The sequence below is a fragment of the Lipotes vexillifer genome, unplaced genomic scaffold (assembly GCF_000442215.2).
Source record: "Lipotes vexillifer unplaced genomic scaffold, Lipotes_vexillifer_v1.1 scaffold623, whole genome shotgun sequence".
In the NCBI taxonomy this organism is placed as follows: domain Eukaryota; kingdom Metazoa; phylum Chordata; class Mammalia; order Artiodactyla; family Lipotidae; genus Lipotes; species Lipotes vexillifer.
Window position 1 is genome coordinate 86,909 of NW_006796847.1, and position 72,089 is coordinate 158,997.

The window sequence follows — 72,089 nt, forward strand, 5'->3', positions numbered from 1 at the left end:
GTTTGAAAACACTGCCCAGGTGATTCTAACACTAAGCACGTCCATCTCCACCCCTCAAGGGACTGTGTCCATTTTACCACCTGGTGGAGAAACACTACTAGCGGGAATGGATGATTGGTACAAAGCTGAATTCATACAAAATTAAATTTTTAGAAATAAATTGTTAAGAGAATAGTCAGGCTTTCTGACTGCTGTGCGTTCTCCTGTTTTCTGAACCAAACTTGTATATCCTTTATGTTGACAGGTACTAGAGAAGCCATATGGGAGGACAGTCAGTAGAATGGGAACTCCTGGTTGTTAGACATCAGCCCGTATCACACACCATTCTACACCTTTATTCTCCACAAATGTAGGACGGGCTTTATTATGCACCACTTTATGGATAAGGAAACAGCCTTGTACAGGCAGTTACCTAACCAAGCACGTCAAGCTAACTCATGGCAAAATTGTATTCGAATGTGGATTTTGCCAGTCAGCAATCCTGATTTCAAGGCCTGAGTTCAAATGCCAGTTCTGTTCTTTTCCTAGCTGTGCAACTATGAGCAAGTTAACAAACCCCTCTCTTCTCAGTTTCTCCATTTGTAAAAAATGATAATAGAGATAATACTTGGCCTCATGGTTGTTATGAGGATTAAATGATTGAATACACATAAAGTACTTAGAAGAGTGTCCAGCACACGGTAGGAACAAAATGACTCTTTTTTTTTCTTTTTATCAGATGGCAAACTTAATGTCAATTCTAACTGTGTTAATGAAGAGCAGCCGGAGGCTGAAACAGGAATCTCCCAGGAGGACTGCAATCCTAAAGATTCTGTGGAAGGGGAGAGAGAATCTCTTCAGAGTGATGCTGGGCTGGAATGCTTACAGGATGCTCCTGTAGGTCCACAGCAGTCCGAGGAGTAAGAGCCGGAGCAAGTGCCAGCGTGGACAGTCCTCACCCTGGCAGGCAGCTGGAAAATTCACGAGACTGTCCTCCTTGCCTCCACACCTGCATGGTACTGTGGCAGGATTCCACATTTCATAGAATACGTGCTCTCCAGCAAAGCTCTGTCTACCAAGCCCTAATTTCCTACTGATTCTGTTCAATAATTGGTCACATATTCCTAGGGAGAAAAATTTTTTTTCAAAATATAGGAGAAACATTTCTATTCCCTTTCTGAGGCAGGCTTCCCAGCAGTTGTTCTCAAAGGAAAATAAATCACCTTTTAAAGAAGAAATATACGTTTTAGGGAACAAAGAGGCAAGCAGAACAGTTGTAGGAGAGAGGAGATTTTCAGGAAAGAAAAATTTTATAGCCATAGAGATGGGTAGTTAAAAGAATCATAACTTATATGTAAATAAAATGCATATAAATAGCATTTACAATAGTGAAGTTCTACTTATTAAGGTGCAATGAAGATATGGGGATATATGTATATGTAGAGCTAATTCACTTTGTTATAAAGCAGAAACTAACACATCATTGTAAAGCAATTATACTCCAATACAGATGTTTAAAAAAAAAAAGATGCAATGAAATGAAGAAAAGCTACATGTTAAAGTATCTTTGCCATAGTTCAGCTAATTGTAGTTTTTCTATAGAATTTATCCTGAGCAGCCTGAACTTTATATAGTTCCTGCAGTGGTGTTTTATCTACAGTCTTTGTACCTTCAGAAATGTCAAATTCCCCAGGAGGAACTAAGGCATAGCCACAGTTATCTCAGCATGTGCATTTAAAAAGATGTCTGACGAAACTGTCAATTAAACAAAGGCTAAACATACTGTGTCCACAATTATAAGACTAACTCATGTGCCATTTTCCACTTGAAAGGCTTTTACCTTCCTGTAAGCTTTTCATGTGGCTCTTCCTGTCCACAAACTGATTTGTAACTGTCACTTATAGACTGTCCTGGCATCAGTTTTTAGTGTCTGAGTATTTAAATAAAGCTAGAGTATGAGATCTGAAGATAGTGCTGTGTTTCAGAGTTTCTTGTGTTGATTTGTAAAATAAATTGTGCCTACTGATATAGCCACCTCACACCTTGTTTAATAGTTTTTAGCTCTCGAGGGTAGCAAATATTAAAGGAATACTAGAGAACTTAAAACATTTTAGGAAACTTAGCAAATACTGGAGAACACAGTATAATTATTTTAATATTCACAATTGCAAATCAAAATGACTAGAATTCTCGCCTCACTTCACTGATTAGATTTTTCTGTCTTGCTGCTTTTCCTCTTCCTTACACTCAGTTACTTTTCTCCCAGTGCCAACACATACATCTTCTGCACACCCTGTACCATGCTGCTCTAGGAAGACTTCATGTGAGTAAATCACAGTTAAGTGTTAAATGGGTAGGAATTCTACAGGCAGATTTTACCTGAACTTGTCAATCATGACGAGCCTCCCTTCACTCATCAAGGTACCTCAATCTACACACTGATAAACATTTATCTTTGACCAGAAAAATAGTCCTCCCAGGGCTTCCTCTTCCACAAGTATGTTTTTTAACCTGAGTTCCCTGATTCTCATTATTTTCTGGGTGTGTGGTATCATCATGGTCCCTGTCTTTGCATAGCATGGAAGGTTATGAAACAGCAGAAGGGAATAGGAAAGTCAAGAGATGAGGCAACGTAGAGGTAATTTTCCCTTCATTGAAATGAATGCTAATATGAATCAGAACTCTTAACACAGCTACAACTGGCATTAATAGTAACTTTCCAATTTGACAAAGAGAACTTTAGATATAAAGCCATGTCAATATCAAAATTTCCATGGATGTATTTCAAGAAAGGGGTGGTCAGAAGATGGGGTTTAAGAGAAATGAGGTTGGTTCTCATTATACTCCCTTCCTTTGTCATAAATAACCAAAAATAGATGTTTCCATTATAACACCATCAAAACAGGTGTTACCCATTTTTTGTTTTGTTTTGTTTTTCAATGTGCCATCAAGAAACTTTTCTCAAACAAAAATAGACCTAAAGGATAAGAATAGTCTTACTATTCCAATATGTCTTATACTTAGAGCAGATGTAATAGAATATTAAATTAGCCAGTGGGTTTATTAGGAAATTGGATTCTGCTTTTTGATCCAATAGGTGGTAATAATAGTTACTGTATCCCTGAAGTTATCTTGTTTAATATTCACAACAACCCCATGAAGTAGACTTTATTTTTATCCCTATAACGCAGATAAGGAGGTTAAAGTCTAAAAGAGGTCCACTAATGTATCCAAAAGTACAGAACTGGAACTCAACAAGGTCTGTAGTTTTGACTACAACATTGTACACTCTTAATATGTTACCATCACTGTAGTTTCTCTGCAGATGTAAGATAATAACAGAGCTCTGAAGACAAGCCATTATTTTACAGGATGTGGCAGATAATCCCTAGGCTCTTAAAAAGATGAATGATTTTAGTCATCATGATGTATATGAGTTTACTAGAGTTTTAATATTATTGGATATTAAACTTAATAGAAATTCTTAAAGTAGATGTTCTTGCAGTGTTTTTATCTTCTCAGGATCATCTCCCCTGCTTCTGAAGCAAATCAGTCCCCTTCTTGAGTGGGAGGTAGATGTCTTCCAGTTCTCATGGTTTACAACTAGGCCAATAAGAATACTTTTCAGAAATTTTACATTCCTGAAGCCAAAGAGGGAGGATGTTTATTTTTGTTTCTCCCTTGGGACAATTATAAATTACAGGGATTCAGTTCCAGAGCTGCTAGAGCTGACATGTAGAGGTACCTGAGAGAATGTAGCCACTGAGCAGACACAGACAAGAGAGGGATAAAAGGAGGGAAAAATGTTGAATCCACTGGGCTCTGCACTGGGTTTATGGGGTTTGGTTACATGAGCAAATTTCTCATCTGGCTTTCTATAAATCAGAAACAAAGAATTAGTAATATATCTTGTGACAACTAGAAAACAAATGGGATCAAATTTCAAGAGTTAAATATATGTAAATATAACAAAGGAAAATGAAGGCACATAAATTAAAATTTTTGAGATTTATATGCTCTTAGAAAAAGTACAAAGGCACATCAAGTTTTGGATTAGATTATAGTTATTTTGGTTGGAAAAGAAGCTCAGTACAAGGTGTTTTGCATCTCTTTACTGATGTTTATTTTGGAAAAACTCGTATTTGCTTGAAATTGTATAGAGATTAATGCATGCTTATGTAAACTAAGACGATATTAAAGCATCATTTGCATAGATGAAAAGCAAGATCTTAATTTTGGAAAAAGCAAATTTCTTCTCATAATAATTACTTTAGCAGATAAACAGGAGATTCTGCCCCCACCCCCGCCAAAAGATGGCTCTTAGCCTAGTTTCTATGGCCTTTAAGGACTAAGTTCTAGTTTTATAAATCAATAAAAGCATCTTTTTAAATGGTGATCTTAATTTGTCTAGAATAAATCAGGTAGCTGTGTAATTGATCAATTCAGGGCAATGTAGCTAGCTAGTTCATAAACTCACATAAAACTACTTAATCGCAAGATGATTCCAAATGGATAAGATTTAAATGTGAAAAAAATTATCAATTCCAGAAGAAACCATGAAAAAATTCTTAATGACTTTGGCATGAAGGTCTTCCTAAATGTGACACTAAACTCGGAAGCCACAAAAGGAAATAAACTCAACTACATTTAAAAAAAAAGTCTGAACACTTCTGCTTCTGGGAAGATGGAGTAGACATACTTTTCCTTATTCCTTGTACTAAGTAAAACTAAAAACCCTAAACATTATATATAAAACAATCAGAAGAAGGCAGATTGGCTAGGCCCCTCAGGATCCAGGCAATGACCCTTTGTTTTTTTCCCTGGGCTTTTTTTTTGCCTCATATATAGCAGATTTGAGGCGGAAGAAGCCAGCAACATGGAAACACCAACAACTACAGACAAAAATAAGCTCCAGCAAACAAATGCCTGCTCTGTGGATTTGGGACTCAAAACTGAAACATCATATCATACCTAAATTTCAAGTCTACACCAGCCTGCCCTACAAAGTTTGGACTTGCCAGCCTCCACAATGCCATGAGGCAATTCCTTAATATAACTTGCTCTCTCTCTATATGCATGCACCCAATTGATTCTGTTCCTCTGGAACCCTAATAGACCAGGTGTCCTAGTTTGAGCTGCTAAAACAAATTACCATAGATTAGGGTGGTTGAAACAGGAAACATTTATTTCTCACAGTTCTGGAGGCTGGAAGTTTGAGATCTGGGTACCAGCATGGTCAAGCTCTTGGTGAGTGTCCTATTCCTGGTTTACAGAGGGCCACCTTGCTGTGTCCTCATATGTCAGAAAAGGCAGGCTAGCTCTCTGGCCTCTTAGAAGCATGCTAATCCCATTCATGAGACTCTGCCCTCATGACCTGATTACCTCCCCAAGACCTTACCTCCAAGTACTATTACATTGGAAATTAGATTTCAATGTTAAGGGGACACATTCAGTCTATGATGGTCGGTATAGTTCCTAAGGGGCACAACTGCTCTTTAACAACGCAGAGGTTAGGGGTGCCCACTCTCCTCGATATCCAAGTATAACTTCCCAATCAGTCCTCCATGTTGTCAGTTTCACATCTGTGGATTCAACCAGCTGTGGTGCGTGTAGTACTGTGCTACATATTTATTTTTAAAAATCTGCATATGAGTGGACCCGAGTAGTTCAAACCCAAGTTGTTCAAGGGTCAACTCTAACAGCCGACATGTATTGAGCACTTTCTTTGAGAAAGCCACTCTACCTGTTACATGATCTAACTTAATCCTTGAGAATCTATGAAATAACTATTATTATTTTAAATAAGAGGAAATCAAAGCCTAGAGATTAACTAACTTGTCCAAGTAACATAACTGGTAGGTGGAAGAGCTAAGCTAGATGTGTCTGATTCCAGAGCCTCAGCTTGAAACCACAACCCTCCACAAATCTATGTATCAGTGTTTTCTGTTTCTTAGCTATAAGATCATCTGATGGATCCTGAATATAAATGTGCTTTCACTTGAGCTCATTTGAATGGGTCTTTGTTGTTTAAAACTAAGAACTTAATTAAAAACACCCTCTCAATTGTGTGTTCCATTTTGGTAGAGTTTTACATTACTTAAGTAAGGATCGTGTCTTCTGTTTTGTGCTCTTCTGCAAATGGTATTTAATATAATGTTTTCCAATCATGGCCACTAGTAGCCCTTCTTTCTTGAACAAAAAGTGCCTAGTACTGAGGAGTGCATTTTAAAGCAAATCTTTTTCTTCATACAAATGAGATATATTTCCATTAGTTCTCTAAAAAGGAGATTAAGTAAAATTTGTTAGACATATTATTGTAATTGGAATAAATTGTTCATCCTTTTCAGTAATTGTGGGATTAAAAACAAAACATCAGGGCTTCTCTGGTGGCACAGTGGTTGAGAATCCGCCTGCCAATGCAGGAGACACGGGTTTGATCCCTGGTTCAGGAAGATCCCACATGCCGCAGAGCAACTAAGCCTGTGCGCCACAACTACTGAGCCTGTGCTCTAGAGCCCGCGAGTCACAACTACTGAGCCTGCATGCCACAACTACTGAAGCCCGTGTGCCACAACTACTGAAGCCCGCATGCCTAGAGCCCATCCTCCGCAACAAGAGAAGCTGCTGCAATAAGAAGCCCGTGCACCGCAACAAACAGTAGCCCCCGCTCGCCACAACTAGAGGAAGCCCACACGCAGCAACGAAGACCCAACTCAGCCAAAAATAAATAAATAAATTTATAAAATAAAATAAAATATCAGACTACACATTCTTTTTCTATTCTTTTAGTGGTTAAGCTGGAGATTACAATATCACATCCTCAATTTACTGCAATCTAATTAAAAATTAATACTGCTTATGCAGTTTATGAGCCATCTTAAATCTGAGCCAACATATACCATTTCCATCATGAAATGGATTGTTGCTTTACCTGCCCAACATTATTGCTTGGTGGGTCTAATGGTACTCAGTTCATGATGAGTTCAGTTCAGGCTCCTAGTTCTAGAATGAATGCAAGTAGCATGCCTAGAAACTACTATTTGACCAGTAACTAGCCCTCTGCTGCCGTATGACCCTTGAAGACTTCACTGTGATATCTCTCAGCTTGACAGGGGCTTCACAAGGCATCCTTGCTTACAACAAATACTTCTAGCACCATGGATTAGGCTGGGTTATTGTATTACTAATCTATTACTATGTAGTAAATTACCCCCAAATTTATCAGCTTGAAGCATCAATAAGCATTATCTCATACAGTTTCTGCAGCCAGAAATAGAAGCAGCTTAATGGGGTGGTTCTGGCTTGGGGTTTCTCAGGAGGGTGCTGTGAAGCTTTCAGCCAGGGCTGCAGTCATCTGTGGCTTAAACCGGATCTAGAAGATCTGCTTGCAAGGTAGTTAACTGGGTCTGGGGGATGGCTAGCAACTCACTTGGTTGTTGGCAGAGGACTTAGTTCCTTATTTGCTTCTGGAATTAGGCCTCAGTTCCTCACCACATGGATCTCTCCAGAGGACTGTGTAAGTGTCCTCATGACGTGGCAGCTGGCTTCCTGCAGAATACGTGATAAGGAGAGAGAGGAAGAGAAGACTTTGATTCTTTCTATGACCTAATCTTGGAAGCAACACACCATCATTTTTCCTTAATATCAGCCACTCACCTACATCAATACCAAACTTTTTCTTCTCCTCAGCTGCAACCTTCTGCCAGGGACCATACCGGACTTTGCAGATTCTGGCTGTGCACAGAATCACAAGTGCCCACAGGGGGAAGGAGATCACACATTCTCAGTGACAGTTCACTACTCCCTCTATGGTTTTCATCTCTTGCTTGTTTTGATTTCAGCCCCACTTCTCCAGTGTGTCTGTGGTACAGTGTGATAGTGTCCATGCACCATCAGATAAGGGGAAATGTCCCTCTGCTTATTTTTGTGTGTGTGTGGTACGCGGGCCCCTCACTGTTGCGGCCTCTCCCGTTGCGAAGCACAGGCTCCGGATGCGCAGGCTCAGCGGCCATGGCTCACGGGCCCAGCCGCTCCACGGCATGTGGGATCTTCCCGGACTGGGGCACGAACCCATGTCCCCTGCATTGGCAGGCGGACTCTCAACCACTGCACCACCAGGGAAGCCCCCTTCTGCTTTTTATAAGCTTTAGATCAAGCGCTTTAGCTTAGCTGGTGAAGATCAGCAATGCATTTTGTGTTACCTTACACGTCCGGTTTCGTGTCTCAGCACAAGGCAACTGCTGAAAGCTTTTCTGTTTTCCGTTCCCTCTAGCAGAGTGCTTTGGTGTAGGCCAACCACAGATCATAAACCCACACCCAGAACTGGCATGTGCCTCCAAAGGTGAGAGTGAAAGTCATACAATATGGTGTAGTCATACAGTGGAATACTACATAGCAATGAGAACAACGGAATTATTGCTGTTGGCAACAACGTCGTCAATTTTACAATTTTATAATGTTGAGTACAAGAAGCCAGAAAAAAATAATTCAACTTCTATGATTCCATTTATATGCCTTTCAAAAACAGACACAATAAATATATGGTTTAGAAATCAGGAGGATGGGTGGATAGTAATAGGTCATTGGACTGGTAACAGGAATGAGGAGGTTTTTAGAGTGCTGGTAAGGTTCCATTTCTCGATCTAGGATGCCTGTTACATGAACATGTTCATTTTTTGAAATTCTTTTGAGCAAAACACTTATGACTTGTATACATTTCTATATACATGTTTTACTTCAAAAGAAACTTAAGATAAAATGTAGGAATTGTTTTTCCTTGGTGTTTCTGTTTACATTCAAATGTTTCAAATAATACCACAATAAATATATAATATGCTAATCACAGAAAAGTTTACTGTATAACTGAAAACTACTAGGATTTCTAGAAACCCCAAGGATTATCTCAGTGTAACTGTGAGCATTTGGACAGGTTCTGTGTCTTTCTCTTCAAGGTACTTTTCCTCTCGTGTTGGAACTGTGTCCCAGTTCAGAGAGGTAATAGCCATTGCTGATCGCTTCAAGGACCTTACAAAAACAGCATCTTCTGGGTCATCAAACATAGTTCTGAAAAAATGTCAATTATGTCAGAAAAAAAATCAGTTAGACCAATGTTTAATTTAAGTGAATCAGTGCCATATTTTTCGTTTATCTGTAGTGTAGTACCACTGACAAATAACTTTTGGGCCCTACTGACAAATGACATTCAGGACAAGTAACATCATTTTTATTGTATATATTATTTAAAAAATAGAGTGAACATATTTGGGATCAGCTATAATAGGTCTCACATATTCAAGCATTCATATTTCAAATCAGTGGTTAAATGAAATGATTAAAAAATATATATCGATATCATATGCATATTAGTATCTTATGTACATTTTATTGAAAAGTTATTATAACTTTAATTATAATTATTATTAATAATAGTTAATTATTATATAACTCTACATTATACTATATTTTGTAAAAGTGCTTGGAGATACTGTTTTTCAAGACTGAATCCAAAGAAAAAATTCCTAAGTGCAATATTAAAACAGAATGATGATTTTAAAATTCATCAATATTCATAAATTTACTGTTTTTCATAGTTTTATGAACTATTTCTTTTGAAAATGTAAATTCCAGTGAATATAAAATGTTAATAATTGCTCTCACTGAACATATTTAGGGGAACAGTAAACAAAGAAGTAAAGACCTTCATTTACAATATCAGGTAATTCTTAAGGTTTTTTTTTATGCTTACTTTCAAGATTTTGTCTTTTTCTTTTTTAACTTTTTTGTCTAACTTCTCCCTCCACCTCACCCCACATCTTCATTTATTTTAGGTTATAATAATAATATTAAAAAATCTAAATATGTCAAATATGAATACATATTTTGAACTCATATATCACAGGAAGACAGCAATTTTTCTGATCTATTGAAGAGTTAGTCATTTTTTTAACCCATTAAAATCCATTTTGGGAAATGGGAATAATCTAGTGAATCAACACGATTATGAAAAATCTGATAAGAAAAGTAAAGTTTAAAAATCACTTACTTGTCTACATTATTCGCAAATGCAAAGTCTAAAAGAAAAATTCTAAATTAGTATTTTTCAAATGTTTATTCAACATTTTAAAACAATGAAATAATGCTATAAAGGAAAAAGTCTAGAGCACAGCTCTCTGGTTTTTGAGCAATCATTTAGATAAATAGTTCAATCGGTCAAAAGTGCCGTGATACCTAACCTCAAACTCAAATTTTCTTTCAGATATAGTGCCTTAGGTGTGTCTAAGGTTTTGAGGCAAATTCTTTAATACAATACACGTCTCAAAACTCTGAGAACAAAATGCTCAATCAATTTAGTTACCAACGGAATCCAAACGGAAATTTTTATAATTAAGATACTCAGTCTCATGTGCGGAAACGGATCCTTTTTCTTTTTTCAGATAGGCACATGCATCTGTAAATGGACTAATAGACCAAATGAGGAAAAAATAATTTAGGGCAGTTTAAACCTCTTGGATTCTTGGCATTAACTTCAAAGACACAAAATAAACAAATCCTAGATCACAAGAACCTACATCTTACCTAGCTTTGGAGCTCAAAGGCTAGTCCTCAAAGCTTGGATTTCTTATGGTATCTTCTAGAGACTGTCATTACCTTGTTTATTCCTCTCCAGAAGGCCCAGTGCCAGGCTAGTGATGGAATGTACCAGCACCTGTTGGGCCAGCAAAGCCCACAGTCTGAGTTCTTGCCAACTCACAGACAGCAGGGAGCACACAGCCTCTGCCTTAGGAGAGGGGTTCATGGCATTGTTCCCTTCACAAGCGGCTAACCCAAGTCTCCCATGTCTTTTTTCATCTCCCCAGATTCTTTCTACATTTTTAATTACAAAAAGCTCACATTTTACTTTTGATGAATATAAACAAGAAAATAGTAAAAAGTGAAATCGCCCTTTGACCTGTCCAATTCCTTATACCAGAAGTATCACCGTTAAGAGTTTTGTATGTATGCTTCCAGCCCCCTATGTGCGTATGCACGTGCACTCACGCACATACATATACACAAAGGTTTGTTTGCTGACAAAATTCTAATTTTGTCATTATTCTGCATTATATTACTGTACTCAAAATATACCATGGAATGATTCTAAATCCAATCGTTCATATCGTATGGATGTGCCATAAGCTAACATTCTGAGGGACCATTTAGATTTTGTTTTTCTATTACAAAAAGTTTCAATTAGCACTTTATACATATATTTTTGTTCATGTGTGCAAATACTTCTGTAGGAGAGAGATTTCAAATTTAATTGCTGTGTTGAATGTGTTGCACATTTTATATATGGGTGGATACTGTCATACTGCCATATGACCTTCCAAGAAAGTTGAACCAGTTTTACCCTGGTTCAACTTTCTTGGAAGAGTATGAGCTGTGCTCTTTTCTCCCCTCAACTTCACCAACCTTTTCAGTGTTTGCCTACCTGCAGGAGAAAATGGTATTTCATTGTTTTAATTTGCACTTCCTTGCTCACTAGTGAGGCTGATCGTTAGACATCACATTTTTTTCCTTCTATAAATGTCCATATCTTTTTTTTTTTTTTTTTTTTTGCGGTACGCGGGCCTCTCACTGCTGTGGCCTCTCCCGTTGCGGAGCACAGGCTCCGGACGCGCAGGCCCAGAGGCCATGGCTCACGGGCCCAGCCGCTCCACGGCATGTGGGATCTTCCCGGACCGGGGCACGAACCCGTGTCCCCTGCATCGGCAGGCAGACTCTCAACCACTGTGCCACCAGGGAAGCCCTGTCCATATCTTTTGTGACTAGTTTTCAAATTGATTTATAGGAGTCCTTCGAGATAATGGGCATTAACTTTTGCCTATTGTATGTATTGCAAATATTTCTTCCAATTGTGTCTTTTAATTTTGTTCCTGGAATTTGAAGAAACTTCAAGTTATCCTTGCTTCTCAATCTATTTGGAATACAATTGATTTCTTTCTCATTTTAGGGTTAAGAATAATAAAATCAAAATGTGGTGTTACAATTGCTTTATAAACATTTTCAAGAATAGTTTATTTCCAATAAAAGAATTTAGAGGCCTAAATGTGCATGTCACAGTAAGAACAAATATAGAAACTATAAAAACTATAAGGCACAAGTTTTAAAAACTTACATAGTGAGTTTTATTAATTTTATTATAAATGTTTGGTTTGTAGAAAACGAGGAGATTGATTAGGGTCATGCTGCCAATTTGGGGGAGGCTTATAGTCAGGCTTTCTATGAATTAAGAATGTGAATTAAGAAGAAAAAATTTCAAATGCAATGAAATACTCTCCCTATCCTTTCTTCCCTAATTTTGTTTTTGGAGGTTTGATATAAAAGAAATGTAAAGCACTAAAGATGCTTTACAATCAGCTATCCTCCTCACACCTGAAAAACTCTCTAGCTCTGAAAAACAGACGGGAGTTACCATATATTGCTTGTTACTGGGTGTATTAGCTATTTTTAAGAGTGGAGATTTTCTATCCCGAGATTCCTTTCCTACCACAGCATGGCTTACCCCCACTAATCCAGTAAACATTCAGTTTGAGCATTAGCTTTTACATTAACTAAAAGAAAAAACAAGTGGCTGACCAAGAGAACAGTCCAACTTATCATGCAGTTGATATGTGTCAGATCAGGTGTTGCAATGGTTTGTATATTAAGCAACCTAACAGCTAAAGGAAGATATTACCCCCATTTTAAAAAACAGAAAGGTGAAGCAAATTCATGTCCAAAATAAAAATTGTAATTACTAGCAGAGCTGGTGTTCAAATCCAAGAGAATCTGATCTAAACCTTGTGTTCTTGCCTCTACACTGGTTGTTCTCTGGTGGGAGTACACATCAGAATCACCTGAAAGGCTTGTTAAAACATAGCTTCCTGGGTCCACCCTGAGTTTCTAATTCAGTAGATGTTGTTTGGGGCAAGAATGTGCATCTGTAGTAAATTACTAAGTGATGCTGCTGCTGCTGGTTTGAGGACCACACTTCGACAACCACTGCTCTACACTATAGCCTTCCGCATCCAGAACGTGTCCTCCAGACATTACTTCTATTCTATGGGACATATAGGGGATAAAGGGACACGTTGAATTATACTTTGTGGAAACAATCATACAAATTGAGGCATTCCATAATGTAACTGGCCTGGTCTCTACAAAAAGTCATGGAAAAAATTTAAGACTATTTTTTTTTTTTTTTTTGCGGTACGCGGGCCTCTCACTGTTGTGGCCTCTCCCGTTGCGGAGCACAGGCTCCAGATGCGCAGGCTCAGCGGCCGTGGCTCATGGGCCCAGCCGCTCCGCGGCATGTGGGATCTTCCCGGACCGGGGCACGAACCCACGTCCCCTGCATCAGCAGACGGCCTCTCAACCACTCTGCCACCAGGGAAGCCCAAGACTATTTTAAATTAAAAGAGAAATCTGCCACAACAACCAAATGTAATCGTGAACCTTGACTGGACTCGTTTGAAAAAGCAGCTGAGAGGCCTTCAAGACGGCGGAAGCGTAAGATGTGGAGATGACCTTCCTCTCCACAAATACAGCAGAAATACATCTACACATGGAACAGCTCCTACAGAACACCTACTGAATGCTGGCAGAAGACCTCAGACTTCCAAAAAGGCAAGAAACTCCCCACGTACCTGGGTAGGGCAAAAGAAAAAAGAAAAAAAGACAAAAGAACAGGGACGGGACCTGCACCAGTGGGAGGAAGCTGTGAAGGAGGAAAGGTCTCCACACACTAGGAAGCCCCTTCGCGGGCAGAGACTGCGGGTGGCGGAGCGGGGAGCTTCGGAGCCGCGGACGAGAGCGCAGCAACGGGGGTGCGGAGGGCAGAGCGGAGAGATTCCCGCACAGAGGATCGGTGCCGACCGGCGCTCACCAGCCCGAGAGGCTTGTGTGCTCGCCCGCCAGGGCGGGCGGGGATTAGGGGCTGAGGCTCGGGCTTTGGAGGTCGGACCCCAGGGAGAGGACTGGGGTTGGCGGCGTGAACACAGCCTGAAGGGGCTAGTGCGCCACAGCTAGCCGGGAGGGAGTCCGGGAAATAGTCTGGAGCTGCCGAAGAGGCGAGAGACTTTTTCTTGCCTCCTTGTTTCCTGGTGCGCAAGGGGAGGGGATTCAGAGCGCCCCTTAAAGGAGCCTGGACACCAGAGACAGGCATGAGACGCTAAGGCTGCTGCTGCAGCCACTAAGAAGCCTGTGAGCAAGCACAGGTCACTATCCACACCTCCCCTCCCAGGAGCCTGTGCAGCCCACCACTGCCAGGGTCCTGTGATCCAGGGGCAACTTCCCCGGGAGAACGCACGGCGCACCTCAGGCTGGTTCAACGTCCCGCTGGCCTCTGCCGCCGCAGGCTCGCCCCACATCGTGTCCCTCCCTCCCCCCAGCCTGAGTGAGCCAGAGCCTCCACATCAACGGCTTCTTTAACCCAGGCCTGTCTGAGCGAAGAACAGACGCCTTCCGGCGACCTACACGCAGAGGCGGGGCCAAATCCAAAGCTGAGCCCCTGGGAGCTGTGCGAACAAAGAAGAGAAAGGGAAATTTCTCCCAGCAGCCTCAGGAGCAGCGGATTAAATCTCCACAATCAACTTCATGTAACCTGCATCTGTGGAATACCTGAGTAGACAACGAATCATCCCAAAATTGAGGTTGTGGACTTAGGGAGCAACTATATATATATATTATTTTCTTTCTCTCTTTTTGTGAGTGTATATGTGTGTGCTTCTGTGTGTGATTTTGTCTGTATAGCTTTGCATTTACCATTTGTCCTAGGGTTCTGTCTGTCTGTTTTGGGATTTCTTTTTTTTTTTTTAGTATAATTTTTAGCACTTGTTATCATTGGGGGATTTGTTTTTTGGTATGGTTGCTCTCTTCTTTATTTCTTCTTTTTTCTTTTTTTTATTACTTAAAATTTTTTTATTTTTAATAATTTTTTTTTATTTTAATAACTTTATTTTATTATTATTTTTTTTCTTCCTTTTTTTTCTCTCCCTTTCCTTCTGAGCCGTATGGCTGACAGGGTCTCGGTGCTCCAGTTGGGTGTCAGGCCTGTGCCTCTGAGGTGGGAGAGCCGAATTCAGGACATTGGTCCACCAGAGACCTCCCAGCTCCACGAATATCAAATGGCGAAAACTCTCCTGGAGATCTTCATCTCAATGCTAAGACCCAGCTCCACTCAACAACCAGCAAGCTACACTGCTGGACATCCTAGGCCAAACAACCAGCAAGAAAGGAACACAACCCCACCCATTAGCAAAGAGGCTGCCTAAAATCATAATAAGGTCACAGACACACCAAAACACACCACTGGACGTGGTCCTGCCCACCAGAAAGACAAGATCCAGCTTCATCCAACAGAACACAGGCACTAGTCCCCTCCACCAGGAAGCCTACACAACCCACTGAACCAACCTTAGACACTGGGTGCAGACACCAAAAACAACGGGAACTACAAACCAGCAGGCTGCGAAAAGGAGACCCCAAACACAGTAAGTTAAGCAAAATGAGAAGACAGAAACACAGCAGATGAAGGAGCAAGATAAAAACCCACCAGACCTAACAAATGAACAGGAAATAGGCAGTCTACCTGAAAAACAATTCAGAGTAATGATAGTAAAGATGATCCAAAATCTTGGAAATAGAATGGAGAAAATACAAGAAACTTTTAACAAGGACCTAGAAGAAGTAAAGAGCAAATAAACAATGATGAACAACAATAAATGAAATTTTAAATTCTCTAGAAGGAATCAATAGCAGAATAACTGCGGAAGAAGAACAGATATGTGACCTGGAAGATAAAATAGTGGAAATAACTACTGCAGAACAGAATAAAGAAAAAAGAATGAAAAGAATTGAGGACAGTCTCAGAGACCTCTGGGACAACATTAAGTGCACCAACATTCGAACTATAGGGGTCCGAGAAGAAGAAGAGAAAAAGAAAGGGACTGAGAAAATATTTGAAGAGATTATAGTTGAAAACTTCCCTAATATGGGAAAGGAAATAGTCAATCAAGTCCAGGAAGCACAGAGAGTCCCATACAGGATAAATCCAAGGAGAAACACACCAAGACACATATTAATCAAACTATCAAAAATTAAACACAAAGAAAAAATTATTAAAAGCAGCAAGGGAAAAACAAATAACATACATGGGAATCCCCATAACATTAACAGCTGATCTTTCATCAAAACCTCTGCAAGCCAGAAGCGAGTGGCAGGACATATTTAAAGTGATGAAAGGGAAAAACCTACAACCAAAATTACCCTACCAAGCAAGCATCTCATTCAGATTTGACACAGAAATTAAAACGTTTACAGACAAGAGAAGGCTAAGAGAACTCAGTACCAGCAAACCAGCTTTACAACAAATTCTAAAGGAACATCTCTAGGCAGGAAACACAAGAGAAGGAAAAGACCTATAATAACAAACCAAAACAATTAAGAAAATGGTAATACGAACATACATATCAATAAGAACATTGAATGTAAATGGATTAAATGCTCAAACCAAAAGACATAGACTGGCTAAATGGATAAAAACCAAGACCTGTATATATGCTGTCTACAAGAGACCCACTTCTGAGTTAGGGAAACATACAGACTGAAAGTGAGGGGATGGAAAAAGATAATCCATGCAAATTGAAATCAAAAGAAAGCTGGAGTAGTAATTCTCATATCAGACAAAATAGACTGTAAAATAAAGACTATTACAAGAAACAAAGAAGGACACTACATAATGATCAAGGGATCAATCCAAGAAGAAGATACAACAATTGTAAATATTTATGCACCCAACATAGGAGCACCTCAGTACATAAGGCAAATGGTAACAGCCATAAAAGGGGAAATTGACAGGAACAGAACAATCATAGCAGGGGACTTTAACACCCCTATGTCACCAATGGACAGATCATCCAAAATGAAAATAAATAAGGAAACACAGCTTTAAATGATACACTAAACAACAGAGACTTAACTGATATTTATAGGACATTCCATCCATAAACAACAGAATACACTTTCTTCTCAAGTGCTCATGGAACATTCTCTAGGATAGATCATGTCTTGGGTCACAAATCAAGCCTTGGTATATTTAAGAAAATTGAAATCCTATCAAGTATCTTTTCCAACCACAACGTTATGAGACTAGATATCAATTACAGGAAAAAAAATCTGTAAAAAATACAAACACATGGAGGCTAACAATACACTACTTAATAACCAAGAGATCACTGTAGAAATCAAAGAGGAAATCAAAAAATATCTAGGAACAAATGACAATGAAAACACGACAAACCAAAACCTATGGGTTGCAACAAAAGCAGTTCTAAGAGAGAAGATTATAGCAATACAATCCTACCTCAAGAAACAAACATCTCATATAAACAATGTAACCTTACACCTAAAGCAATTAGAGAAAGAAGAACAAAAACCCCCCAAAGTTAGCAGAAAGAAAGAAATCATAAAGATCAGATCAGAAATAAATGAAAAAGAAATGAAGGAAACAATAGCAAAGATCAATAAAACCAAAAGCTGTTTCCTTGAGAAGATAAAAAAAATTGATAAACCATTAGCCAGTCTCATCAAGAAAAAAAAGGGAGAAGACTCAAATCAACAGAATTAGAAATGAAAAAGGAGAAGAAACAACTGACACTGCAGAACAACAAAGGATCATGAGAGATTACTACAAGCAACTATATGCCAATAAAATGGACGACCTGGAAGGAATGGATAAATTCTTAAAAAAGCACAACCTTCTGAGAGTTAACGAGGAAGAAATGGAAAATATAAACAGACCAATCACAAGCACTGAAATTGAGACTGTGATTAAAAATCTTCCAGCAAACAAAAGCCCAGGACCAGATGGCTTCACAGGCGAATTCTATCAAACATTTAGAGAAGAGCTAACACCTGTCCTTCTCAAACTCTTCCAAAATATAGCAGAGGGAGGAACACTCCCAAACTCATTCTACCAGGCCACCATCACCACGATATCAAAACCAGACAAAGATGTCACAAAGAAAGAAAACTACAGACCAATATCACTGATGAACATACATGCAAAAATCCTCAACAAAATACTAGCAAACAGAATCCAACGACACATTAAAAGGATCATACACCATGATCAAGTGGGAGTTATCCCAGGGATGCAAGGATGCTTCAATATACGGAAATCAAACAATGTGATACACCATATTAACAAATTGAAGAATAAAAGCCATGTGACAATCTCAGTAGATGCAGAGAAAGCTTTTGACAAAATTCAACACCCATTTATGATAAAAACACTCCAGAAAGTAGGCACAGAGGGAACTTACCTCAACATAGTAAAGGCCATATATGACAAACCCACAGCCAACATCGTTCTCGATGCTGAAAAGCTGAAACCATTTCTACTAATATCAGGAACAAGACAAGGTTGCCCATTCTCACCACTATTATTCAACAAAGTTTTGGAAGTTTTAGCCATAGCAGTCAGAAAACAAAAAGAAATAAAAGGAATACAAATTGGAAAAGAAGTAAAACTGTCACTGTTTTCAGATAACATGATACTATACATAGAGAATCCTAAAGATACTACCAGAAAACTACGAGAGCTAATCAATGAATTTGGTAAAGTAGCAGGATACAAAATTAATGCACAGAAATCTCTGGCATTCCTATACAATAATGATGAAAAATCTGAACGAGAAATTAAGGAAACACTCCCATTTACCACTGCAACAAAAGGAATAAAATACCTAGGAATAAACCTACCTAAGGAGACAAAAGATCTGTATGCAGAAAACTATAAGACACTGATGAAAGAAATTAAAGATGATACAAACAGATGGAGAGATATACCATGTTCTTAGATTGGAAGAATGAACATTATGAAAATGACTATACTACCCAAAGCAATCTACGGATTCAATGCAATTCCTATCAAACTACCAGTGGCATTTTTCACAGAACTAGAACAAAAAATTTCACAATTTGTATGGAAACACAAAAGACCCCGAATAGCCAAAGGAATCTTGAGAAAGAAAAAAAGAGCTGGAGGAATCGGGCTCCCTGACCTCAGACTATACTACAAAATTATAGTCATCGAGACAGTATGGTACTGGCAGAAAAACAGAAATATAGATCAATGGAACAAGATACAAAGCCCAGAGATAAACCCACAAACATATGGTCACCTTGTGTTTAATAAAGGAGGCAAGAATATACAATGGAGAAAAGACAGCCTCTTCAATAAGTGGTGCTGGGAAAATTGGACAGCTACATGGAAAAGAATGAAATTAGAACACTCCCTAACACTATACACAAAAATAAACTCAAAATGGATTAAAGACCTAAATGTAAGGCCAACACTCTAAAACTCTTAGAAGAAAACATAGGCAGAACACTCTATGACATAAATCACAGCAAGATCCTTTTTGACCCACCTCCTAGAGAAATGGAAATAAAAACAAAAATAAACACATGGGACCTAATGAAGCCTAAAAGCTTTTTCACAGCAAAGGAAACCATAAACAAGGCAAAAAGACAACCCTCACAATGGGAGAAAATATTTGCAAATGAAACAACTGACAAAGCATTAATCTCCAAAATTTATAAGCAGCTCATGCAGCTCAATAACAAAACTACAAACAACCCAATCCAAAAGTGGGCAGAAGACCTACATAGACGTTTCTCCAAAGAAGACATACAGATTGCCAACAAACACATGAAAGGATGTTCAACATCATTAATCGTTAGAGAAATGCAAATCAAAACTACAATGAGATATCATCTCACACCAGTCAGAATGGCCATCATCAAAAAATCTAGAAACAATAAATGCTGGAGAGGGTGTGGAGAAAAGGGAACCCTCTTGCACTGTTGGTGGGAATGTAAATTGATACAGCCACTATGGAGAATTGCATGGAGGTTCCTTAAAAAACTACAAATAGAACTACCATATGACCCAGCAATCCCACTACTGGACATACACCCTGAGAAAACCATAATTCAAAAAGAGTCATGTACCAAAATGTTCATTGCAGCTCTATTTACAATAGCCAGGACATGGAAGCAACTGAAGTGTCCATCAACAGATAAAGAAGATGTGGCACATATATACAATGGAATATTACTCAGCCATAAAAAGCAACGAAATTGAGTTATTTGTAGTGAGGTGGATGGACCTAGAGTCTGTCATACAGAGTGAAGTAAGTCAGAAAGAGAAAAACAAATACCGTATGCTAACACATATATATGGAATCTAAGAAAGGAAAAAAAAAAAAAGTCATGAAGAACCTAGGGGCAAGACGGGAATAAAAACAGACCTACTGGAGAATGGACTTCAGAATATGGGGAGGGGGAAGGGTAAGCTGTGAGAAGGTGAGAAAGTGGCATGGACATATATACACTACCAAACGTAAAATCGATAGCTAGTGCGAAGCAGCCGCATAGCACAGGGAGATCAGCTCGGTGCTTTGTGACCACCTAGAGGGGTGGGATAGGGAGGGTGGGAGGGAGGGAGACGCAAGAGGGAAGAGCTGTGGGAATATATGTATATGTATAACTGATTCACTTTGTTATAAGGCAGAAACTAACACACCATTGTAAAGCACTTATACTCCAATAAAGATGTTAAAAAAAAAAATAAATAAAATAAAATTTATAGAATACAGGATCCTAAATGGGTCAAAAATCTAAATTCACTAGGGTATGTTACTAAACCTAATAGCAGGTTTAGCTGTTGTGACCAAATAAACATATTTCTTTAAAAAAGAAAAAGAATTGCAGAACAAAAGATAGATGTATTCTCGAACATTGAAAATATCATTGAAACGTACACTAACCTTGGACACTGTATACTTTGTTGTGTGAGAAAAGTAAACCTCTTTTTACTTAAGTCACTGTAGTTGGATTTCTGTTACATACAAGAAATTAAATTCCAGCTAATGAAACATTACTGAAGATATTCAAGTTATACTTGCATATGATCACCATCTATGAGAGTACAACAAAATAATAGTGCTTATTTCTGAATGGAGGAATTGCAGATGAGCTTTATTTCTTCTTTATATTTTTCTATATTATCAAAAACTTATAGCCTTAATTGGTGAAATTATCCAGTTTCAATGGTAATAATAACAATTGTAGCTTATTCACTGAGCCCTTTATGCTGTGCTAGATATTGGGGTAAGGACTTCAATGTATTATCTCGTTATCACATTACCTTATTTAATACACACAAATGAAGATGAAAGTTATATATTTAGATAGGCTAACAAAATTGGAAAATATTTATTTCACTACATAACTGTTTAGCTTATTGTAAATTGAAGTTATTATTATAACTAAATTAACCAAAAGTTTGAGGCGTTTTCATTTCATTTTTTCTAAATACCTGAAGGTACTCTCTGGGCTGGTTTTTGCTTAAGTGGTGATCTTGGATTCCATGAGGCATCTACTTTTCCTCTGAATGCTATTGATTGAACAATATGAGACTTTTTATGGTTAAAAATCGTAATCATTGATCTTCTTTCTTTTTCTGTAACTTCTGATAAATGCAAAAAGTAATGTTATTATATAACATTATAAATAGATATGCAGAGTGATTCAAAATAGAATTACTTTTAAAAATGGATTTATCCCATGTTGTATGTGAACATCCTATCAAAATTAATTTGTAAAAAGTTATTTCCATAGTCTTACAAGTGCTCAATATATGTCCCTCATGTCACAAGGCACAAATCAATCCTATCGCATCACATTCTAACACATCACCATGGATGATTGAAATTGCAGCTGTGCTACATCCCTTCTTTTCCTCATGGCTATGAGAAAGAAGAGGAATAAACATAAGGTTTTAATATGTTCTCATTTAGAAGTTACTCAATTTTAAGTTATTAAGAATGTTCAAATCTGTAGAAAGGTACGTAGATAGGTAATAAAGAACTTCTGGGTAAAATAGACCTCAAAACATGTAAAATGTAATGCACTGAGGTTGATTTTTCCTTTTTGTAGCTTATATAAATCAGACATACTAGTTTATCTACAATGTCTAAAAATATATCACATAGAAGTTATTATTATATATGTTTTAGTGTATATATATACATACATATTTACAGAATTTCAAAGAATATGACTTTTAGAACTTAAATAGGCCTATGAGACTTAGTCCAATTGTCTCACTTTTTTTTTTTTTTTTTTTTTTTTTTTCTTGCGTTATGCGGGCCTCTCACTGTCGTGGCCTCTCCCATTTGCGGAGCACAGGCTCCGGACGCGCCGGCCCAGCGGCCATGGCTCACGGGCCCAGCCGCTCCGCGGCATGTGGGATCCTCCCGAAACGGGGCACGAACCCGCGTCTCCTGCATCGGCAGGCGGACTCTCAAGCACTGCGCCACCAGGGAAGCCCCAATTGTCTCACTTTTGAAATAAAAAATTAAGGGTGCCGGGGTGGTCAGTGAATTGGCATTCAACACATTACTGTCAAAACTAGAACCAAAAGGAGACATTTCCTCATGCTCAGTTAGATGGCCTTTTCTATAAAGTGGTCAACAGACATGAATTCCTAAACTATAGCAAATTTCATACAGCAAAAATTTCAAAAATAAATAATTGAAAAACTTTCATTTACAAAGACAATTATTTCCAAAAAACATCAGCAGTTTAAACCACTGAGCTATAAGACTGACTCTCAAATATTTCTCTGCAAGAAGAGGTGTTCTTACGATTTCTGTCAAGCAACTCTACTCCTGGAAGGTGGTAGATTGTGTATAAACGGTACAAGTTATATTGGCATAAAGGGTTTTGGTAGAGAGCTGCAAAGAAAGAATCCAAATTAAGATGTCAGGTTTCGAAATCAGTTACATTTATCACTTGATAAAATATAAGAAATTGCAAGATTAATACAAAACATAACAGTATGTAAAGCTCTGCTTCACAGACCAGTGGTTTCACCAAACCCTTACTTATTCATCGCAGGACTTACTTTTCCTATCTGTTAAATTCATTCATTCAACAAATATTTTTGGAGTGCTTACTATCTACTAGGAACTGTGCTAGGTGCTGAGGACATATCTTTGACCCAAATCTGTCACAAATGAGGAAACGTTTAACATGTCCATAAATTAATCAGTAAAGGAAGAACTCAGTATCAGCTCTAGAGGGTTCTTGATGCTGCTCTTTATTAAAGTATTTGTTCATTGGTTCTCTTCTTCCAGTCTCAGAGGTCACATGGGTGCCTGCGTGGAGATGGGCAGAGTTGTGGCACACTGTTCTATTATAATTTTCTTCCTCGGCTTCACACCATTGCACCTAGTTCAGAACATATAAATGCCAGTAGCAGCTTCAGATCTCAGCAGGAGTGGAGGTGAAGAGATGCGGGTTTTGCTTCTCATCTACCTCTGGCCAGGCACAGGGGACTCGGATTTCCTTGTGCGCAGGTGCTAGGATACTTAATGAACCAGGCTGGAGATGGGAGGCATGCTGATGCGGAAGAGCTCCAGGTGCTTCTGACATGACATCCCTTAGGCATCAGCATGTAGGTATATTTTTTTAAAATCTTCAGCTAGAAGTTGTATTTTATTTCCATGGAAAAGGTACTTTCCCTATTCTTCCTTAGATAATATTAAGCAGGGTTATTTCAATACAATGTGAAATAAAACTCCTATAATTTCCACTTGGATATCTTTAGCTATTGAATTCCACCTACACGTAATTTCTAGAAAATACTCCTGGAAAAGACATCTAGTGAGGAGAACCACTAGATGGCAGTAGCAGAAAGAGCTCCAGCTAGTGTACAAAAACATCACTCAACAACATGAGGCTCATTTAACGTACATTTAAATCTAGGAGTACTGCTGTAGCATTTGACTAGTTATAAAATACAAAGAGGTTTGATAAAAGCATGAAAGTATTAAGCATTAGAAACCCAGAAAAAACTGATAAATATTTATAAAGAAGAGCTTGCAACATAAAGAAGAGGGGGTCAAGGGGGATATGCTTGAAAGACAACAAACTAGATAAAAACTGAAGAAGTTAATCATCTGAATGTTTTCTCTGCAGGCAATAAAATATTCTGATATTTGTTGTATAAACACAAACTTCTGGCTAATAAAATCGTTATAGGTAGCTATTCGCTGTGGAAAACATGAGCTTTAGAGGGACTTAAAGCAGGCAATGGAAGACACCTGGTGCATAAGAAACAAAAGTTATAAGAGGAAAGGCAAAAAAGAAAATGTAGAGCCAGAGGCAACAAGAAAATTTAAAAGAAAGGAAATATGTATGTATTGGGGGAAATGAGAGGAAAAATGAAATGGATATTTTTCAAGATTTCTTAAGTGACAAAACTGGTTTGAATTTTAATCTCAAAAGAGAAGGAATTTAAAGTGGTAGCAAATAATTATAACTACAGGACAGGGAATAGAACGGATATATACTAAACCAGTAAGAAGGACAGATTTAAAAAGATCCACAGGGATCATACCTTGTAGTTTGAGCCAGACAAAGAAGAAAAAAGGTCACCCTTCAAGGATATAAAAGCAAAACACGGCCTTCCCTGGCGGCGCGGTGGTTGGGGGTCCACCTGCCGATGCAGGGGACACGGGTTTGTGCCCCGGTCCGGGAAGATCCCACATGCCGCGGAGCGGCTGGGCCCGTGAGCCATGGCCGCTGAGCCTGCGCGTCCGGAGCCTGTGATCGGCAACGGGAGAGGCCACAACAGTGAGAGGCCCGCGTACCGCAAAAAAAAAAAAGCAAAACTCAATTGTTTTTTGCAGTGGCCTCTCCCGCTGACGGAGCACAGGCTCCAGACGCGCAAGCTTAGCGGCCATGGCTCACGGGCCCAGCCGCTCCGCGGGATGTGGGATCTTCGCGGAGCGGGGCACTAACCCGCGTTCACCTGCATCGGCAGGAGGACTCTCAACCACTGCGCCACCAGGGAAGCCCATCAAAACAGATTGTTTTTAATGAGAGTTTAGGAGGGAGAAAAATTCACAGATGCTTTAGTGCAGAAGTCTGCTCTGGTTACTGTCTTGGAGAATAACATCTGACACCTCATAACACTATCCTGCATTACAGCAGCTGGGAGTAGAGTCTGCCTTTGCATATGATGTTAATGGAAAATGTACCAACATCTTTCAATGATGTTTACTTTTAGGATACACTTCATATTCTCTTTTCCCTCTGAGAACACTACTATTTAATTTCTTTTCTTGGTTTTTCTTCCTAGTGCTTAGTTAAATAACTGCTTTATGTAAAATTTAAAACTTCTGGCTTCAGCTAAACAAATCACCAAATTTGGATTTACTACTATTACATTACTTATTAAAAAGGTGTCATAATACTAAAAACTTGATGCACTTATTGTGGTTCAACATTCATCTCATCATAAAATAAAATCTAAATGACAGCAAGTCAGAAAACTGGGCTATTAAGCCTAGTCTCTGACTAAATTAACTTAAAAAAATAATTTGAATTAAATAATTTTAAAAGAATTTCATTTTTATTATTCTTCACTTTTTTTCTTACTCTTAAATGTTAGAAGGAAGCAATCTTATTTTTAATTATCTTTTTTCCCCTCTATACTATTAAGCATTTAACATTTTGGATTTATGAGTTTTGGATTGATGCTACTAAAATTACCATAAATAAAGTTTCTAAGATATGATATTCGTTTCCTGTGTCTGAAAGTTCTGAAAACCTTCTATGATGTATGGGTACATTCCTTTAGAAACTATGAAGCGAAATTGTTTACACTTTCACTTTCAATAGGTTAATACTATTTAATCCACCTTCCCTCTAGGCTACTTATAGAGTACACCTTGGTGGCGCCAGCACTGTCTTGCTTATCTTAATTTGGGATTCTGAGTCTAAGCAATTTACATTTACCCAATAATATAGCAAAATGTTTCTACTACCTTACTGCACAAGCTTGAGTTACATGAGCCACATGTGTGAAGCTACCTCTTGTTGAAACAGAAGAGGAGAAAAATGTCATCTAAATAATTGGCTCCAGTTAATTTTTTTTTAACTTTTAAGGCAAAATTTAAAATCACCATTTAAATGAACCTGGATGTTTTTTAGACCACCTTTGAAGAAAGTTGATGTAATTAATAATGTACCAACATATACATTTTAATAGATAGGGAAATGATGTAGAGAAGTTAAAAGCAGTTCCATCTGTGCCCATACAGAACAGCCTGTGGAAAGAAGCTCAACTGTCAATGATCAGACAGAGGTTCTGGCTCAAGGTTACTTAGTAAGGTCAGCATCTCCATTGTTACCATATCATTTTAACTAAAATCTCTGGGCCACAGCATACCACACGATTGTACTGAATATGGAAATGATCCCTGATTTTTAAAAGGCAAACTTGGACTAAAGCAAGGGTTAGAAGAGTGAGGGATGCTGTTTCAAGACAAACAGCAGTGAAAGACCCAGTTGGCTCTTTTTATTGAGTGGACTGTTCTCTGTGTTGTTTGGGAGGAGTGGTCCCACCTTGAGGGGCATTTCAGGGTAAACAGTCTCAAATGAAGAGACCACTGAGACCATAGTCCCTCGCTGACCTCTCAGCATCCCTCTTCACTCCCTGGCTATTTGCCATCAGCAGTGGACTGCGGCCAAATGAGGAAAGGCAGGACGTGATTAAGAGCAGAATCTGTAAAAAATGGAGAGCTTCTCTTTGAAAGGGGCACTTCCTGTCTCCAAGGGTGAATCCTTAAGTCTCTGCTAGGAAGCAAGTCTTAACAATTACGGAATGTAGGAGTTCAAGTATACTTTCCAATACTGGAGCTTAATGCAACATAGAGAAAATTTGAGAAAAATGAGGAGACTAAAGATTTAGGAACAGGAGAATGGGTTAAGTATTTTGTTGCTGTTGTTGGTGGTGTTTTTTCTCTCTGTGCTGGGAAAGAGGCAGGGAGACTGAAGGTTAGTGAAAGTCCGCAGCCACAAGCAAATCTTTGACACATGCAGATATAGAAAGAGTTTGGAGGAGGGAAGGGAAGAGGAAAATGGAGCCAGAGGGGGAGGGTGTGGAAAGGTAGACTGCCTGGAGAGAAAAGGTGTGGCCTTCCTGACAGCCTGGAAGTCAGGAATTCCAGTTTGTAGGACCTCACACTCTGCAGCTGGTTTTAGGCTTCCCTGAAGCTCGCAGCCATGTGTATACTGGGTAATCTCTTGGCAGTTCTCCTCATTGCCAGTGGAGGGTGCAATGCTGAAATAGGTTAGAGGTTTACCCTCCAGGCTATTTTCTCACCCTATGAAGAATTGTAATTGATGTGGAATAATAATAATAATATTTTAGCATTTTAAAGTTTTATAACTTGAAAAGAAAAGTTTTAACACTTGAAAATACATGGGAGACTTCCCTGGTGGTGCAGTGGTTAAGAATCCGCCTGCCAATGCAGGGGACAGGGTTCGAGCCCTGGTCTGGGAAGATCCCACATGCCATGGAGCAACTAAGCCTGTGAGCCGCAACTGTGAGCCCGCGTGCCACAACTACTGAAGCCCGCGCACCTAGAGCCCGTGTTCCACAAGAGAAGCCACTGCAATGAATAGCCCACATACCGCAACAAAGAGTAGCCCCCACTCTTCGCAACTAGAGAAAGCCCACGTGCAGCAACGAAGCCCCAACACACCCAAAATTAAATAAATAAATAAATTTATTTTTTTTAAAAATGCATGGATTTCTTATTGTAGTTAATGAGCTGTGATTGCAAAGGAGGTTCATAGGAACTTAATCAGGGGACATTACTGCACAATATAATTAGTAGCTAGTAAATGCCAACATTTTTTTCTTAATTTTTTAAATTTATTTTTGGCTGCATTGGGTCTTCATTGCTGTGCACAGACTTTATCTAGTTGCAGCGAGCAGGGGCTACTGTTTGTTGTGGTGCCCGGGCTTCTCACTGTGGTGGCTTCTCGTTGCGGAGCACAGGCTCTAGGCGTGTGGGCTTCAGTATTTGTGGCACATGGGCTCCGTAGTTGTGGCTCGTGGGCTTAGTTGCTCCTTAGCATGTGGGATCTTCCTGGACCAGGGCTCAAACCCGTGTTCCCTGTATTGGCAGGTGGATTCCCAACCACTGCGCCACCAGGGAAGTCCACCAACATTTTTTTGTATAATGTCTTTAACCAAAATAGGGCAAGGGTTCAAACTGTGCATATTTGCTACCAAAAATTTTCAGAAAATGCATTTTTGGGTAACCTGACGCAGCATTTTCTCCATTTCAAAAAATGATCCCTCTACAAGATTCTCAGTTGGAACAATTTATAGTCACTATGATTTTAAATAGAGGTCATTTAAAATGTTGTGACAGGCAATGTTATGGATCTTATACTACCAGGCTGACCTAATAGCCTTTCAGAGAACTAGAAAAGGCACTCCTGCACCCCACCTCAGGGCTGACACCATTCTGCGCCCACATACACGGCTGGTAAGGCAGGCAAGGGCTGAATTTCAGACTCCACTTACCCCCCCTGCTGCCAGGCACTTTTGTTTAAGGCATAACACTGTTGACTATGATGGGGCAACCTTGATTGCTAACCTCCAAATCTTACATTGTAAAATAAGCTTGCTTAAATTATTCAGTTCTTACATTTAGCAAACTGTCCAATTAGTTTTGCATCGAGCCCCCTCAGTTCTGTAAGAAATATTTAGGCTGAGAGTTACGAAACTATAAGCTCCATAAAGGTCTAGATAGGGCCTTTCTTGTTTACTTTTGTATCTCCATCTAGTAGTGTCCTTAGTGAATGCATGATAAATATTTATTGAATGAATGAATGATAAACAAAAGAAACAAGGCATGAGTTTAAGTTTCAACATTCCTTAGTAGTCTGGTTAAAGCTCTGAGCCCTGCATTTCTACCATTAAAGAGGGAATAATTCAAATCACATCGTTGGATTGCTATGAAGATTTAAATGAGAATATAATAAGAAAGCATTTGCTCATCATTCAAACATGTTATTATAATTATTATTCAAAATGTCAGTTTTTTAAAAATCTATTTACCAATCAGCAGAATTTCTAGACTCTGTGCATCTTAATTCATTATCTAATTTACATAAACCATAATAAAACAATTTTTTGCTGTTACTCCTTCAAACCAATTAATGCTTTACAGAGTTAGCTTAATATTTGAAGCAATCCTGAGAGGTAGTTATTAGAACATTTTACAGAAAAATGAAGGTAAGAGAGAGTTCAAGATCTAGTATAACCAGTCTTTTAATCATTTAAAGACATTTGAAGCATTTGTTCAGCACAGAAGGGCCAGATAATTCAAATATGCAGGCCAATTCTGGTAAGTCTTTCACAGACCTTATCACATCTCATAAATGAGCACTGAATTCCTTAGAATTTGGGGGTACTTTTAATAGTTGGGTTTAAAGAATCTTACCTATAAGAACTTAAATCATTTCTCCTTAATATAGTAGGTATAACTGATTAACACTCAAAATATTTGAAAATTTTAATAACTCTGTGTATTGAGCTGATTAGAAGCTCCACCATCAACACCACTTTACCCATATTCAAAACACTATCTTTGGCAATTCTGAGAAATGAATAGAAAATAAATATGAAAAAAACATCTATTTTATGACCTTGTATAAAGAAGTCTACAAACTCTGAAGTTTGAAAACCATTCACTGCTCTGCGTCTTTTCCCTTGGTCCACCTACCTAGAACCATTTGTTCTGAATTGCAATTGTGTACCAGTTTATTTACCCTTCGACACTATAAGCTTAAAAACAAACAAAGAAACCAAACCACTATAAGCTTATTGAGAGTAGGAACTGTGTATTATTTATTTTTCCAACCCATCTCACACTTTCTTCAAATACTGAGGTCAGTTCCTTGCTGGGTGTGACTCAATATATATGAATTGTTTGCTGTTCACCCAATAGGAAGATTACATTAAAACGTGCTCTTTTTTTAGTGTAGGGGGAGGGAGTGTCAGCTTTACTAATATTATTCACATATCATGCGGTTCACTAATTTTAAGTATACAATTCATGGTTTTTAGTATATTCATAGAATTGTGCAACCATCACCACCTTCAATTTTAGAACATTTTCATCACCCTGAAAAGAAACCCCAGACTGTCACTCCCCAGACCCTCATCCCCCCAGCCCTGGGCAACCTCTCATTGTTGCTGTCTCGATAGATGTGCCCATTCTGGACATTTATATAAATAAATGGAAGCATATAATATGTGCTAAAACTTCCTTTATAGGTAAAACCAAAAACACAGATTTAAACATGTACCTCCTCTTTTGTTGCTTTCATCATTTCCATTTGGCATGCCATATCATTTCACAAAATTTTTTTTTTTCTACCTGTTGTTCTTTCAAAAATGTATTTTTAAAAAGAAAAAGATCTAGTCTTGTTTTCAGGAAACTATCTAAGTAGTTTTGTTATACACACTGATCTAATTTAAATTCAAAAAATGAAAAAATGTCCTGTGTTATCACTGTTTTAAGTTCTAATATAAAAGTGCAAATTAATACTTAGGGTCTTCAGATTCAGCATTCCCTTTAATTCCTTTACTGTTGCCTCAATGTTTGTTAACTCATTGTGGTGCAGCAGGAGTATATGCAACGAATGCCAAGAGTGCAGGCCTAAAAAAAATTAAAATATTTGTATAAGATTTTAAACATTTTTAATGCTAATTAAACATGCTACCTAAGCAAAAGCAAAGAATACATTACATCTGGTGAAGGGAGGAGTTATTAATAATATGATGAATTATCATTAAGAATACAACAAAGCATAACAATTCAAATAAGTGACTGTAATTTGGGAATATAGAGCCAATTTCTTTCCACTGTTTTTTTTTTTTTCTGTAGCAATGATTTTGTTTGATTCTGAAGGGGTTATTTTCCTTATCCTTATTTTGTTTGTTTTGTTTTGCCAATGTTGCTTAGTTTATAATGCCAATCCAGGAAATAGTTATTCAAATCAATATCTCCCCCAAATTGCTCAACTAAATATTTTCTTTACACAATGGGAAGCCAAATATTCCTATCATTTTATTGATTCTAAATTGCACATTTTCCCACATTTTTAACATAAGTGAAAGTGTGTTGTATCTTTGCAATAACGACATCATAGTTGAATTGGCAAGATTTCCTTTCTTCATGGAACAAGGAATCGTACTGGATCTCAAAATTTATGATATTTCAATTCTGCAGCATGTAATACAGAAGAAAAATGTTTTGTACCATACTTCTTTGTATCTCATGATCCTAGTATATCATGTACTTTTATACCAGGCTTGAAATTGTCAGTTTAGAGATTGTTGCAGGTACAAAATTAACTCAGAGTGAAACAGAAATTTGGCTGGGAAAAATTACAGCCTGTAAAAACATTTAAAACTATTTATGAAGTCATTATTTTTTATTATTGCTCCCAAACATTAAAATTTGCTTACACAATATCTAGTTTGTGTCCAACTGTGCAGTAGAACAGCAAAATTTCTATGCTAAAAAAAGATTCTTTTACATCTTCAATAAGATACATGACAATATTGAGCTAAAACCATAATCAAACAGCACATCTTAAAATGAAATGTACACAAGAACATTAAAAAATAACAACTTCCATCATATATTTCAACAGAAATGTTAAAACAGATTACTGCATGCCATGAGCAATACCATAGTTGAAAGTTATTATTTAATTGAAGATCAATTCAATCAAAAGACAAAATTTAAGATATACCTTGTATATCAAATATTGCATTGTTGTTTAGGTATAGTTCTGCCAGACAATAGTTTCTAGTTATAAATGTTATTCCACGGAGCTGAAAATGAGAGTTAGAGAACAATATTCTTTCTACAATAATTACATGTAATTACATGCAGATATAAAAATTTAATAAGAACCATAGAAGTTCAACATTTGCTGTTTTTATTAATTATGTGCAACCTTTTGATCTGGGCCATGAGTTTATGTCTGCATTGTCTTTGAAGATACGTATGATAAAAAGGGTGCTTTTAGCTAACTTAATACTCGAACTTCTCTTACCACGTCTCCACCAAACTCCCTGAAAGGTTTTCAAAGCCTCTGGAATCTGGCCTATAGTCCTTTTGCTCTCACAACCTTCCCTACATTTCTCTGCCCTATAGTCACATTGGATTTGGCTCCATATATCCACTAATTCACCATCACATATTATTAAGTGCCTATTATGTGCCAAGGGCTCTCTCCTCCGATAATGCTGAATCGTTTCTGCAGCTGTGTATGAGTCATGATTTCTCTTTGCCTGCATGACTTTTCCTCCTGGTACATTTCTGATTATTCTTAAGGATCTGCCCTAGGCTGGCCAAGGCCTATCCAACCATGCCTGAGCAGGCTGCCACAAGAAATATCCACTGCTCCAGGGATTTGTTGAGACTGTTCTTTGATCTCTTTGCAACTCACTGCTGTCTTCTTGCTCTGTTTTGACCCACTTTTTTGTTTCTCTAAACTTCCACCTGCTCCAGCATTTTAAGTCAGATCTCCTGAGAGATGGTCTAATTCTGCAGTCAATGCTCTACCTCCCCTCCCCAAGCTCTACCTCCGAGATTGTCTAATTCTGAATTCCCTTTCTTTATGCCCCAGTCTATGAACCATCTCCTCTTCTCAGGCTCACTGTCCTTTGGGTCAACAGATCTCAGCTTAGCCGAGGACTCTGTAATCTGACCACACGGGAGGTCAGTGCTAACAGCTCAACCGGCCACCATCCCCAAGGAGAAGACAAGGCACAGAATAATCCTGTTACTTTACAGCTCATCTTTTTTTAAATAAGGCCTTTCCTGACAACCCCCATGCCCATGAATCTTCCTTTTCTTGTCCACATCCAACACCTCCTATGACTTGTGCAATTACTTGATCACTAGTTTTGTGTCTTCCTTAAGGAAAGAAACGATGTTTCTTCAGTCTGTTATCCCTCCCACATCTCCATTCTCCTAATGATATGGTGAAGCTGCATCTTACTTTTAAGATTAGATTAGAAATTTGGTGCACTGTAAGAATTGAAAATAGTCAAAACACTCTTGAAAATTCTTCAAATGCACCATTAAAGTACATGATAGGAGTATTTAAACCGAATTCAGAAATGTTTGTTACCCTACAAGGAGAATCCCACTACTTTTTTTAAAATATTGACTTTATAACCTCAATAAAATTTGACAGATTTGTTTGAGTTATGAGGATGAGGCATGGTAGAGTCTTAACATGGGGCTGGTATGTTCTAAAAGCAGCCCTTAAGTTAAATGTAACAAGGCTAAATTTACTGCTTAATACAGGATCTAGCAGGGAGAAGAATCATATGAAATAGTTATTGATCAAGTGCTTCCTAATTTACATATACAGGAATATATGCTTATGATTGTAAATTAGTTTTACATGTTTATTAAAGCCTATCACAGTAACTACTGTCATCAGTTAAATAGAACTGTTTTGACCTTTGATTGGTTGATTCAGGTAGACAGATGCCAACCTGTCTGATTTAGTGAGGATTTATTGGAAATTTTACCCATGCCCTCTTGTATCTCAGAAAAGCTATTTTAGATTTGTAATCAAAGTTTGAAAATGGGTTTCTTTAATGAATTTTCTTTAATTTTTTCTTATATTTGTAACAGTCACAAATTATGAAGCTATAAAAGGCACATGTGCTGCTCATCTCATTGTCTCACAGTTTTATCTGCACGTAATTATGTGAGCACTCATGCAGGAGAACCACCAGTAACTGCATTTCAGCTTTGTTAAGTCACAAAAGGAGCCATGTTTCCCCCAGGTAGGAGAGACCGACCATTCAACACAGTGAGGGGTGGGTCCCAGTTGGCTTCATATCCCTTTCTACTCTTCCTGCTGGCCTCCTGACAGCAACTCACTACCTTCCATCCACTCCCTGATCTAATGAGAGCCACACCTAACATCAGCCTAGAAAGAGAACACCAGGGCAAACCACGACTTTTTCTTCTCTCTTTTTTCCCAGTTGCCTGCTCAACCACACATTAACAGAACATTCTAATTAGCTGAGGTTTTAATTTCTCTTGCGTTACACATGAACTCAAGAATACTAATAAACTCAACCATTTCATCTTGACTATAGAATAATAATTTTCCCAAGAGCATTAACATCTTTGGACTATGATTATTGGAATTTTAAGATTGTACCTTTTGTTGGGGTGAAATGAATGGGAGGAATGTAGTGAAAAGAGATAAGGCCAGATCATGAGAATCTTGGGGAACTAATAAAAGATTTTGTGCAGAGGAGTGTTATTGCCCAGTTTTATTTTGGAAAAAAAAAAATGACAGAGAAGAGTACTGTTTAGAGGAGATAGTAAGTATAACAGCAAGAGATGAACAAAAATGGTGTTATGCTAATTCCAAAGAATATATGGGTCCCAGAGTAGAGTAATAACAGTGGGAGAAAAGCAAAGTAGAGGGAATTGAGAGATAATTCCAAGGCAGAATTCACAGGACTTAAACAGACATTGCAATGTACCAAGTTGTTGAAGTCAAAATCTAGGAATGGGAGTTGGAAGACATGCCGATTGCTCTGACACTCAAACCATTGTTAAAGTAAAATGTTATTATAATTATCCATTTAGGAAAATCTACACTACTGAATCTAAGGATTGCCACAGGATTTATACTGAATGTGACATTCCACAAATCATATATCTTAGCTCAGGGCTTAGCACATAGCAAGGGCTCAATATATGATAGCTATTATTATTTACTATTTAACCATTATTATTTTTTTACAGAGCTGAGAGCACTTACATTTAAGGTAAAGCTCTTACAGGTAACTGCTGAGGTACTAGTGGGGAAAATTTTACACCAGCATGAATTTAAAATTAAGGAGGCATTCTTTTAGAGCAGGATTTCTCAACCTTTACAGCTATTGACATTTGGGGCCAGATAATTCTTTGTTGGGGCTGGGGAAGCTGCCCTGTGGATTGTAGTATGGTTGGCAGCATCCCTAGCCTCTACCCACTAGATGCCAGGAACACACACACCCCAGTTGTGAAAATCAAAAAGGTCTCCAGACATTGCCAGATGTTCTCCTTGTGTGTGGGAGGTGTGGCAGGGGTTGCAAAGTCGCTCCTAGTTGAGAACTGCTGGTTCAGAGTCAAGGGGACAGTCATATCTTTTTTTTTTTTTTTTTTGCGGTACGCGGGCCTCTCACTGCTGTGGCCTCTCCCGTCGCGGTGCACAGGCTCCGGACGCGCAGGCTCAGCGGCCATGGCTCACGGGCCCAGCCGCTCCGCGGCATGTGGGATCTTCCCGGACCGGGGCACGAACCCGTGTCCCCTGCATCGGCAGGCGGACTCTCAACCACTGCGCCACCAGAGAAGCCCTCTACACCAACTTTTGATCCAAGTCAGATAGCCTTGGGTTTGAACCCTTGCTCTGTTGTCTTGAGAAAGTTGTTTTTGAACTTCTTTTAGCCTCAGTTTCCTCCTAGGTAAATAAGGGAACAAAACAAATAACATGGGCTATTGGAAGGATCATATTAGATAATGGTGAAAACATCTAGCTTAGTGCTTGGGTCATAATAAGCACGTAAAAGAGGGCTTCCCTGGTAGCGCAGGGGTTGAGAGTCAGCCTGCCGATGCAGGGGACACGGGTTCGTGCCCCGGTCCGGGAAGATCCCACATGCCGCGGAGCGGCTGGGCCCGTGAGCCATGGCCGCTGAGCCTGCGCGTCCAGAGCCTGTGCTCCGCAACGGGAGAGGCCACAACAGTGAGAGGCCCGCGTACCGAAAAAAGAAAAAAAAAAGTTGGTGTATAGTACACCATACGTTATTGTACATTATTTTAGTGTGGAAAATATTATTATAAATAAGTATTTTGATTATGTTTTAGATGAAGACGTTTATAAACAATGACCTTGCCAGAATAGGTATTTTTATTTAAATTTTGTTCGTAAGAGTTGTCAACTGTTCAGTTTTTGCTACATGGTAGAAACTCAGATTCCATTTTGGACAGTTGCTTGGTGAGGCATTATATACAGGTTTCTCATCAAATGCTTACTCTAATCTGTGACAAATGAAATATACCAAAGTAATGCTAGGTCTTCCAGAAATAGAAGGATACCAGCATTTGACAACAATATTATAAGCTCACTACTAAACGTCTGTAAAAGAAAAATTTTGAGGTAATGACCCAAAACACAAACAGATCAAATGTCTATATACATTTGAAACTGTAGTATAAAATGCAAATCACTTAGATCACTCGTCTGAGCAGACCCAGCTTCTTTTCTTAGGAAAGCTGGAAAAGATGAACTGACCTAAAATTCCCTCAGTCAGGCTTGCTAAAAGATGAGACAAGGCAGGGAGTCTTCAGAAGGCCTCAGTTAATATGCACCTAAGAGCAGCTGCCTCCCACTAATTACATCAGCGGAGATTAGAAAAAGATGACCCAGAAAGAGAGGAGCTGCAGAACTAGTAGATATCTATGCAGTACAAGGAGAAAGCAAGCCCTCGGAGAGCATAATGAAGGAAGCAGGGCAGCCTGAGCAAACCTAGGAAAGCTGGGGCATTGCATGTCCTCAGAAACAACTTGTACCTATTTAATTTGCTGGTTCAAGGTCAGACCAGAAGCTCCAGTTTTATCATCCACTACATAATAATGGGGAAAAGTGCGCACCCTTCAAGCATGTTAGGCACCAAACACACCAAACTACATTCATCCTTTGTCTCCCCAAACCACTGCTTTCTCTCATTCCATTCCAGGCAGTTTGCAACCACAGTTTCCTCACCAGGAGTACACACACCTTCTGCCCTTCCTAATTCTATCACTAGAGCAGGCACCGTCACATTTATTTTTATATTCTATCAGTAGCCTAATGCAAGTACAGAATAAACCAAATTACAGAGGATGCTTTGGGCTCCAAGTAACTCCTAAGCTCAACTCAAACTGGCACATAAATTAGAACACTTATTATCTCACATATCAAGGAGCCCAGAGGTTGTGAGAGCTTCAGTCTGAATGTCTCAATGCTTCTCTGAGCTCTGCTTTTCTCACAATGTTGGCTACATCCACGAGTTGATAGGATGGTTCCTGGCTTACTAGCCAGGCAAGAAAACATCCAGAGGGAACAAGGGACCTCTCTTCTAGTGCTTTTTCAGGAATAAGGAAACCTTTCACAGAAGCCTCCCAGTAGCTACCTCCAATATATCTATTATGACAACCGGGTTATGAGCCAATTCATTGACTAGCCACTCACAAGGAAGATGGGATTATCCTGATTGGTTTAAACAGTTCAGGCTCCACCTCTTGGAAGTGGGAATGGAGCCACCTACCTGACTAAAAAGAGGGATGTACCAATACCTTAACTCAGATTCTGCTGTATAGGTAAAAGAATAGAATGGATAATGAATGGACAACCAATAATCATCAGTACATACATCTCAACAAAGTTGTTGATTGAATAAATGAATAAACAAAATAAGGTGTGTTCATTTTATTTTACTATTTTGTGCCTTACTTGTTCCTAAATAAAGGGTAGCCTAATATAATGTAAGAACAATGCTGGTCACAAATTTAGATCATTGTTAACAAAACATTACAATTCTAAATATTTGTATTCCTTTGTCAATGTTGATGTTTTTCACCATGATTCTTCATACCATTTCTATTCTGGCATAGTAACTTCTTAGTGGTCCACCTAATATAATCTAGATACTAAAGAAAAGTAATAATCAAAATTTTCCATGTGAGTTTTGATGAAGTACTATCATAGGTAATATGCCCGTTAGAGTTTTGGATCCTGAATAAGATTTTCATTTTTCATAGAGTGTGAATACTCAGGCAACTTAGCAACCAGTCAATTATTGATCAATAGAAAAACTCACGTTAGCTTATGCACTCATCTCCTGACTTAAAACTAATTTCAAATATGATATCCTTTCAGAATTATATGGAATAAATGTCTATTTTTAAAGAACAAAGTTAAGTGATGGTTATTTTGGAAATAGTATAGTGTGTTGAGCATAAATAACCAAACACAAGAAGAGAATTTAGCCCTTTGTTGCACCCTTTCCCCACCCACCCCTTCCAAAACAAAAGAAAGTACAATAGTTGACAGTGTATGCAATCCCTTCCTATGTACGTAATGTATCTGTAATTCAACTGTGTGAAAATTCAGTGACTGGCTGAAGGTGGGATGGTGTCCACTACAAGAAAGCCAAAAAATATTACAAAATCCCTAATTATACCTCTCCCTTTAGAAATATTGCCAACATTTGTACATTCTTTCCTTCAAAACTGAATACTGAACTCCACAAGGAACACACATGAAAAGCAAAGATTAGTCACTTTTGCCATGCTTGATGAGTTCCATCTTTTTCTAATCAGAGGTCACACACTGTGACCCAGGATAATTTTTGGAAGAGTATTTAAAAGAGTTTTGAACTTGTATGCCCTTAAGTAGTGTGTGCACTTTCCATTTCAGTTGTTAGCTGCCTGGGCCTTGAATGTATTTGTGTTTGTTCTCCTAGAAATTATTTTAAGCTTATGAAACTTATGCTTGCACTTAATACTAGAAAAACGTTCATTTTCCATTTTCCACTTGGTTAAAAGAACAGACTGAAAATGCAATGTAATATTGAAATACTCTCATAAACATGGATGCTTAAAGATTCAATGCTGTGAATCTGGACTATTGCTTGACAAGCAGACTACTACTGAAAACTCAAATTATTATTTTTTAATCAGCTGGTGTTTGAAAGTTTAAATTTAAAATGCTAAGATTGGGTCATCAATTTATAATAAACAAAATACAAGCTGTTGGAACGTCCAACTTTAGAAAGTTGAGAATGACTAACTGTAATGATTGTTTTGGCTTGAATTGTAGTTCAGTCCTGCTCTATGACTTGAAGAGAGCTTGGAGTCCCACTCAGGACTCCACTACAGAGGAGGCACTGCCAGCTAAACCCTAGCCTCGAAGTAAAGCTTCAAGGGCCACACTCAGTGCCCTTGAAAAGCATTCCCTGCAGTTGGGGACATGTTGGCTTAGTGCCTGGGACTTCCTGAAGAAGCTAGATCAGTCTGGGTGGCAACTGGGAGGTAATCAATCTTTCTGACAGCAGGACAAAGGTGTGTGAGTTCTGGGAAATACATGTAGGACCATTGGAGGAATGCTGATCTAGGGCACTTTACAAAGGATCCTGCCCAAATGGGCAGTTTGCCAAGGCCAGGAGATGCTCAGTTGTAAGTACCACTGGGATACAAGGTGAAGGGAGGTCAGGAGTGGCCAGCGAAGAGGAATTAGAGTTGGAGGAACCTAGCAGGGGAGCTTCTGAATAACCCATTAAGAGAAGTAAACTCTGAACATGTTGACACCAGAGGGAGCAAATCAAATAGAAACTTTGTTTTTCCTTTGCCTTTGCTCTGCCTCCACTCCTCCCCATTCCATACCAACCCTGGAGAAGGCTAGGGTGGAGGTGAGAGGCAAGGGAAACAACCAACCACACCCACCTTGCTAATGAAGCAGGCAGGTGGCCATCTGCAGTCAGCCCTAGCTGGATAAGGGAGGGGAGATAGAGGGATGTCTCATTTACGAATTAACATATTCACCTCCACATTCTCATTTCTGAACTGAGAGTATGACTATGTCTCAAAATGGACTGTAAGCTATTGAACTACATAAGAGAGATAAGAAAGGTCATGAGACTGCCCAAGTTTTCTTCCGGGAAACTGGGAAGCAATAGTTTCCACTGAGCAGTTTTGAAAGCACATGGGAGAAAAAAGTAAAGTTCCAGTCTGATAACATTTCACAAATCGTGCTATTCAATATACCTGTTTATATATATATATATATATATATATATATATATAAAGTTTCTTACCTAAATTAAAATTAGGAGTATAAAGTATTAATACTTTTCATGATCAGTTCTATTAAAAACATGAAATTAAGATAGCAATTTAATTATAGAGCCATTTAAGATCAAATATCATACTACCTTGTTATGATGTATCCATAAGTATTTTAATTTTTTAAACCTAGAAAGATCAATGACCTCTGTCAGTTCCCTGGAAAAGAAAACAAAAAGGGAACATTAGCAATGATTAATTCATTCATGGGTAAGGTGGCTTACGTAGTATGACTCTGGGAGAACTGGAAAGGCCTCTCTCTGTCCTTTCAAAATTACTGGCACTCTTATATGTGCTAACTTCCTAAATTCCGTCTTCAAAACTTCGTTCACTTGGGTTAAGATTTTTGTCAGCTAGTAAAATGAATACTACAAGAGAATTTTATGACATTTGTAGAAAATTATACCTCATTATGACTGAATTTTTTGAGACCTTAATTTTAAAAGATTTCACTGAGGAGAGAGCAGAGGAAGAAAAGTGCAGAAGACATGGGACTTAAGGTAAATATGGGAAACAGCCTTGACTCCTGCTTCAACAGTGCCTGCAGGGTCCTTACCCTGAGGTTGTCCAGATCTTGGCCAAACTGGATTTAAGACATGGAAATTGTAGGACACCAAGAGACAGAGACTGGGTTAAGTGTTTTATTCTCCCTTTGTTGTTTATTAAATATGGGGTCAAAAATGTTACCCATCCTTCTTAAACTGTGCAGGACTCCAGCTGCCCAAGTGGTCGTGAGTCTTTTTGGTGATGCAGCTCACTCAGCGAAGGGGCAGACGTAGGGTGTGGTGGAGGAGCTATCAGCAGAGAGAGCACAGCCTCTGCAGATAGTTGGCCCTTTGACTGCTGTGGGCTGGAGTATTCTGATCTCTTTTATTTCTCAGGACAGAAATCGTGAGCCCAGGCCAGGTATGTACACATATATGTCTCTATTAAACACTTATAGAGCACACTCTGTGCAAGGCACTTTTCTAAACACTTTAAAAATACTAATGTTAATTAATATTACATTTATTAACTTGTAGCAACATCCTTTCACAATTATATTTAACCTTGGGACACTGAGGGACTAATTTTTTTAAATGTTTATGAAAACATATTTTTTGTCATGCAAACTACATTTCTAAACAAAAGAAACCCTTCTCGCCAACTTTTTATATTGGAAAATTCCAAACCTAAGAAAAGTTGAAGGAATAGTACAGTGCATGCCTTCATAATTTTTAATATTTTGCCACATTTATGCTCACTCTTTTATCTATATATACAATATATCTATTTGTGGGTTGATAATTTTCTTGGTGAATCATTTGAAAATAAGTTGCAGACTCTGATTTGTAAATACTTCAGCACACACATCCCTCAAATAAGGACGCTGTCCTGCATAACCCCCATACCATTATCACACTTAGGAAAATTAAAATTGAATTCAATGATATCATCTAATACACTACCATTCATATTCAGATTGTTCCTGTTGCTCCTACATTTCTTTTATAGATTTTTTTCTTTATTTAAACCCAGAATCCCATCAACATTCAGGAATTGCATTTTCAGTTGGTATAACCCCTTAGTCTTCTTAAATTTAGAATAGTCACCTTCTCTTCTTTGTTGACTTTAACATTTACTTTCTTTCTTTTTTTTTTTTTTTTGCGATATGTGGGCCTCTCACTGTCGTGGCCTTTCCCGTTGCCGGACGCGCAAGCTCAGCGGCCATGGCTCACGGGCTCAGCCGCTCCGCGGCATGTGGGATCCGCCCAGACCGGGGCACGAACCCGCGTCCCCTGCATTGGCAGGCGGACTCTCAACCACTGCGCCACCAGGGAGGCCCTTAACATTTACTTTCTGAAGAGTCCGGGACAGTTGTCTGATAGATGTCTCACATTCCTGATTTGTCTGATTGCTTCCTCATGATTAAATTCAAGGTAGATCATTTTTCAATTACAAAGGTGGTAGTTACTGCATCACACCGGGAGGCAAAATGATGCCACTTTGTCCCATTCTTGGTGAAGCTAAGTTCAGTCATTTGGTTAAGGCGGAATCTGCCAGTACTCTCCGTTGTGAAAGTACAAATTTTATCATTGAAAAGTAATATCTGGGGCAAAACTCTGAGTGATTTGACATTGTATATACTGCAAAATGATCACCAGAGGAAATCCAGTTACTGAAACCATACAAAGTTAATATAATACTATTGACCGTATTCCTCATGCTGTACATTACATCCCCAAGACTTATTTTACAACTGGAAGTTTGTACCTCTTGATCCCGTTCACCTATATCATGCCCCACCCCCAAATCCCTCTTCTCTCTGGTAACCGCCAATCTGCAGAGAACAGATTAGTGGTCCCCAAAAACTATTTATTTAATAGATTTAGCTTTGATTAATAACCTTTACCTGAATCAGTAGATTTGGTATTATGAAATGGTAATCTTTCTATTGCTCTCATTCTTTTTACATTTATTAGCTGGTATTCTATAAAAAAGATCTTCCCCTCCCCTTTATTTCTCTCATTCCTTCTCATCTCCACCTTTCTCAGATTTGAAGAGTTTTTCCTTAATCTTACTTTTTTTTTATTCTCAAATTACCCCAAACAAAAGACTTTTCAAGCAGCCCACCTTGTCCTTTTGACGTGTACCGTTAGTCTTCGAGCACTTCCCTGGCACAACAAAATATTCTAGGCTTCTTCAAAGCAATTTGTAATAGATTTACACACATAATGCATTCTCCTCTTTCACTGTAGATGTGTAGCTAATTTCTGGGAGGGGGATTTGGACCCTGACACATTTAAACTATTGCACTGGACAACAATGATATTATGTTAGCTTCATTATTTCCTACGAAAAATAAAGCAATCACTACGTGGTAGCAGAGAAACTCAAGCCCCACTTAGAGTATCTCTCCAAGAATCCCAGGAGAGTTATTTTAATACATTAATGCTTAAAAATATCAACTGTGTCAAATAAGTGTCATTAATTTTCTTGTAGTAGTAGTACTGGTGCTGAACTTTCTGCTATTAGATAATGTAATAAAGTGGCTCACTGTTGAGGGGAATTTAACTCAAGTCAGAAGGGTTTATTCTGCATATAAACCCATCCTAAATCAATAATGGGCTGTTACATTTTAAGGTGAGGCCAATGGAAGACAATGATAGGAAATTCTACTACTAATGCTGGCAATGACTCGTGCTGACAATAATACGACAACTCTATTGTTACAGTATATGTGCTGCATGATTTCTCAAGGAAACACTGATAGGATATTTTCCAAGGGCAACAAAGACTTAGGCAAATAACCCAGTTTACCCAGTTTATTGGCATCTGGACTGTGAAACATTTCTTGTACCCAAATGGATTAAATGATGACTTAGTATTCTTAGGATTCAAAACGTTTTGTCCTTTAATTGAGAAGACCACCAATTACCACTGTCAGAAGATCAATATTTCTATTTTTTTCTAGTGTTTAAAAGCTTTTCTTATTGTTATCTACTTATCTTAGTGATCAAGAGTGTACAGTTTTTAAAATCATGAAAGGCTTAGAGATGCAATCTTTTGAAGACAAGAAAAATATTTATTGTTATTATAAAACTAACTGATCTATAGGAAGGTTCAAAGCATGACCTTAAGTTTGTCAGAATTACCTACCACACTTGTTCCATTCTAAGATCATTTTTAAAAATCTTATATTTGTCAGCTATATATTCCCTTACTACCAAGAGATTCAGGGCCATTACAGAAATGAATATTATTCTAAATATTATTCATCACACTAATAAACTAAACATATTAATATAAAACAAAAGAAATATGTGTATTCATAAAGGGTTTCCTCAAATCACTAGAGATAAAGTGATTAACTTCATTGATAAAGTAGGACATTTTCTTTAAAAAGCAGCTAAGTTCCGAATATTATGTACATGTAGAAATATGTTGTCTATTTAAAAGTAATACATGGAATTCACAGAGATCAAAAAGTATGAAGAAGGGAAAGAAGAGTAGGAATACGGTCATTATGATGAAAATACTAACTGCGACTACACAGGTGTCACTTGTTGGCTAGTAAAACCTGTGCTGTCAGCATCTAACGGAACACATACTTCCTCTTCCACCTGGGTACTATCTCAGGCACCGTGATTGCTCTGTAGAAGAACCCACTTTGCTGTCTGCCACCTCGGGGAGTTGGAGTGGGATCAAAGAAATAGATATAGAGAAGGTATATAAGGGAGAAGTTTCGTACTTACCAGTAAAATTAGTATAAAGGTTGTTAGGTAGAGATTATAGTATGATAGGGGTTATTATTATAGTATAGTGGTGTAATGAGTCATCATTCTCTAATAGTAGTGGTAACATTAACTGTACTAATGCTGACTGAGTACTTACTGTGTACGAGACCCTTCTCTACCTTCTACTAACTCACCTAATTTTCACAACAACCCTGTGAAGCAGATACTACTGTTATATGCAGGCAGTAGGTTTGCCAGATACAACACAGGATACACAGTTATATGTGAATTTCAAAGAAACAACAAAGGTCTCAATGTAGTGTGGGACATATTTATACTAAAAAAATTATATTCATTTGTTTCTCTGTAATTCACATGTAACTGGATGTTCTATATTTTTTATTGGCTAAACCTGACAACCCTAACAGAGAGGCTTATGACCCACCCACGATCACCCAGCTGGAAGAGATAGAAGTGGGATTCAAACTCAGCCTGACTCCATAATCTTTGTTTTTATCCATTTCAGGATCCTGCATCTCCAGTAGAGACTGTGGGTACCAGCGAGTGTGTGCTACTTGCCTATCCACAGAAGGGGAAAACAATGGAAGAGAACATTTGAATCTATGAAACATAACATGATGCTCTTCTATTTCGCATATAAAGTACACTTACTTTTGAGAAAGAAACAGCTCAAAGACATCAGCATCCTTCTTGTGGCCACATATCTTTAGTTGATCTTCAACTGCCTGATAACATATAATTAATCTGTCAAGCCACATTCCACTGAGCAAAAATACTGAGACATTTACAGTCAATAACAATAATGTCTACAAGAAGATCAAAAGAAAGGTGAATATGGAGGCAACTACTCTAAACTGATAAATTCCAATGCTACAATTATACATTACTTAATCATTTTTGTGGTTGAATTTCATTATCCTTAATCTTGGGCACAGATGTGTAAACAAATTTTAATCAAGAGAAAAAATGTGTATGTGTACATACACACCAAAACCAAGTATTCGATTCTCCGTGAGGAAGAGTAATCTGGTCTTTAAATATCTGTAAATGTACCTTCAAGCATGAAGGACTGATATTTGGTAGGTTTTCCATATTTGCAGAAGACACAGTATCAGGGTTGGAGGTGGAAGGAGTAGAGTATAATGTACATTATCATATAGGGGCTTGGCACCCTGGAAATTCTCAATAAATGTCAGACGAATGAATGAGTGAATAAATGTTTTCTTTTCTCTGCAAAGAAACAGTGTCTTCATGTTTCAAGAGTTACTAACATACTTGCACAATGGGAATTTTTGGTGGAGAAGTAGCAATTTTTATTCCCATAGGTTTTTTTTGGAAAACACTTATCCAACAACAGCTATTTAACTGCTTTGCTTTTTCTTCTTAAGGTCCTTTACTAAACTACAAAATAACATTTATAGGCCACATGGCCTAAGATGATATGGAAAAATTAAAGCCCATCTATAATTTGTCAATGAGGGAGTAAAGCTAACAAGACACAACAAAAGTGGAAAGTATAATCATTGCACTTCTGGAATCTGACAAACATTGTAATTACCAGAGTCAAAACAATCACCAAATTTCAGCTGGGATTTGTTGTGGGTGGTGAGGTAGTAATGTCAGAAAGGGATTTATGAAATTTTGACAATGGTTTTATTATTTAGTAGAGGATATTAGAAGAGTTAGATTTAATGGGATGAACAAATATCTAAAGAAGTGAAAAAGACAGATACCCCAGGGATGGAGAGCAGCTGCTAATTTATATCCCAAACTCCCTTTGTGACCCTGTTACACAACCTGAATCTTGGGGCTTAGAGAACTTATTGGCTCAGGTGTGGGCATTTCCATCAGGGTATTTTTGTGACCATGATAAGTGGGGCTTAGAAAAACCCATTGGATCACTCTTAGGCATCCACATCTGGGAATTTTAATTTAACATCCAAAGTTAGTCATTCCAGAGAGCTTCTACTGTACACAGCCAATCTCAATTTCACCAAAATGTTTGGAATGTTAAAGCCTGGTCAAATTAGAATTAAAATTTTGCAGCTATCTATTAAAATTACAAACTTGCTTTTAACTTGCTCCCACAATTTCACATCTAGCACTCAGAAATACACCAGTACATACACACACACGCAAAATGTGAATACCACTGCTCATCTCATACATACATTGTAGTTGTCAAATATGCCCCATTAATTGGAATATGGGTTAAATTAAAATGTAACTTCTCAATAGAACGCTGTGCAGTAACTTAAAAATGTAGACAGATGGATATATAGACCTATAAAGATAACCAAAATATATTTTTAAGTTAAAATGTCATAGGCAGGGCTTCCCTGGTGGTGCAGTGGTTGGGAGTCCGCCTGCCGATGCAGGGGACACGGGTTCGTGCCCCGTTCTGGGAAGATCCCACATGCCTCGGAGCGGCTAGGCCCATGAGCCATGGCCGCTGAGCCTGCGCGTCCAGAGCCTGTGCTCCACAACGGGAGAGGCCACAACAGTGAGAGACCCGCATACCCCCCCCCAAAAAAAAATGTCATAGGCAGTTTTGTTACCAATGATATTTATATGCACACAAAACGCACACACTCCAAGTTATTAACAAGTTATCACTTGAGATCATGAGGGATTGTCACTTTTTAAGCAATCCACTTTTCAATAATGTTTGAATATTTTATGATAAACACATATTAACTTAGTAATCAGAAATTAATACACATTTTGAACATTTTAGCCAAGGAATGAGTATTTTAGGATTTAAATCAAATTTTGAAAATAAAAACATGAAAAGGGAAATTGAAACTATTGTCATAATATGTGAATCACTGATGTAATTAATTATTTATTTACACAGCTCTTTATCATGGCATGTTTCCTTCCAACTGAAAACTTCATACGAATCTGGTAACAAGAAAGTCAAAATGCCAAAGAACTCAAAAATGTGCCAAGAAGTTTCAACTTTCAGTGAATCCGTGGTGGAGCAGTTCCAGTTCCCAAACAACAAACAACTTCACTAGCAGCATATTCCTTTCATCTAAAGAAGCACAAGAATTCTTTCCCTGGACTATTTTTTTTTATTGTGGTAAAATATACATAATATAGAATTTACTATTATAACTGTACAGTTTTGTGGCATTAAGTGCATTCACATTGCTGCTCAGCCATCACCACCATCCATTTTCAGAAGTTTTTCATCTTCCTCAAATGAAACTCTGTACCCATTATACACTAACTCCTCATTTCTTCCCCTGTTGCTGACACCCACCCTTCTACTTTCAGTCTATAAATTTGACTACACTAAGTACCTCAAATAAATGGAGTCAGGCAGTATTTGTCTTTTTGCGACTGGCTTATTTCCCTTAGCATAATGTCTCCAAGAATCATCTATGTTGTGATGTATGCCAGGATTTCCTTCCTTTTTAAGGCTGAATAATATTCCATTGTATGTATATACCACATTTTGTTTTTCCATTTAACTGTCAATGGACACTTGGGTTATTTCCACTTTTTGGCTTTTGTGAATAATGTTGCTATGAACATGGGTATACAAATATCTGAGTCTCTGCTTACACTTGGTTTGAGTATATATTCAGAAGTGGAATCGCTGGATCACATGGTAATTGTATATTTATTTTTTTAAGGAATTGCCATACTATTTTTCACAACAGCTGCACACAACACAGCTGTACTGCACACAGCTGCACTCTTTAATATGAACATTTTAAAAGTCGTAGGTCCAAACAGATCATTCAGCCATTTATTGAACCACAAACTACTTTGTCTTAGTCCAGGCTATGACTAGTTTACTCTAAGGCTAGCTAGTAAATGTAGCAATGAATCAGGAAAGGTGCCTACTCTCTATGACTAAACTTTTAGTAAGAGAAGGAAGTATACACAATGTTGCAAAAGAACGTTGCAAATATTAAAGGCTAATAGAAAAGGAAAATATGTTCGGTGAATTCAGAGGAAGAAGAAAATACTGTCAACCCTGGGAACTCTGAGAGGATTTTAGGGCAGCACTGACAATTGGGCTGGGTCTGAAACGGTGAGGAGAAATTAGACACAGATATCGATGGATGGGCATTTTAGACACAGGGGAGTAAGTACACAAAGGAGAAAAAGCAGGGGAAGAAAGTGTGAGGCGTTAGGGGTGTACAGCCTTTGGCTGCAGGGAAAGGCACAGGGAAGGCAATTGTGAGGAATCAATTTTAAAAGGTGGATTAGGGTCATATTATTTGTGCTAACTTTGAAATTTAGGCTCAGAAGTGTGCACCTACTGCTCAAACAAAACTTTTATAGGTCCTAAGAATGCTAACCTAAAATCACATATTTTATGTAATCTGAAATTTAAATTTAATTTAATTTTATACGAGATATATATATATACATATACATGAAATATATATACTAACTGCACGGTAAAATCAGTGTAAGGAATTCCAATAAAGTTCTGATTTTTCCCATGACAACTACATCAATGCTTTTAAGAAATATGCAATATCAAGTTATTTCAAAATCATTTTTCCTTTTTTTGTGCCCTTGTTTTGTCGGGCTGTAAAAGAATGGGCTTAATAACTATTGGGTAATTCATCACTGTACTCAATTCTGGGGCAATAGAGAAGTATTATAGGATTTTTAAACTGGAGAAAAGATGTGACAAAGCTAAATCTCAGGAAGATGACTGTAGCAGCACCATATATGATGGCCTGGGGTGCATACAGAACTGCAGATAGGAAGCAAGGTTGCCTCTGGAAAATCAAGTCAAGAGCTGATGAGCCTGCCCCAGAACAGTAGCAAGGGAGAATAAGCAGTGAACAGATATGACATGTGATGTACAAAGAGAACTGATGGGAACTGGCAAGTAACTAGAGGCAGAGACTAAGGACAGGGAAAGTCACAGGTGATGATGATTGTGTGATGACATGATGATGAGACAGGTGACTGGGAGGGAAGATGCCTGCAGTTGAGAAATGCTGAAACTGAGGCACTGGTGGAACATACAAGTCAAGCCGTCCATCAGGAAGCTGCAAGTGGGAGAGCGGATCTCACCAGAGATGTCAGGGTGGGTGTGTACAGAATGGCCAGTCGGCCAGCACAGAGGAGAGAGTGGGACCCAGGTAAGATCATCGTGAAGTGTCTATATTTAGAAAGAGGAGGAGAGAACCAAGCTGGATAAGGAGAAAGACGGGGGATTGTTATAAAGTGAGGAAGAGAAAAAGACAGTGGGAACTGAGAGGGAGGATTTCAAGAAGGTAGAATTTGAATCTGCAGTGTTGCATAGGGTGGTAGAGGATACCACTCAGAAAAGGTATTCAGGGGCTTCCCTGGTGGCGCAGTGGTTGAGAGTCAGCCTGCCGATGCAGGGGACGCGGGTTCGTGCCCCGGTCCGGGAAGATCCCACATGCCGCGGAGTGGCTGGGCCCGTGAGCCATGGCCGCTGAGCCTGCGCGTCCGGAGCCTGTGCTCCGCAGCGGGAGAGGCCGCAACAGTGAGAGGCCCGCGTACCGAAAAAAAAAAAAATTTCAGCAACCTGATGAGGAGGAAATGTTAGCTTTCAAATTAACTGATTGACAAAACAGGAAAATAAAAACAACCCAACACAGAACTTGGGTGTAGACAGTTCTAGCATGGAAAGAATAAAAGCAACTTCTTCCACTGCAGATGCCTTGGAATCTGGATAAAGGAGAAAAATGTTTGAAAATTGCTAGATTATTAAATCCTATAAGAATCAAGACTGTATTAAAATCTATAGGAAATATCCTTGCTTTGACGATTTACATACTGTAATGATAAATTCCTACACCTACATGCAATACACATGCACCACAAGTTAGTTAAGATTTAGTGTGAAGTTTTCAGTTCATTACAGAACTTTCAGCCTTGATTAATCATCATAGCCCCCAGCCTTTCTAGGCAAGTGTGAGAACTCAAGAACACCTTGCTAGGTCCTAAGCGGCGTAACACAATTTTGACATTTTTTTTCCACTCAAATATTCTTTTAGCCATTACCTTAACTGCCCTCAACTCTGCTTGTATTGTCCCTCAAAGAACTTTTCCTCCCCAGTGTGTCGATCTGCACTTTAGGGAAACATTTCAGTGTTATATATATGTGTATATATATATCTCCTTTGGAGAGTCAAGACTCCAAATTTATGGCCTTATTACCTAATCTCTAAACTGCCATAATTATATATTCAGGAGATATTAAGTGGGGAAAAGTCAGTATACATCAGTTAGTGTGGATCAGGGGCAGTCCCCAAACCCCACCCAGGTGATTACAGGCCTCTAGCCCCAGTGGAGGGTTTGGCTGAGGTCCGCCGTTGCTCCATCCCTCCACCCTGGATCCCAGAGGTGGCTTCCAGCAGACTAGGGCATCTGACAGGCCCCCTCCTCACCGCCCCCGCCCCTGCCCCCGCCCCGAAATGCTCCGTGATCTGGGGAAGGGGGAGATGCTTACTCTACGGCTGATTTCCAGGGCGGCATCTGCCGCCTTCGCTTGGCTTGTCGTGTGTTGGAAGGCACAGGGCAGATGTTCGAGGTACCCAGTCATCAGGACACAGGGGGACTCAGCAGCACCTATGATCAACCCAGCCTGGCCTGCGGCTGATTGTTCTGACAGTTACCAACAGTTACCAGAACCTTGTTGACTAACAGCCAATCCAAAGTAGGGAAGATCTGAAGCCAAATCCTGACTTCTGTGACGTTCGCGCGTGTGACCCTGCAACACCCCGCGTCGTACCTCAGATACACTAGTGTTTCCCCTGCACTGGGTGCTGCGTGCCATACATGCCGGAAAGACAGCATATGCCAGAGACCATGAGTGTGTCAGAGGACCCCAACTGCAGTCACTGAGTAATAATAATTTTATTGAGATATAAATATCACAAAATTTACGTTTCTGAAAATTAGATGGGTCTGGAAAACACTGGCCGTCCCGGAGGGTAGGGGTGAAGCAGTGCCTGACAGAGTCCTAGGGGAGCTTAAGGCAAAAGGGAAAAAATAATCAATACTGCTGATCCTCTCTTTATTTGAAAATTTGACATTTTGTTCGTCATGTATGTCTTGCATTAATTTTGATTTTCTAAAAACATTGCATTAAGGTTTATTTTGCTAAGTTGAGTCACTATTTGGCCAGTCTCTTCCAATCTTGAAGACTTCAAGACTATCTTATGATCTTATTTATAAGTTTGGTTCTCCTCTAGCTTGGGAAACTTCAGAGGCAGGATTCTGTCTGTGCCATCACTGTTTTCTGCCAGGACCTAACACACTGCATTTAATAAATGTTGATTCAACTGAATGGGTTGGTCTCTTGGCTCCAAATTTGAACTTGAAATCTAGGAATTAAATGTAATTTTTTGAAATGCGTCAAGCTACTTGTACTAAAAAATGCTAGTATTGGAATAGAGCGTTTAAAAAAGTCTCAGTGAAGAAATCAAACACACTATTTTTTTTTGAAAAAAATATTTTACTTTGACATAATTTCAGAATTGCAGAAAAGCTGCAAGAATAATACAAGAATTTCTGAATACCCTTCACCAAGATTCCAAATGTAAATATATTACTACATTTTTTTTTCTTGCTCTCTCTCATTTAAAAGTAATTTGTGGATATATTGCCTTTTTACACCTAAATTCTTCAGTGTGTTTCCACAAAAGCAAGGAATTCTCTTTTAAAAACACAGTCCCATTATTGAAATCAGAAATTAACATTGCTATAATACTATTATATAATCTACAGAACTTATTCATGTCTCTCTGATTATTTCAATAATGTCCTTGGTAGCAAAAAAAAAAAAAAAAAAAATCCAAGAGCATGCATTGTATTTCATCTTGTCTCTCTTTAGTGTCCTTTAATCTGGAGCAGTTTCTGAGTCTGTCTTTATATTTCATGACCTTGACAATTTTTAGGAGTACAAGCCAGTTATTTTGTAGCACGGCTCTCAGTTTGGGTATGATGTCTCCTCGTGACTAGATCCAGGTTATGGACTTTTTGCTGGGATACTGCAGAGGTGATGTTGAGTGCTTTACAGTGCATCACTTCAGGAGGCAGTTGCTGTCAATTAATCCCATTACTGGCAGTGTTACATTTGATTATTCAATTAAGGTCATACCTGTCAAGTTTCTCCAGTAAAATAGTAAAGTTACTATTTTATCTTTGTAATGTATAGGTTTCTTGTGGGGAGATACTTTGAAACTATGTAATATCGTTATTCCTCAAATCAAACACACTATTTTTAGTACTTCTAAAAATTATTTGAGCCTTTTGGGGTAAGTGGGTGGGTAAAAGTCTTCCCAGTTATCACTGAGAGAGTAATCATCTGAAAACTATTGTTTAAATAGCTTTTATCCCAGAAATAAAAATCAGATGAGAAGAATGGTCCACTGAGAAAAGGTATAAAATAATTTACTAGCCTCTTGTCTCCCACATTTGCTGTTAATATGTGTCACAACATTTCAGATATCATTCATGAATATTCTACATGGAAAAATGGAAATGCATACTACTTGGTCCATTTTGTACATTACACAAATGCCAGTTTTAGAACCATATGCAAGCAATGAGAGAAGAAAAGAAAATAAAAGGAATCCAAATCGGAAAAGAAGAAGTAAAGCTGTCACTGTTTGCAGACGACATGATACTATACATAGAGAATCCTAAAGATGCTACCAAAAAACTACTAGAGCTAATCAATGAATTTGGTAAAGTAGCAGGATACAAAATTAATGCACAGAAATCTCTGGCATTCCTATACACTAATGATGAAAAATCTGAAAGAGAAATTAAGAAAACACTCCCATTTACCATTGCAACAAAAAGAATAAAATACCTAGGAATAAATCTACCTAAGGAGACAAAAGACCTGTATGCAGAAAATTATAAGACACTGATGAAAGAAATTAAAGATGATACCAACAGATGGAGAGATATACCATGTTCATGGATTGGAAGAATCAACATTGTGAAAATGACTCTACTACCCAAAGCAATCTACAGATTCAATGCAATCCCTATCAAATTACCACTGGCATTTTTCACAGAACTAGAATAAAAAATTTCACAATTTGTATGGAAACACAAAAGACCCTGAATAGCCAAAGCGATCTTGAGAACGAAAAACGGAGCTAGAGGAATCAGGCTCCCTAACTTCAGACTATACTACAAAGCTACAGTAATCAAGACAGTATGGTACTGGCACAAAAACAGAAAGATAAATGGAACAGGATAGAAAGCCCAGAGATAAACCCATGCACATATGGTCACCTTATCTTTGATAAAGGTGGCAGGAATATACAGTGGAGAAAGGACAGCCTCTTCAATAAGTGGTGCTGGGAAAACTGGACAGGTACATGTAAAAGTATGAGATTAGATCACTCCCTAACACCATACACAAAAATAAGCTCAAAATGGATTAAAGACCTAAATGTAAGGCCAGAAACTATCAAACTCTTAGAGGAAAACATAGGCAGAACACTCTATGACATAAATCACAGCAAGATCCTTTTTGACCCACCTCCTAGAGAAATGGAAATAAAAACAAAAATAAACAAATGGGACCTAATGAAACTTCAAAGCTTTTGCACAGCAAAGGAAACCATAAACAAGACCAAAAGACAACCCTCAGAATGGGAGAAAATATTTGCAAATGAAGCAACTGACAAAGGATTAATCTCTATGGAAACACAAAAGACCCCGAATAGCCAAAGCAATCTTGAGAACGAAAAACGGAGCTAGAGGAATCAGGCTCCCTAACTTCAGACTATACTACAAAGCTACAGTAATCAAGACAGTATGGTACTGGCACAAAAACAGAAAGATAGATCAATGGAATAGGATAGAAAGCCCAGAGATAAACCCACGCACATATGGTCACCTTATCTTTGATAAAGGTGGCAGGAATATACAGTGGAGAAAGGACAGCCTCTTCAATAAGTGGTGCTGGGAAAACTGGACAGGTACATGTAAAAGTATGAGATTAGATCACTCCCTAACACCATACACAAAAATAAGCTCAAAATGGATTAAAGACCTAAATGTAAGGCCAGAAACTATCAAACTCTTAGAGGAAAACATAGGCAGAACACTCTATGACATAAATCACAGCAAGATCCTTCTTGACCCATCTCCTAGAGTAATGGAGATAAAAACAAAAATAAACAAATGGGACCTAATGAAACTTCAAAGCTTTTGCACAGCAAAGGAAACCATAAACAAGACCAAAAGACAGCCCTCAGAATGGGAGAAAATATTTGCAAATGAATCAACTGACAAAGGATTAATCTCTAAAATTTACAGGCAGCTCATGCAGCTCAATAACAAAAAAATAAACAACCCAATCCAAAAATGGGCAGAAGACCTAAATAGACATTTCTCCAAAGAAGATATACAGACTGCCAACAAACACATGAAAGAATGCTCAACATCATTAATCATTAGAGAAATGCAAATCAAAACTACAATGAGATATCATCTCACACCAGTCAGAATGGCCATCATCAAAAAATCTAGAAACAATAAATGCTGGAGAGGGTGTGGAGAAAAGGGAACACTCTTGCACTGCTGGTGGGAATGTGAATTGGTTCAGCCACTATGGAGAACAGTATGGAGGTTCCTTAAAAAACTACAAATAGAACTACCATATGACCCAGCAATCCCACTACTAGGTATATACCCTGAGGAAACCAGAATTCAGAAAGAGTCATGTACCAAAATGTTCATTGCAGCTCTATTTACAATAGCCCGGAGATGGAAACAACCTAAGTGCCCGTCGTCGGATGAATGGATAAAGAAGATGTGGCACATATATACAATGGAATATTACTCAGCCATAAAAAGAAACGAAATTGAGCTATTTGTAATGAGAAAAATGTCAAACTTAGGGGTAAGACAGGAATAAAGACACAGACCTACTAGAGAATGGACTTGAGGATGTGGGGAGGGGGAAGGGTAAGCTGTGACAAAGCCAGAGAGAGGCATGGACATATATGCACTACCAAACGTATGGTAGATAGCTAGTGGGAAGCAGCCGCATAGCACAGGGAGATCAGCTCGGTGCTTTGTGACCAACTAGAGGCGTGGGATAGGGAGGGTGGGAGGGAGGGATACGCAAGAGGGAAGAGACATGGGAACATATGTATATGCATAACTGATTCACTTTGTTATAAAGCAGAAACTAACACACCATTGTAAAGCAATTATACCCCAATAAAGATGTTAAAAAAAAAAACCACACCATTGTAAAGCAATTATACTCTAATAAAGATGTAAAAAAAAATAACAGTTCAATTAAAAACAAATACTTTCAGAGAGCATCTTACAGAAGTAAACTAACAAGTTAATTTCTATTAGAATCACATTTAAAGATTATATTGTTGATTAATTTTTTAATCTTTTTACCTTAAACCGATTAAGAAGAGGAAAATAAATTTTAAAAAGAACAGCTCTGTTCTTAGGAAAGGAACTCAGAAACTCATTTATTATAAGGTCTTCATGTGTTCCCTCTTCAAGAAAAATTTACAATTTAAGTGATCACAAGGAATAAAATAATGGAAATTTAAAATGGAATGTGAAAGCTGGGGGTTAGTGAAGGCACTTCTTGGATAAAAGGTTCTCCCTAGACGTCCTCACATTGCTGATCTACAAAAGAAGTATCCCTAGCAGAGTGAGCAGAGAGAACTTTTACCTCCATTTGGTGGGATTATAGCTGAGCAATCCAGTCTGAAATTTTAAAAATTTGTGTAAAATGTACATTCTCCTTTATAATCAACCTTGTTTTAATATAAAAATAAAGTGGCTCCCCCTAACCCCTCTCAAATCTTTGAGTAATATTTACATTGAAGCAAGACACCCTGTGTTTACCCTGTGGCTTTACCTCCCTGGCATGCTGCCATTGCCTGCAGGCGTATGCATAACCCAGTTTGAAAGCTCTATCATACCACGTATGTGGATTTGGATAAGAAAAAAGCGCCTTGCACTCCAAGTCAGGGCATGTGGGATTTAGTCTCAGCTCTGACGTTAACTAGTTGCTGGCCACCTTCAAGGCACTTAATGGCTCTGAGCCTCAGTGTCTTCAACAGTAAAATGAAGGAGTTGGAAGTTTAGCTCAAAAAATCCATTATTTGGGCTTCCCTGGTGGCGCAGTGGTTGAGAGCCCGCCTGCCGTTCCGGGGTCGCGGGTTCGTGCCCCGGTTTGGGAAGATCCCACATGCCGCGGAGCGACTGGGCCTGTGAGCCATGGCCACTGAGCCTGCGCATCCGGAGCCTGTGCTCCGCAACGGGAGAGGCCACAACAGTGAGAGGCCCGCGTACCGCAAAAAAAAAAAAAAAAAAAAAAAAATCCATTATTTAATTACACTCTCCCAGACAGGTAGTAGGTATTGTTCACAGAGTAAAAGATTCTCATGGAGTTGTTGACATGTAATTGTTTTTCAAGAACAATTTTCTAGTTTAAAAAAAAAAAAAGTGTAAAAAAATTACATATGTAATGACTATCATTAAAGCTAAATAATGTTTTTAAAATTCTCTTCTTAATTTTATCTTGAATAATTCCAGTCTGGATGTTACTTTTCTAAGTGAGTAAAAAATATTTATGAAATAAAATAATCATTATCACCCATTTCTACTGTGTAGAATGAGCATAAAATGAGTAATATATCAGTTACAATCAAATCACATTCTTATATGTATAAAAAGATATATCTTTTTATGATATATAATGACCAGAGCATCAACATTTTCACTGTTATACCTTTAGGTAAAATAACATACCATTTTAATTGACAGCTACAGTATTCTGTGTGTTTCCAGATTTTCCAAAATGAAAATTACAATAGAATGTTGGGAATTCTTGGAATTCTACATGAGTCTTTCATGTTACTGCACATCTTATGAGAACAGGCACTGACTGCCTCTGTTCAGGACCACATTGTAAAGCATTGTAAAGGATATTTGTACAGTGAACAGCCTTGGGAGATAGAGACAGTGTCTACCTCCAGAGCAAAGGGTGGGTGCTTTGTTTGTTACTGTGCAGCATCATAAAGATCATGTCTCCCTCCTTTATAATAATGATAAGATCAGACGGGCTTACTACCCAATATAAAAGATTTGGTTTCCCTATGCTCAGAGTTCCTCTCCTATAACACAAACCACTGTATGTGACCACATCACCTGGACTAGGAATTGTGGCTAAGGGAATTAGTGCAAATATCCAAACTCTGGCTATGCTGTTACTGTGAGTAATAAACTGTCCTTAGTCTCTGACCCAAAAGTCTCATATTTTCTGCCAGCATCTGTCACACTGCAGCTGGCTAGCTTTTTCTTCTGCTTGTGCAGGTTTTTGGTTTTGTTCTCGTTTTTTTTTTTAACGGAATGCATCCATGTAATGTGTTTTTCAGCTTTTATATTTCTCCTTACCGTCTCATGAACCTCCATCTTTTAAAGTCAGCTACTGAATTAAATTGTTGCATCATGTTCCACCACAATGTATTTTATGGTTTATTTACTCATTACTCTATTGATGGACATTTACATTGTCCAGTTTTTTGCTATGATAAACAATGCTGTATTAAATGCTTTTGTGCTCTTGGGTTAGTATTCCATTAGCTGAAATCCTTTGATGATATTAATGAATCATACATGAGTGTCCCTTTCTTTGTAGGATGATATCAATCTTGTTGAAATTTGCCAATCTAATTAGAGAAAAATTTTATCTCAATGTTTTCATTTGTATTGATTTAGTGAAGTTGTGTCTTTTCAAATGTTTATTGGTCATTTTTATTTTTTCTGAGTTGTTGCTTCATATTAATTGCTTAATTTTTACCATGCAAATGCCAGTGACTGAAGCTTTACAAGCTAGATCTGTAAAGAATTTTCCAGATATTTCTTGAAGTCAACAGTGAGTTGCCTCAAGTCATCTTGTAGCATCCTGCAAAGCTGTCTTCCTTTGCTCTCTTCTCCCTGGCTAATGCCTGTTGCCCTTTAGACTGCTTAAATAAGCTTCATCTACCTCCAAAAGTACCCCTTCACTGATCTCCGGGGTCCATGCCCAGGATGCTATCCTCCGATGCCCTAAGTGTTGCATTTTTTGAGTTATCAGAATGGTGGTGGGTTCTGAGCTAATGGGGGAAGTATCAGTCTCTCCTCATCCTTATGGCATGCTTAGTTATTGGGGTTCTGAAGGAATATTGTCCACATGTAATATTTCTTAAACTCTCAGGAAAGCAGCCATTTCCACTTCATCCTTACATACCTGTTTTCTCTCAAAATTCACACACGATCCTCTAAATGCCTCCCTGTATAGGAACAAGAAGTGTTTCAGGTTTGGAAACATACTATACTGTCTGGGAAAGCTAGGAACCTCTAGACAGAACCCCAGCTTAACCAAATAATAAATTTTCAATTCCAAACCTGAGTTTGCTTCAGTGTGATTTCACATCTTCTCCCAAGAACCCCATGTCTAAGCTCTGTCTATCTCACCAAATAGCTATCCTTTGACTATCCCTTGCACCTAGGGAATCACATGTCCATCAGGGTCCTAGGTATAGAGTGTGAAAAAGATGAGGGGGCAAGAACTCCAGGTGGGTTCATCCATGTTTCCCACAATGGAGTGGGTGGGAGTGGTAGGGGAAGAGTCCAGTGGGAAGACTGAGCAGGGCCCTCTAAGTCATGGAGCCTAGGTCAGAAGCCCCCTTGCCTGAAATTAGAGGTGGTACTGGGTGGAAAAGTCATACAAGTCACAAATGTTAATTTCCTTTATAGGACTTCATTGTGTGATGTCATCGAAATTACTAATCCTTCCCTCACTTTGCTCAGTTTAGGCTTGATGAGTTATTGATCGTTTATCTTGAGCTAGCAGAGAAGTCTTGTTAGTGTTGTTAAGAATACTGAATTTTTTCACACATATGATGTAACAATCAGGCATTTCAAGCATAAATTCTCTCTCTATATAAATGTGTGGGTATGTATACGTTTGTACATATATGTGTATATGTGTGTGTACACATATAAATACATGTGTGTGCATGCATGTATATATTCATATACATGTACACATGCACACACACACATACAGCAGGCAAACTGTACAATGCCCCCAGTGATCCCCACTGGTTTTCATATCCTGTATTATTAATCCTCTCTCCTTGCAAGTGGGCTGGACTTTGGTCTCACTTCTAATGAATGGAATACAGCAGAAGGATGGGCTATCAATCACTTCTGAAAGCAGCTTACAAAAAGACTGTGGCTTCTGTCTGGGGCACCCTCTCTTGTTCTCTGGCCCACTCTAAGGTAAACCAGCTGCCATGTTGTGAGCTGACCTATGGGGAGGCCCATATGGCAAGGTACTGATGTCTCTGGCCAACAGTCAGAGAAGACCTGAAGCCTGCAATGGTCATGTAAGCCAGCTTGGAAGTAGGTCCCCCCAAAGAAGTCTTGAGATGGCCACAGCCCTGCAGCCTTGTGGGAGAATCAGCCAGAGTCACCTGGTTGAGGCACACCCAGATTTCTGACACTCAGAAATGGACATAATGTGTTTTTTTTGTTTTTTGTTTTAATACGAAAAAGATTTTTTTGACATATATATATATATATATATATATATACACACACACACACACACACACACACACATATATATATATATATGTACATAAAGCTGGGAAAGAGAAGGGACCATTGAGGCAAATGCATAGGGGGAGAGTAAGCATCTGAAAACAGCTGTGGGCATCCTGACATTTCCAAGTCTAGGGAATACTGGCCAGGAGTTTGGGTCGGCCAAGTTAACAGTCAAGCCAGGGATGGCACAGTGGATGATACATGCAGCTCTCTTCCATTCTCCTAACTGGAACTTCTCAAGTCTGGTGTAACTTCTGAACTGGGCTCATATGCTCCTCACCCTCCAACACAAACACACACACACTCCTGCACACCCCTGAGGTGTGGTCCTCCGGCTTGCTGTAGGAAGAGAGGAGGTTAAGTTTCACTTAAAGGGGCCGAGCCACTTTCCATTGACGCAAAGTCCATTGCAAAGTTCACAGTTTGCAGAATAAGACCTGCTCTTCATTTGTTGAGTTTCTTCATAGAAGAAAGGAATTAGCTGATGGCTCCCATGAAGCCCTGGGCAGGTTATGAGGCTGCCAGACTCAGATGAGCACAGGCACAGCTGCCCTGACCAGGAACCTCCAAACACAATGCTGCCTCCTCTAAGTCAGAGGGGTGTCCTGACTTGGGGGCACCAGTGTTCTTACTGAGAGTAGAGGTTCCTCTCTAAATATGGATGGTGCTATCCCCCATGGCACCACCTGGGTTTTGGCCAGGTGCTTTGTATGAATGCAGCACCCGAAGTGTATCCAGTCACAGCAGGTGTGGTGCTGTCCCCCATCGCCCCCCCTGTTCTCTGTTCTTTTAATATTGAGCTGCATGAGCTGTTTATATATTTTGAAGATTAATCCTTTGTCCATTGATCTGTTTGCAAATATTTTCTCTCATTCTGAGGGTTGTCTTTTCATCTTGTTTGTAGTTTCCTTTGCTTTGCAAAAGATTTAAGTTTCATTAGGTCCCATTTGTTTATTTTTGTTTTTATTTCCATTACTCTAGGAGGTGGATCAAAAAAGATCTTGCTGTGATTTATGTCAAAGAGTGTTCTTCCTGTGTTTTCCTCTAAGAATTTTATAGTGTCTGGTCTTACATTTAGGTCTCTAATCCATTTTGAGTTTATTTTTGTGTATGGTGTTAGGGAGTGTTCTAATTTCATTCTTTTCCATGGAGCTGTCCAGTTTTCCCAGCACCACTTATTGAAGAGACTATCTTTTCTCCATTGTATATCCTTGCCTCCTTTGTCGTAGATTAGTTGACCATAAGTACGTGGGTTTATCTCTGGGCTTTCTATCCTGTTCCATTGATCTATATTTCTGTTTTTGTGCCAGTACCATATTGTCTTGATTCCTGTAGCTTTGTAGTATAGTCTGAAGTCAGGGAGTCTGATTCCTCAAGCTCCATTTTTTCCCCTCAAGACTGCTTTGGCTATTCGGGGTCTTTTGTGTTTCCATACAAATTTTAAGATTTTTTTCTTCTAGTTCTGTAAAAAATGCCATTGGTAATTTGATAGGGATTGCATTTAATCTGTAGATTGCTTTGGGTAGTATAGTCATTTTCACAATATTAATTCTTCTAATCCCAGAACTTGGTATATCTCTCCATCTGTTTATATCATCTTTGATTTCTTTCATCAGTGTCTTATAGTTTTCTGCATACTCGTCTTTTGTCTCCTTAGGTAGGTTTATTCCTAGGTATTTTATTCTTTTTGTTGCAATGGTGAATGGGATTGTTTCCTTAATTTCTCTTTCTGATATTTCATTGTTAGTGTATAGGAATGCAAGAGATTTCTGTGCATTAATTTTGTATCCTGCAACTTTACCAAATTCATTGATTAGCTCTTGTAGTTTTCTGTTGGCATCTTTAGGATTCTCTATGTATAGTATCATGTCATCTGCAAACAGTGACAGTTTTACTTCTTCTTCTCTAATTTGGATTCCTTTTATTTCTTTTTCTTCTCTGATTGCTGTGGCTAGGACTTCCAAAACTATGTTGAATAACAGTGGCGAGAGTGGACATCCTTGTCTTGTTCCTGATCTTAGAGGAAATGCTTTCAGTTTTTCACCATTAAGAATGATGTTTGCTGTGGGTTTGTCGTATATGGCCTTTATTATGCTGAGGTAGGTTCCCTCTATGCCCACTTTCTGGAGAGTTTTTATCATAAATGGATGTTGAATTTTGTCAAAAGATTTTTCTGCATCTATTGAGATGATCATATGGTTTTTATTCTGCCACAGTTTTTGGTCTAAAGGTAGGGATTTAAGCTTATCCAGACCTCACAACTCTAGCCACAATTATTGGTCAATCACACAAGCCAGGCCAATCAGAATCCTCTAGAATCTTTTCACTATCTTTAAGCTATTACTGTATGAGCCTAGACTGCCATCAGCCATGTTTCTTTCTATATAGAAACTGGAGCTACAGTAGAGGAAAATAAAACTAACACACAGAGCAAGAGAAGATCAAGTCTAATGGTATTTGAGTTCTTGGTTCTAGCTTGCTCCATGTGTGCTTCCACTGCAGTTTGGTTATGCGGGTCAACGTATACTTACTTTTTGGTTTAAGCTGGTTTGCATTAGATTTCTCTACGTTAAATCAAGAGTGTGACCAAGTTAGTTGATGTGGTAATGTTATCTTGAGCGTGTACCGCATAATATCATGGCATTTTCACATATACATGTTGTTTCTTGGATCTACATCCTGCCAACACTGACTCTAATTTTTATTGCAACACTTGCCCAGAGTTTGCATCTATTGATCTCCCTGCCCCACCCGTCCCCCAAATTAGGAACTAATAAGAACAATTGGAAATAATTCCTGTTCTCTCCCTCTCTATATATAAATTTACATTAAAACTATTGGACAGCTGCCAAGAGTTTGAAGTACAGCTGAATTTTGTGAATTTGTTAAATATCATAACCCTGTTTGCAGTTGCTATCAGTAATGAATGTTATAAAAAGAGCATTTAGTAAAAAGAATGTGTTGTGTAATTTAATGTATGCTAAATGTAGGTGGTCTAAAAATACTTTACTGCATTCCTACCTTTACTAATAAACTTTTTAAATACTGTCACTAAAGTGTGAATACCACTCGACAAAGGAAGTCAACTAAGCCCTTTATATGACATTATTTTCAATAATCTTTTCTATATTTTCTAAGTCAGATTTTATAAGTAGTTAATCCATCTACCTATAGTAATGTTAGTTGGTGGAAAATGTCATGCATCCTGCCTTTGGTGTGATTACATACATTCCTTTTCAACTTCCTTTTGTTGACTTTTGTTATATTTTGTATCATAGCTTTAGCAACTAGGATGTCTTTGGGGTGAAGAAAATCCCTTATTTCCGATCCTTGTCATTTACAAATTAATGACTCAAAGTATTACAAGTGCACACCCATAACTGTTTATCTTGGTGTGGCCAATGATGAAAAGTGACTTCTACTATCAAAATTATTCTGTTCTTTGATATGATCTCTTGCTATTTTTTGGTTCTGTTTTCTGTGAAAGTTCAGGAATTCCATCAGAAGTCCTTTGACAAGAAAATCTATCAAGAATATTATTGGATTGGTAAACTTGACAGTTTCTTTGCTAAGAAAGTCTAGCTTCCATAGCTTAACTTCTTACCCTACAGCTATTTTGTTCCCTCTTGCCACATTTTTTCCTGTACGATTCTTGTTTGAATAAACTATTTTTTATTAACTTTATTTTGTAACTTAGATATGGCTCACACCTAAACTGTAGGTAGCTATGGTAACATAACAAGTTCACACTTTGTATTAATTTGGAACTTTTAAGAAGCTTCATTTAAATGGTAGAATGACCCCAAGGCTCTTGTCTGGAGATCCACATGAGACCCATTGGAAAATCATAAAGTCTGGCTGTGGCTTTTTCCTAGGGCAGCTTCTAAGCCCTGGATCTTATATTGTTTATCTATAAATGATCCTGGTTGTTGCTTCCAAGTCCTGGTTTGTCATGCACAGAGCCACTAGCAGACTCGTTGGCAGTGATAGGTGCTAACCTTGGAGGAAAGGTGTAGTTATCAGTGAGGATGTCTTTCATTATAGTATCAGGACACTAGGCTCTACTTGTTTGAACAGTAAAGAAATGCCTTGCCTCCCTAACAAGAAGTCCAAAGGAAAGCAGTTCTGGGCTCCACACAGTCAGGAACGGGGCTCCAGAACTCTGCTAGTTTTAAAGGCTACACTCCTCTAAGGCAGCTTTCTTTTCAGGTTGCCTTCCCGCAACACAGGTCAGCAGTAGCAGTTCCAGGTTTCACAGTTTGACATGCCACTATTGAGAGAAATAAGAGGGGCGACTTTCCATTTTCACCTTCCAAGAGTGAAAACCTTTTAGGGAGTCTTTCTTTCCCTGAATGCTTCCCTTCAGGTATCCTGGGCCAGAATGACATCACATGCCCTCCTAAACATTGGCAAGGGGAGTGGTATTGCTATCATTGGTAGACAGTCAATCATTGGTGAACTCCTACATCACCCACTGGGCTCCTCCTTGCACAAGGACATGCTCCTCCCCTGGCCTGAACTCTGACACTGCACCCACCTACCACCCCGTGGGGCTTCTCTGACAATGAGCAGAGGCTCTGAATCCTCAGTATGGGCCCACTCCATGCATCGACGGGTTCTTCACCCAGCCCAGGCTCTGACAACCGTGTGCTCCGTCACGCCACTGAGACTGCTTACCCAGCAACAGTCTGTTCCAACGAGAGTTAAAACCTTGCTCAGATGCAATTTTTATAGCAGTCTATTTAAAGAAGCAAGTTGATATGGAAAACAGCTATGTACAAAGTAAAAAAAAAAAAGCTATGAGATTTTTCCACTTGAAGGAAAAAATAAATGGGAGTGGTCAGACTAGAAAGCTTTGATGGTACATGCACACTGTTGCTATAGTACCTACAGTTAACAAATGTGGTTTTCATAAATTAAAATATATATATAACTATTCCCCCATCTCATCAGCAGTATCTCAAGTTACAGAAACAGAGAACAGCAATTTCAAATGACATTTTAACTTTTAAAACTATGTAGTGGTATTTGTCAATTGGAAATATAAAAATAAGAATCTGACCCTGTTTTGCCAGAAATGAATTTAAAACAGAACAGTTGCTTTTTAAGAGTTAATGTAATGGTACTTATGATCGGTCCTGATCATAATTTCATCACTCTTGTCACTAGAAGGGAACTTAGAGTGGCAATAAACCTTTTATGTTGCTATATTACCTGCAAGATTTCCACAGCAGGCTCATTTTACAGATGTGAAGACTGAGGCACAGTGAGTTAAGTAACTGATCCAGGGTCACACAGCTGTAAGAGGGACAGGCAGGACCCACCCTATGCAGCCTGGCTCCCTTGCCCTTATAGTTCCTAGTGTGTGCTCATCTGAGGAAAAAATACATGGCTGTGGTATTATCTTTACTAGAAGAAAATTAAGAAATAACCAGAGAGGGGAAAGGATTTATGAATCATCTGTCTTGTGGAAATTAAACAGCTGTAAAAGAATGATACAATAGAGTTACATTTACCAATGAGGAAAGATGTTTAGTTTATCACACAATGTTTGCTGTAAAAACTGAATCAGGACCATCTACAGATTATAAAGCGAGTGTTTGTATAAACCTATAAATGCCACAAGCAGGACTGGAAGGATGCTAGGCAAAGTGTCCACAGTGTCATTCTGGGAGAGCAGACTTGGGATATGAATTTGGAGTATGAGAGGACAGCAGAATTTGGGTTATGAAATGAGGAATCTCAGGGGATAGAGTTGAGTCAACACAGCTCAGAAAGGAAAGGTCAAGCAGGCCACCTGAGAAACAGGAACACCTAGGAGGTTCATGCTACCCAATGAGTGGGGTGGATCCCACAGGCCAGAAACTGGGGGCTCCCCTGTCTCAGCTCCATGCAGGGAGGTCAGCTGCCCAGACCAACTCCAGGGTGATATCAGGCATACCTGGGCCAGGTGTGCTCTCCTGGGTCCCTCACCTTTTCAGGGTTAAAAGACATGCCGTGACCAGCAGCCAATGCCAGGTAAATAAATGCTGGACAGAGCTCAAGCCCATGGTTGGTCCCTCACTAGACAGAAAAGCTCCAAGGTGTGTAAGAGAAACAAAAGTTCCTTTCGGAACCTCTGTTGTGGTTAACCAGCCCTTAGTCATGAACGGTCTACTCAGAACATCCTGACCTGCTTTCTGTTTAACTCCCTTCAGGAGAAGTTCAGGAACCTCCACCATGTTCCAGGAAGACAGCTGATACTAGGGGTGAATGAACACAGGAATGAGACTCAGTTCTTGTCCTGATTTGGTGAGTGGTCAGGGTTAATCTGCCAGTCAGCTACCTTTGAACCTTGTGTCATTCCATTTGAGAGGCCACATTTTCTTTCTGACTGTGAGTAAAGACCACCATCCAGAATGCAGAGCCATCTGGGTAAGGCCAGGAGGCATGAACGCCTCCTGTCGTGATGGCTTCTTCTGCTTTCATACCAGTCACCATATGATGTTACTTGTCACCATATGAGTAACATTGGGCTTCCCTGTTGGACTCAAACTGCAAAATGGTCAGATTCTGTCCCCACGCATCCCAGAGACCCTGGGCCCAGGATCAGAGGGAAGTCTCAGTCTGGCTTCTCTAGGCAGCTCCGTCTAACTGGCCATAAGGTCCAGAGCAAGGTTGGGAGAATCCGGGGTCTGGGAAAGGGGGAAAGACCCCATGCTTAGAGTCTCCATTGCTTCACTCTGCGGGTGGCCCCAGAGTGGGAGAGGACAGGGCCCCAGGGCTTCTCCCAAGATGACAGGATGGTTATCCTCATATGGTTTTATTTCTTAGCAAATTCACCAGAGAGTTTCAGTGGTCTTAAGCATTCTCCTAAACCAATCCAGCTGTTTTGCAAATGTCAAAGGCATTTTGGGTGAAATTTGGTGACTTATGGAAGTTAGGAACTTGATGAAATTAAAATGGAAATAATTTTATGGAGAAAAAAGCCTGACTAGAATTTTGAATGGTTTGCACTAAATTTATAGATTAATTTAGGGAAAATCCAGATCAATATAAATGATTGACTTCCCATGCAGGTGCAGGAGTATGAAATGTTATTCTATTTGTTGAGATCAGTATCTCAGAGGACAAGGCCATCTCTTTGCCCATCCTCTTTAAAAAAATTTTTTTAAAGACTGACTTGGCTATTTGTGGTTAAATATGTGGTGTTGGGCATAGTCTATGATGGGATTTGTATGTGATCTTAATTGGGGTAAGGCTTCTGAAGCAATTTAATAAAGTGGTGACAGAATCATTTCAATACAGTTGGTGAATCATTTGACTCTGGAAATTTCTTGGTGATTTTGAAATAATTAATAGCAAGTTAGTGATAGTCACTCTGATAAATGATAACATTACTCTTAGCTCTCTCTCTCTGCCTATTCTTACTTCTCACAAGAGTTTTATTTATCCAAAAATATTTCTTTAAACTCTCTCATGTTACAGGAACTGTTTTAGGCCCTAGGGACACATCAGATAAAAACAAACTTTCTTTCCCTCATTACATGTTAGTGGGTACAACCGAGTTATATAACATGACATATCTTTATACATAGCTGTTTCCATGAAAAACAAGAAAAACAAGAAAAGGTTGACTGTTTCACCATGAAGATGGTGGTACCATTTGAACTGCTTGTCATATTTCTGGTCCTCTGCTCTTCTCAGCACATGGTTAGATTACACTTCCTTGATCCCTTCTCATTGCATGGGGCCAGGTGACTAGTTACAGCCAGTGAGTTATAAATAGAAATAATTTGGGTCACTTCTGAATGGGAGCATTTAAATGCCAGTGCAAGATTTTCCATGACATTTCTTTTGGTCTGACCTGAGGATGGCAACATCTGCGAAAGTGGCTGCTTCGTCCGTCTGGGCTCCTGAATGACTACTACCTCCTCCTAATGGACATGGTGTGTGACTGAGACATTTTGTGGTATTGATCCTTTGAGATTTTGTAGGGGAGACATTATTTGTTACTGCAGCATAGCTCAGCTTATACAGACTAATACAATGTGTTTAAAGGAAAACAAAATGAAGCATTTTTATTAGGACCTGTGAGCAATCAGGTGTCAGGTTATACTTGCACAGCACAATTTGGCAAATATTGACCAGGCTTTGTACAGTATTCCTTCCACTGGAATTAACTGGAATCAACTAGTAAATGTCTCTTGTTGCCTTTTCTGTTTTCCTTTTCCTAATCATTGGTCCCATGTCCCATGGCTGCAGCTCTGGTTCATTTTCTCTTAAGTGCTTGGCACCTTCTCTTCATACACTCCGTAAACCTCTTGAATTGTATCTGGCTTTGACTGTGTATTATGAATACCACATATTTCTGGTTTTATTCTTCCTATACTCCACATTACACCAAGTGCAACATGAACATCTTCCTTGCATTTAGTCTAGATGACATGTTAATTTATTTTAGTGGGCTAAGGTAATGCTACAGCATTCCAATGCATATTGATACACTTGGATCGGCTCTATCATTTTCAGAATTATTACTTTATTAGTAAATGATACTTCAGTTATCAAATATTCAATCCCCTTTCCTCCCCAATTTAAATAAACAGGGATTGGTCAGATTGGAATCACTTAGGCAACCAGAACTCTGGGGTATGTTTCTGGGGCAGTGTTTTTTATCATTGGCTCTATGATGACATTACGTGAGGAGATCTGAAAGATCCCAGAGCCCAACCAGCACCCCAGGCTGATTGCAATGAAATCACGGAGACTAGGACCTTGGGATCAGTATTTGCTAAAGTCCCCTAGTTGACTCTAACATGCAGCTGAAGTTGAGAATCACTCTTTTAGACATTAGTGCTAGATCAAGTGAAGGCGGGAAACCAAGGTAACCAATAGCAGGAGGACAGAGAGGAGAATGAAGCCTAGTTTTGCAGGGCCTCCCAACAAGGATTCACATGCTATAAATGCTATTCTTGGCATCCATCAAAGTTGTGCTTAGACACACCTGAAGGCTGCCAGTACTCTATTATTTGTGCCAGCTTCTCCTTCTCTCTTCCACTCTAGCCAGAGCATGAAAAGCTACTCCTAGGCTAGCAAATATTTAAAAGTCAAAGCCAGGTAACTAGAATCATATTGTTGAGTCAAATAATGGAGAGGCAAAGCCTAAAGTATCAAAGACTAGGAAATACTGGAATGGAATTGGGGAAGAGCAAAGGTGAGAGGGCAGGATGAAATGGCACACACATTGGTACAAGTAGGCTGCAGAGATCCCTCTCCTTTGTTGTGGCAGCCACCTTCAAAGTGCATGGTGAGCCTGGGCAGGGAAGAAATAGGAGATGGCTTGTGACATACTTTGAAACAGAAACCAATACTTGAGCAAGTAATAAAAATAAACTTCTAGCAAAATTGCTTCTATATTTATTCTTCTTGAACAGTAGATGAGAGCTACATTACAATTTATTTAGGCAAAGAATATTGTTTATTTATGAGAAAAAATCCAAACAGTTGAATGTCTAATAAATATGGCACATGTTAAGGAGAAGATAATCTGAGTTAACCATGATATTCTACCTTGATATTATTCTTCCATGGTATGTTGGGGTAAATGTGTTATACCTTAAAGATGTATAAAGATTCTCTAGGCTGGTTCAGTATCCACTTTTTCTTTCTTTTTTTTTCTTTTAATTATTATTTTTGGCTGCGTTTGGGTGTTGGTTGCTGCACGCGAGCTTTCTTTAACTGCAGCCAGAGGGGGCTACTCTTCATTATGGTGCGCAGGCTTCTCATTGCGGTGGCTTGTCTTGTTGCAGAGCATGGGCTCTAGGTGTGTGGGCTTCAGTAGCTGCAGCACGCAGTCTCAGTAGTTATGGCACGTGGGCCCGAGAGCACGCTGGCTTCAGTAGTTGTGGCATGTAGGCTCAGTAGTTGTGGCTCGTGGACTCTAGAGCACAGGCTCAGTAGTTGTGGTATACCAGCTTAGTTGCTACATGGCATGTGGGATCTTCCCAGACCAGGGATCGAACCTGTGTCCCCTGCATTGGCAGGTGGATTCTTACCCACTGCGCCACCAGGTAAGTCCCTCAGTATCCACTTTCATGCTTGCTTGCTTTTCCTTTCTCCCCCTAATTTCCTCCCTACCCCTACATTCTGTTTTTTTCTCATTCTTTTCTTGCTTTCTGCATTTTTTAGGTCCCCAACGTGTCATGGTGACTCTCACCACCAGATCAACAAATTGGGCATGCTTGCCCTACCCCTATTCATTTCTTCCCTTTCATCAATACCACTCTTTCTTGCCACTTGTATCTGTTCTCTAATCTTGAATCCTTGCCTCTGTCAGGAGATTTTTCCTACACTGTGCGACCTCATTTCTCTGCTGCCTCTGCCAGCTCCCTATGAAGCCTGAAGCTGCTGCCAAATCTCTCCAGGACTCCTTGCAGTGACTTACCCAGAGAAGCTTTGTTTAGTGTTCCAACGAAAGGAGTCACCTGAGCCGTCCGTGTTTAGGAAAAACTCCTGCTTGCCTAAGGAGGCTGACAGAGTGGCTGAATGCTCCCTGAACTTGAAGTCTGAAAACCCTAATTGAGAGTTTCATTACTCCACTCCTTGATCTTCTTGCTTTGGATCCAATAGACCATCTCCTTCTATCTGTTCCAGCTGAAGGCAAAGTCTTCCAGAAATCTGTCTGGGCACGATTTCCTTGGTGCTTCATTTCTATATCTTGTAGTGGGGAAAATGGCAAGGTTTCAGGTAGTAGAGGTTGGCGTCAGCTCCCACAATTCATTCTGCCTCTGTTTCTCACCCTTTGATGCCCTAGGACCTCTTGCTTCTCTGCCCTCTGTCTGCAACCCGCCCCACAGCACATACACACATTAAATGGAAATTCTCAACTTCACGATGGGGTGTGGGTGGGAATGAGAGAATACAGAGCATCTCAGAATTTTAGGAGGTAGAAAATGGTTTAAAAACAACTTTTCACTATTATAAGGTTATTGTATATTTTTTAAATGGATGAACAAAAAAGTTTTTTTTAAAATAAGTGATGCACAAGTGATTTCATATTGGTTAAATGCAAAAAAATTTAAAGGTAACGTATTTTTTTTTCAAAACAAGGTTAATTGCTGTTCAGTGTAAAGTTCCTTACTGGGTTTATATTTATTACAAAATAGATAATTAAATTCTTAATGTGGTATTAAAGGACTACCACCCGCACACCCCCACATATACAATACAACCTCAGCATAATTTTTCAACACATTCCTATTTATTGACTTAATTTTCTAAAACATATTTTAAAGCTAATGAACCATGGGTAACTATTCTTTCTCCCTCATGTGCCTTCCTTTATCATTACCACTCCTGATGACATTTTTTTTTCTATTCTTTCTTAACCTCTCTTAATAAAAGCATCCAAACATCATATGTGTAGAGAGAATATCTTGTTAATCTTGCTTTATCTATCTTTCCATAATTTTTTAGAGTATTTTAAAGGAAATCCCAAATATTACAGCATTTCACCTTTGGTACTTAACTGTAAGATCTAGGACATTTTAAACATAATCACAATGCTATTAAAGCAACTAAATAATTTTATAATTGCTTAATGTCATCTACTATTCATTTCATATCCAAATTTCCTCAACTATCTTAAAAATGTCTTTTTACACTCAATTTGTTTCAATTAGGATGTAAGCAAGGTCCTCAATTATTATCTGGTTAATGTGTTTCTTAAGTTTCTTTAATCTACTTCCACTTATTACCCTCCTTCATTTTAATATCCTTCAGCTGTTGAATAAAGCAGCTCATTGGTCCTGGATAATGTCCTGTTTTTCTGCATTTGTTTGCTGGCTTCCTCATGGTACTATTTACGTTGTGCTTCCAGTGCTTCCATCGCCTGTATTTTTTTTTTTTTTTTTTTTTTTGTAACTGGGAGGTAGAGCTATTCAGAGTCTTGACTTAGGTTCCAGTGCAATTTTTTTTTTTTTTTAAAGAAAGAAACACTTTATAGATGGTATTGTGTACTCTTTATTACATCATTCAGAGACCCACAATGTCTTCCGTCCTACAGTTAGTGATTGATTGGTAGATTCAGGAGTTGTCAGCCAGATTTCCCCATTATAATATTCCCTCTCCACCTTTTCCTAAAGGTTTTAGTAGCCTTTGATGTTTGTCTAGTTCCTTTATTTCATTAAGGGGCTGCAAAAGGTGACTTTTCTTCCAGTCTCTCTGCATTTATTAGCTGTAATTCTTCTATAAATAACTTTCTCTTGTTGAAGATTTAGTTACCCAGAAGTACAGTTTGTACAGGGAAAACAGAACAAATGCTTTATTTTTTCAATTTATTAATTCATTCTCAGAGTGGTGAACTGGTACCAGAAACCTGCAAAGATGACCAATGAAT

At 38.7% G+C, this 72,089-nt stretch overlaps 2 protein-coding genes across 2 annotated transcripts in view; one reads left to right on the plus strand and one right to left on the minus strand.

The window, feature by feature from the left end:
• The window catches only part of ANKMY2 (ankyrin repeat and MYND domain containing 2), a 35,430-nt gene extending 34,527 nt beyond the window's left edge, over positions 1-903 (plus strand). Inside the window, exon 10 of the mRNA XM_007469026.1 lies at positions 719-903. Coding sequence (XP_007469088.1) covers positions 719-903 — 185 coding nt within the window. The remainder of the gene's footprint in view (positions 1-718) is intronic.
• Positions 904-8,812: 7,909 nt separating this feature from the next.
• Positions 8,813-50,719, minus strand: LRRC72 (leucine rich repeat containing 72). The gene is made up of 9 exons (XM_007469027.1): positions 50,559-50,719; positions 44,750-44,823; positions 39,950-40,019; positions 31,705-31,786; positions 30,492-30,602; positions 22,716-22,805; positions 21,386-21,538; positions 10,022-10,049; positions 8,813-9,042 (listed from the first exon to the last, which is right to left on the minus strand). The coding sequence occupies exons 1-9, from the start codon at positions 50,649-50,651 to the stop codon at positions 8,877-8,879; spliced, it is 867 nt and encodes a 288-aa protein (XP_007469089.1). The 5' UTR covers positions 50,652-50,719; the 3' UTR covers positions 8,813-8,876.
• Between the last annotated feature and the right edge of the window lie 21,370 nt (positions 50,720-72,089).

Coding starts and splice junctions, on each gene's coding strand:
- LRRC72 (XM_007469027.1), bottom strand. CDS start 50,651: ATGACTGGGTACCTCGAACATCTGCCCTGTGCCTTCCAACACACGACA. Junction 22,806..30,491: donor GCTGAATCTGAAGACCCTAA/GTATTAATTTGC, acceptor CTTTCTTTGCAG/CTCTCTACCAAAACCCTTTA. Junction 21,539..22,715: donor AGAGTTGCTTGACAGAAATC/GTAAGAACACCT, acceptor TGCATTTATCAG/AAGTTACAGAAAAAGAAAGA.